At 37.6% G+C, this 72,089-nt stretch overlaps 2 long non-coding RNA genes across 2 annotated transcripts; both read right to left on the bottom strand.

Annotated features, from left to right (window-relative positions):
- Nucleotides 1-13,709: 13,709 nt before the first annotated feature.
- Nucleotides 13,710-33,348, bottom strand: LOC137848170 (uncharacterized). Its single transcript, XR_011091202.1, has 2 exons — nt 33,286-33,348; nt 13,710-14,905 (listed from the first exon to the last, which is right to left on the bottom strand). It is a non-coding gene; the product is annotated as an uncharacterized lncRNA (long non-coding RNA).
- LOC137847762 (uncharacterized) lies at nt 28,073-28,940 on the bottom strand. The gene is made up of 2 exons (XR_011091063.1): nt 28,857-28,940; nt 28,073-28,218 (listed from the first exon to the last, which is right to left on the bottom strand). It is a non-coding gene; the product is annotated as an uncharacterized lncRNA (long non-coding RNA).
- Nucleotides 33,349-72,089: the final 38,741 nt, after the last annotated feature.

The raw sequence follows: 72,089 nt of genomic DNA, 5'->3' as shown, positions 1-72,089 counted from the left end.
CCATCCAAATAAATACTTAGGCATATGATGTTCCACTTTAGCTAGTATGAAGGGCAGTAGATTTGCTTAGGATATGACAAACTTAGATTACTCTGTGGTACCTGATCCTGTTAATGTGATGGCTGTTCAGTTATAAACCACTCTCAAACTGTCCTCCTCAGACACACTCCTTTACACACAAATATTCATCATAGATGGATCCTCAAACTTAATTTCCCACAGCCAATGCCTCTTTCTCTCTAGCCAGATGTTGCTAACATATTTCAACATAACAAGACAATTCCAGTAGAAGACACCCTTTATGCAGAAGATACTTTTGAATCTTCCATATGTTACTTTGATGCCCTAACCCTTACACCATCAATTACTTGTGGAGAGAAGGCACTGTTCATCCTTTTTCCACTCAGGTGAAATAGAGTACCTCTCACTGGAGAAAAATATAACATTAACAACATTGATACAGTTGTTTACTGAAGTGCACACTATTGTCATAGCTATAAGTGCTTGAGAACACCAATAAGCCTGTGGACACGCATTATAAACTTTAATTGATATCCCCTTGTAAGCAGATGAATTTTATGGGTTAGGTGTGTTATTCCAAGATGTTTGAGGGTGAAACTGCATGTATGGTAAAGGAAACCTATGACAGATACAATAAAGAAATATCCCACATCCCCAAGTCCAAGCTGGAAGATCAGTCTCCGATTTATGTCAGTTCAGTGTGTAACACATCTACATTTTGACAATGTGAGTTTTCACTTTACCAGTGCATGTATCAGTAAGCTTTACCAGAGCTTATTGATTTGATTTGCAGCAACAGTGGGGTCTTGCCTGCCCTGTTTTTAACCATCTCCCCCACTGTTTAATATTTTTCTTCCCATCTGATTCAAGTGAATATTGAAGAAAAAAAAAAAAAAAAAAAAGAATAAGTCAAGGAAACAAATACTTGTTACCACTACAGCTGACAACCAGCTGACAACCCTGACCAGTGCACTTCTGGCTCAGAGAGGGTGTAAAGAGAACTAAAGTGTTTGTGTAGTGGGTGTTTTACACAGAACTTGTGTAACTGTGCTAAAATGTGTCACAACCAGCACCTGTTTCCTTCCTTGTGATCAACACCAGATGGACTGTAGGTTTTACTCAGCGAAGTCAATTCATCTCCTTGTTAATCCCTTGTGTATCAAATCAACTCTTGAACTTTTACTCTTTGAGAAAGAAAAAAAAAAAAAGGAGAGAGAAGGAAATGTTTAGTTAGGCCCCATTAAACTTTTGCTGTCAGGCACTGTAAGGTCATGGATAAAGAAGACCTCTTTACTTTTCAAGATGTTGAGTATTTTAGTCTTTCTACACTGCCTGTTTGAGGACTGGTGTGTTACCCTTCTGACCATTTTTCAAATGCCTTTGACAACTCCATGTGTCCTCTTTTACTTTCAGACTAGCTTACAACCTTTATTCTTATCTTTATTTGTAAATAAAGTAATGGCTTCTTTTTCTTTTCCAGTATTTGTCTGGACTGCTGTATCTGGGCTTTACTATTTCTAGCATATACATGTAGCTCACATGGAGATCACAGATGTTGCAATGCATTACTCCTGCTTACCCATGGCTGGAGGCATATATTTTTTATTTATGGTTATTAATTTCTACCTAACAATTTTTGTTCTGAAGTGCTTGAAAGATAAAGAACTCCCTGTCTGTCTTCTTACTCCTTTATCTAGCATGTTTTTCCACAATGCCTCATAAATACAAGTGTTTGTCTCTTTTACCTATTAAATCAACTATGAACAAGTACTGAGACATGGTTGAGAAAAAAGACTTTAAAAAATATATATATTTTAAAGGAAATTGAAGGAAATGTTGAGAAGATCTAGTCACCATATATAAGCATTTTTCATTAGAAGAAGAAAAGGCCTATTGGGACATAATTGTAGCAATAGCTGGACATATTAAGGCTTAGCATCAGCTTCTAAATGTGAGTGCCAGCATTGAACAAAAAAAAAAAAAAAAAAAAAAAGGTGAGTCCACCTTCCTGGAAGCCTGGCACTGGATGACTTTTCACATGTTTTAGTTTGACACAGGATTTAGTTGATGAAGGTTCCAGAAGTGTTTTCTCACAGTAAGATCAATTACAAATGAACCAATCAATAGGTATTATTCTGACACTGGTGTCAAAATACAATAATTTTCTTTAGGTAAATGAAAAACAGATTATTTTTTTCTCCTCTTTTCTCAGCCTTTCTAGAGAATACAACTTTGCCAATATCCACAATGTTGCTCAGAGGCCTGTTTAAGACTTTTCACATGGAGTTCTGTGTACCGGAGTATCTCAGAGGTGCTGGAATTTGCTAATTGTTTATTCAGTTACATTTCATCTAAACAGTTATTTCTGGACTACTGCTGTCAAATAAGAAGAAGGAGAACATACATAGGCATTTTTGGAAGTTCCACCTTTTCTATTCTCAGAGTCTACACTTTAGGTTTACAAATCTTGACATGTAATCCTTAAAATAGCAATCCTCTTTTAAGATATCAGAATACTTAATTATTTGAAAAATAAATTAAAGGAATTTTGAGAAATAAAAAATAGCTAGAAGGAGTGACTTACCAGGAAAGATTTAAGTGCTAAATGACAGTAAAAGAGAAGAGGATGAGCCCTCTTTCCAGACGGAAAGCAAGAAGATGTCCAACTAGGTACAATTTTGAACAAAAACAAAAGGTCCTTTCAGGTCACTAAATCCAATTCCCTGTTTTAATAAGCTGAGAATAATAACTTAAAAGCTTTTGCAAGGCTCATGCCAGAGATCAGTGGAATAGTGCCTATACCAAATGCTAGCATGCAGCTCTGTGGATATAACTCAACCATTCATGTCAAGCTCTGTTACTGCATATTTTGTGCATTTTCATATTTAACAGCATGGTTTAATGCATTGTGCATTGAAACATTTCACAGTAATGTTAATGACGGACTCCAGCACTGCAATGTTTATTTCTAAAAACAACGATGTTGGCATGGTAATTTTCTATTATTTCAGCTGCAAGGCTAATCAGAATTAGTCTGATGATTACATCGAACTTCTTTCGCTTCTTCTCCTCCTCCTCCTCCCCACTCACAGTGATTCACTTCTGATTGTCACACACTAGGAAGAAAACTGCAGTATTCACTTGGGGAGAACTTTTGTTTGCTTGGTGAGATGTTTTATTTAAATGCAATGTGCTTACCATTCAGTAGTAGTAGTGGTCACAATTAAGCAACAGAAAAATTACATCCACAGAACATTTAGAAGTTGATAAATTCCCTATGGAGTTTTTTGGAAAACTCTTACATGTATTAGGTTTGGAAAATCACAGACATGCAGAATATATTGGCCATAATGAAAGAGAAATCTAGCAAAAACTGCCTCTTTAACAAACAATTTCAGGACAAACAAGCTGAAGGTAAAAAATGTATAAAAAAAAGAAAGAACATCTAGTAACCACAAATGCAAATTTGGGGAAAAACAAAACAACACAACAATAACAATAACAAAAAAAAAAAAAAAAATGAAATCTGGGAATAAATATTAAAATGACCAGGAGGAAACCTTTAAAGATGATGAAGCCATGTTTTTTTCAGTGGTGTCCAGTATTATGTAGAAGCCAATTTTGGATACAAGCAAATTTTTTTGTTTGAACATAATGAGAAACTTTTTTAAGGTGAGGGTGACTGAGTGCTGACACAGGCTGTACAGAAAGTCTGTACAGTTTTGATGCTTGGAGACCTACAGAAGCTGCCTGGGCAGCCTGCTCTGTGTTGCCTTGCTTGAGCAGAGAGGGTGGACTGGATGAGCTCTAGAGGTCCCTTCTGACCTCCCCCATTCTGGGATTCTGTGAATGGGTGCATAAAGGTGCTACAGCAGAATGAACAACCTGGAAGTAGTGAAAGACTTCTGCTGTTCATTTTTTGTATTCACTCATTCAGATTTGTGAGCCAAGCTGTCCCTTAGAATTGTGCTTGAAAGTTATTTAGTTATAGATAATTTCTATACTAAGCATTGATGTGAAAAACACTGAGTAGGTGTACAGAATAAGCAGTAGTAGTTTTATTTTACAATACAGAATAATCTGTGCGGTAAGATAATGTTAATATCTGATAATCCATTGTTTATTTTGATCCACAGAAAATTAATGTTGTCCATTCAATGTACATGTTGACAATTTTTATTTTGAATGAGACCTGAGATACTAAGCTACTCACAGGTCATTTTGGAGATGCAGTCCATATTTAGCTAAGTGTTGCATCTATTTATATGTAGTATGACCCTGTAAACATTTAATTTTCAGCTTTTTATTATTAGCTCTATTCCTCTTTCTTCTCTAACTTTCTTCCAAAAGCTATCTCTTCAATACATAAAATAGTTGGATCTATTAATGTTTGATATCTTCTGTGCACAGGAAAATTAGGTCCTTTCTTTTCCTCCATGATATATTTGGAACCACAGAACACTCCTAGAACTTCTACAAGCAGTTGGGCATACAGGCAAAATATTTTTCCTTTAGAAGTCACTTGCACGTTGTCTGTCCTCTTTCCTTCACTTCACCCTTTTTATTCCCAGAGATCTCTGACTGAACTTATCAATCCTCTCAGTTTTCCTCTAGTTTATGTTTAAAATAAATCACTTATTCATTTTCCTTCTGCTATTTCAGCAGTAACAAAAGGAAACATATGAAACAAAATTGCCTTTCTTCTTGATCTCATCATCTAACCCATCTCTCTTAGAGAGTGACTGTGATTTTTTTTCTAAAATTCATTATGACTCTCCTCTACCTTAACAGCCTTCTCTCCACTCAATTTATTTGTGTTTTCTCTACTCTAAGGACCCTTACAGTATGCCCCCTCATCCATTGAATACTAATTTTCAAAAGGATAAAGAGAATAAAACTGCTGAGGTGCCCTTTTTCCCATTGAGGGCTGTGTTGTCCCTTAAGCCCACGGGGACCCATCAAAAGAGGAGTCAAATGTTTAGTAAGTTCTGCACAGAAAGTCTTAGGGAGTCATAGTCCTGAACTGGATTTTGATAATGGAAATATTATAGTATTTTTTGTTGTTGTTTTATTTTTTTTACTCTAATGGTTAAGGTGACCTGTTGTTCCTGAACTGCAGGGAGACCTTCCTGAGGTTGCTTTTGTGGGGAAAGGAGTTTGAAGTATAAGATTTCTTGCAGATACCAATGAGAAAATGAGCCTCTCATCTGAAACTGTCCTATGTCCTCAGACATACATAAAACTTTGAAAATTTGAGGAGTGGAGGCAATGAGATTGCAGTGAATTTCAGTTATGTGCTTCACTTTCAAATTACAGAACTTCAACTTTCCCTTTTGACTGAAGATTTGTAGTTTTCATTTTTATGTCAGTCAGTTTTGGAGCTTAAAGACCACTAATTCTCAAAATACGCATCACTATTGGTCTTATAAGTTGTAGCTCTTAAAGAACAAGCAAGCAACAGAAAAGCACAGATTGGAATCACATTTCAGATGTAAGTATGCCTGTCTAATACCATTAACAGTAATGTTAATGATCCCTAGATCAGTCAGAAGTGAACACCATTACACAATGGCTCAGAAAATATTTCCCAGCAGTGTCAAGTTTCACTTCACTTACAGGTTTCACATACTATGTGTATTAATTTAATTAAATGGATTCCTAGCTCTGCACTATTTTTATCCATATAATATGAAAAGCTAGTCAATATTTTTAGCAAAATGTTTCTGTTGAAGTATGCAATTTCATTCAAGCCAAAAAGCTTTGCTTATATATATTGATTTATAAGCTTTTTACACAATGATTTCTGCAACTGACTCTGGATGCTTCATGAAAGGGAATCTATTTCCAGATTTTTAAATCCAAGAAAATGGTTCTATTTTTAGCAATTGGCTCATGAAATACATGATAGTTTCTGTCCTTACTACAGGCTGTAGAGAGGTAAATTAACAAAATAATAAACAAGGATTATGATGAGAGGGAACAGCTCTTTCCTTGCTTATTTATACTGATATGAAATGATGCCAATCCCTGATCTTAAGATGATCTGTAACTCCAAGAATCATGTGGAAAAAGTGAAGGACAAAAAAAGCATAGAACAGGTACTGATAAATCAGTTAATATAGTTTTCTATATTATAAAAAAGTATATATAAGAAAGACATAAAACTATTAGTGCTCAAAGAAGGGCTACAAAGATGGTTAAGGATCTGGGAGGAAAGTCATATGAGGAGCAGATGAAGCCACTTAGATTTTTCAGTCTGGAATAGAGAAGACTGAGGGGATGTCACATGGTAGCCTACAGCTTCCTCATGAGGGGAGCAGAGGGGCAAGGACTGATCTCTGTTCTCTGGTGACTAGCGATAGGACCCAAGATGATGGCTTGAAGCTGCAACAGGGGAGGGTCAGGCCGGGTGTTAGGAAAACGTTCTTCACCCAGAGGGTGGTCAGGCCTGGGACAGGCTCCCCAGGGCAGTAGTCACAGCACCAAGCTGCCAGAATTCAAGCAGCATTTGGACAGTGCTTTCAGACGTGATTTGTTTTATTTTCTTTTCTTTTGTTTTGTTTGTTTGTTTGTTTTGGGGGGAAGGGCGTAGGAAGGTTTGTCCAGCTTCTGGGTTCCTATGTGGAACCCAGGAGTTGGGCTTGATGATTCTTGTGGGTGCCTTCCAGCTCAAATATTCTAAGATTCTAAAATATTCCAGTGCAAATCTGTATAAAGTTATAGGATACAACAGCAATGTGGATTTGTTGCTGAAAAAAAAAAAAATCTAAATAAACAATTTCAGGCTACCAGTGAATACAAATGCCAAAATACAATATAAGACTTTAGAGTTTTCCCTCCAGAAAGCCATACTACATCATACCAAAAATACTATACCATTGGTATAGTATGAGTTGCATTGTTTATAGTTAGATCTGTCTTTGATTTGTAGCATGAAGTTCCAGCACTGCCCTGCTTAAGGAACAATAAAATGTGTGGCCAGAGAGGAGAATCAGTAAAGGAAAACAGGGGTTGGCTACATGACCTGAATTTGACTAACATTCATTCAAAACTCCTGAGGTTACTGAAAGTGGAAATTTCATTAAAACATCTGAAAAGAAGAGGAACCTGTTTGATTTCTACTGCCTACCTGGATTTTTACATAAAAAATATTAAAGATTCTGATTAGATTAATAACAAAGAAAATGTGTTTCTTCACACAGTTTCCCTGCTTCCTGAACTTGAGTTATGTTCATTTTGTCTTCCCCTCCTCAAGAGAGTTGTTTTTCATATTAATCTGCATTCTGGTGTGTCCTTTCTGCTCACACCACAGATCTGCTCTGAACAATGACCATCCACTCAACCTACCCAAACAACACAAAGCTATAAATCACTAAAGTAAAACAGAGAAATCCTGTACCTTAAAAGACAAAAATGAGTCCTGGCAACGTAGCCTGGATAACAGAACATGTGTGTGTCTATGACGGTGCTTACAGCTCTGCTGTCATCCAAAACAACTGGTCAACATCCTGATCAGGTTGGGCTATGCTGAAAGAAAAATAAGTATATTTTACTTACATTGCAGTACATTAGTACATGGAAGGAGCTTTGGAAGCACATTGAAGCAGCAGTAATTAATCTGATCCTATACATTTGTAACATATTGTAGGACATTGTTCTAAAACAGATGATTTAGTGGACAAAAAGCAGTAAGTTCCTCAAGCAATAAGTTCCTCAAGAAAATCCTGAGTAGATCAGACCACACATCAAGACCACTCCAAGCTATAAAATCTGAGCTATATTTTAAAGGAATCTCTTAGATAGTGTTAATAAGACATACTGAATAAAACTTTGCAAAATGGTTTTTTGAGCATAAGGGTTTTGAAAGCTGTCAAACACTTGGAAATGTAGGAATAAATATACTCCTCCATTATTTTCTGGCATTTCTCAGACTTTTATGTAATAAAAAGTATGTGCCATGGTATATGCTCAATCTGTGCCAAGTATTGTATCAGGCAATGACAGAGCATGTCCTTACACAATAATTGGACCAGTCATATGCAATTATTTCAAATGAGTTGACAGAATGTAAATTCATTAGGAAAAAAAAAAAAAAATCTCATCCACACCATTAATGCCTTGAATTGCTGCAATGTGAGAAATTCAGCAAACAGCTTTCATACCTGGTAATGTTCTCTCTCTCTCTCTCTCTCTCTCTCACATTGCAATGCAATTAGCATTAGGTGAAATATTTCAGAATGCCTGTGGATATTCATCCCAACTAAAAAAATGTATTCAGACATATTTGCTTTTTATAAATATACTGAATTTATATATTCTGCATATATTAATCATATATTCTGAATATTCTGCAATATATGGCAGAAATTTTTGCAAAATTAAGCTTTAAGTGGAGACCATTTACAGGAAACTAATGATTCTAGATTCACTTATTTATTTATTTATTTATTTATTTATTTATTTATTTATTTATTTATTTTAAGCCTGGTCCATTCAGTGAATAGCAAAAAAGTAGTTATTTCCAAGCATATTCAGTTTTTCAGTATCAGTTACTTGCTGTAAATTGCTCATGACTATTTACAGAACTTATTCAATATAAAATCTTGGATTAATGACAAAAATCTCTAAGCCAGCTGTTAATTTGGTGATGAGGAGTATGTGCTTTAAATATCATAAGTTCCCAAAGAACCTTTTCTGGTTATGGATTATTGAATCAAGTTGCATTTAATTGGATTAAAAGTAACATCTCTTTTATTAACTGACAAATCTGTCTCTCATTTTATCTTGATTTGTCATTGCAGGGATCAAAGGCAAGTTGTTGTGTATGAATAGAGGACATGTCCTCAAACAGAATACAGAAGGAGGACAAAATAGACACTTAGTATTTTTACCTCCATATCAACAGCAGAATAACAAACAATACTTTAACTCCGTTTTTTAATGTTGAGGCAAGGATGCTTCTTCAAGTTGATCCTAAATTTCCCTCTACTGTGGTGAGTGGAAGTTTGGTTTCTTTTGTTTCTTTAGTGAGTTAAACAGGACAAGATTTTAAGCTGGAGTACCTCCCTGTGGAAGTTTCCTCATCTTTTTTTCACTGACACTTTTCCTCTCTTCATTCTTCTTCTCTCTGATAATTTTTACTTTTGTCCCTTCATTATCTTTTCATGCTTTCATCTCCATTGTAAAAGCATTCCTTGAGCCTTGAGGTAAACTATATCACTGCAATACTGAATTTTCTCTGGGGAGAGCTACTTTTGGACATTGGAAAATCCTTCCCCAAAACTTACAGCATGAACTAGTAGCACCTTCCCCTGTCCTGTCCATCCAGACACTGTCTGTGAAAATTGTATAGCTTAATTGTATTCATTAAGGCTAGCAGTCTGTCTAAAATACCTGTACATGTCCTGGGCTATACCTGCTTCTTTCAACTCAGCTCACAAACATAGCTTACTGGTTTCACCCTCATTCACCCTGTCACAACATTGTACAAAACACAGGTTTAAACATATCTATAGTAAAAGTTATATGTGTTACAAGGAGTGAGAGTGTTGGAGGGTAACTAAATCTAAACTTATCTCCAACCTCTATTTTGCAGGGCTCTTCCTGAGCTGTTAGCTTGCAGAGCTCCTTCTCACCCTGTGATATATACCAGCCAGGGCCATTGTTGTTGGTGTTTCTATGGTGGGACAGGCAATTTTTTAAGTCCTTTTCAAAATTATGGAAATGGAGATCAAAAAGAAAGGCCTATCTGTAATTCTTAGCAAGCACACAACCTCTCCAAAGTGTGGTGGTATCTTAGGCACATATAGGTAACATTATTTGTGCACCACTAACTCAGTCTGATAAGGGTACTGCTAGCTTCTCCTTTCTTGTAAAAATTAGCTTCTACCTACGCTCTTCTGCAATGAACTTATTTTTATGCCACATAAATATAGTTAAGGTGAAATGGGGTTTCAGTTACTTATCAAAAACAGTGTAATTTGCCCTGGTAGTCCATGGACTGCCACAGTTATTGATGGTGTTCATTTAATCAAATTTCCAATAACGTATTTAATTTTATAAAATCTAAAAATTAGTCTAGAAAGACAGCTTTCCTCTGCATAATAAAGGACAGAATGGTGACAAATTTTTAAGTCACTATGTGATGATGATGGAAAAGGTCGCTCATGATTGTACTGTGAAATCTCAGACATTGGTGTGAAGTTGTTGCCCAATTCCAACAAAGATCACACCTCACTGACACTGCCAAACAAATCTAATAAATTCTGTTACTGGTAATCCTCCATTTTATCAATCAATAAGACACCTATCATTTTCTTTTCTTTTCAAATATTAAAATCAGTTTCAACAACCCTTGTAAATGGTTGTTGTGTCATTCTGCATTCATAAGAAGTAATATTCAAAGCCTGACTTCCAAAGAGCCATGTCTCTGTGCATTCATAAATAAATAAACAAATAAATCACCTTGAAGAACCATTAATTGAAAATTCTGATTCCCAAGAGAACCATGATTTTTAGTGTTTCTACTTCATTATCAGCTTCAAAAAGTTTGAAGTTTAATTACATTTGTTATGTTTTATTTAGTATAGGTGAAATACTATCAGATTACAAAATTTACACTTCAAGGTGAACTTCTAATTCAGAGTTTTTGTTGGAACTCATCTTTATCTTTGAGAACACGTTCAAATGCTGGAGGCTCAGTTCAAGCTACATTACCTTTTCTGTGATTGTTTCTGGCCCTTCAGAGAGTATCTCTTCTACTTGTGCTCATTTACAGGTAAACTACCCTACTGCCCTTCTTTCTCATTCACTTGTTACCCATCATGCTTTGAGAAATGAGCTGCTTTAGGTCCCGTGGCATGTACATTAACTGGTTTTGATTAAAAAAAAAAAAGTATGAGTTACGTGGAACTGTGAAGACAAGGTCTGCAGTTCCTAGCTTTTCCATATGCTTAAGAAAAACAAAATCAACATCCTAAAGGAGGAGTAGAAGAAAACTTGTTATTATTGATAATAAAAACCAAAATCCTTAATCCATGCATTCATTTATGAAAGTTCATGGTCTGTAGTTATAGAATCAAAAAATGGTATGAGTTGAGAGGACTTAAATATCATCTAGTTCCAATCCTTCTGCAGACACCTCCCACCAGACCAGGTTGCTCAAAATCCCATCCAGCCTGTCCTTGAGCACTTGGGGCATCCACAGCTTCTACGGGCAACCTGTGCCAGTGCTTCAACACCCTCTAAATAAAGAACTTATTTTTACTGAAAGGGTTGTTAGACATTGGAATGGGCTGCCCAGGGAAGTGGTGAGTCACCATCCCTGGAGGTCTTTAAAAGATGTTTAGATGTAGAGTTTAGTAATATGGTTTAGTGGAGGACTGGTTAGTGTTAGGTCAGAGGTTGGACTTGGTGATCTTCTAGGTCTCTTCCAACCTAGAAAATTCTGTGATTCTTCCTAAAGTATAATCTAAATTTACCCTTTTTTAATTAAAAGCCATTGCTTCTTGTCCTACCACTACACTCCCTGACAAAGAGTCCCTCCACAGCTTTTCTCTAGGCCACCTTTAGGTACTGGAAAACCTCTATAAGGTCTCCCCGGAGCCTTCCCTTCTCCAGACTGGACAAGCCCAGGTCTCTCAGCAAGTCGTTGTAGGAGAGGTGCTCTATCCCTTTGATCATCTTTGTGGCCCTCCTCTGGACTCATTCTAATACTTCATTGTCTTTCTTGTGCTGAAGGACTCAGAGCTGACCACTAGACTCCATGTGGGGTCTCACAGGAGCCCTCTCACAGAGGGTAAGAATCCTCTCTCACTACCTGCTGGCCACGCTGCTTTTGATGCAGCCCAGGATACAGCTGGCTTTCTGGGCTGTAAGTGCATGTTGCTGGCTCATATCAAGCTTCTCACCAACTAATACCCTCAGGTCCTTCTCATCAGGGCTGCTTTGATTTTTCATCCAGCCTGCTTCCTACTAGCTCCTGCTACTCACTTATTTCTACTCTGCTCAGAATTTGTTTCTGACAAAAACTACAGCTCTTTGCCTGGTTACATGTGTACAGACAAAACAAAGGAAAGATCATTAGGTAAAAAGGAGCAAAATTCCAGTTGTTTAAAACAAACTTCACAACATGAATGAATTTCAGCCATCATAAAATCAAAACTGTGATTTAGGACAAAACTGGCTCTCTAGTCCTTAACATCTGATCCAAAACACAATACTTAGGTTTAGTCTGGGAAATAACTCATAAATAAATAAATAAATAAATATGTACACACACATACATACATACATAGCGCAATTAAAGCCTTTTCATGGTTTTTCCTTCTTAATAACAGTCAAATCCTATCTCTAAAACCTCTTTTTTTTTTTTTTTTTTTAAGCAATTAAATCCTGAAGATGTATTTACTGTTGTGTGTGTGCTTGTAGGCACTGAGTTAAACACAAAAGCCAGTAACTTGAAATGAAGCAATTTTCATGAATAATGTTATTAAGTTTTCAGTGAGAACTGTGAGAAATAAATGCAGAAAAGATGAAATCTTGGTAAAATAACCCTCACAGAAACCAGTTAACTCTGCTGCTCTAGAGAAGACTTTCATATGAGTTATATTTTGTCATACTCAATGAATCTTTCATGCTGTTATTTTTAGATCTCCATAGGGGAAGATTAATTGATGCTGCAGAAGCTGTGTGATAGATATATGACACTATCATGTCTAGTTTCATTTGCACCCAAAATGCTTGACAGAAAAAGGTGACATTACATGAAATAACTTGCTTTGATCTACTCTTGTTGAAACAAATGCAACTAGAACAAATTTACAACACTTACAGCAAATAGAAGTTAGGTGTCTTAACCAGGTGTTTGTGTTTTCCACCCCAATGTGGTAGATTAACGTGATTCAAAAATTGCCAATTGCATTTCAGTTCTGACAAGTGTTCATCCTGCAGAAAAATAAATAAATAAATAGATATATTAGGAGAAATTTCTTCTCAGAAAGAATGATTAGGCATTGGAACAGGTTGCCCAGGGGGTTGGTGGAGTCACCAGTCCTGGGGGTGATTAAGGAAAGGCTGGATGTGGTGCTTAGGGACATGGTTTAGTGGGTAATATTGGTGGTAGGGGGATGGTTGGACCAGATGACCTTGGAGGTCTTTTCCAACCTTAATGTTTCTGTGACTCTATAATTCTACATATATATATATATAGTGATAGCAAGGGCAGAATTCTGACCTTATATATTTATCCAGCTACTTTTGTGTCTATTTGGAAAATCAGTTGTATATGTATAGGAGAAGTTGTTAAAATATGGATGTTTTACAGACCAGAAGCCTAAGAGTGAATATCTAGGAATACTGGGGTCTACATTCAGGTTTCCAAGTCAGCCATGATACTGATATAATGCATTCAGTTTCCAAAATCTTTATACAGTTGGTGATACTATGTATGGATTCCCTTGCTGAGAAACATTGGATACCAATTAAATTTAGAAAATATTTTTATTATTATTTATTGATATTATTTTTAATATATTTACATGTATTTCATGGCTCAGACTGGTTAAGAGGGTAAAGGGAGTGGGAAATCATGGATAAAAACACTTCAGACCAAGAGGGTTGGGAGTGTTGTGATGATGATAGGAAAATAAATCCAGATGAATATGACACACTTAAAATGAAAGAACCCATTTTTATAAAGAAAAAGGCTGAAATGTGTTATTGTATGAAAAACAAAACAAAAACTTATCCAAAAGCATCACTGAGTTGACCCATATTTACACATTGTTTCAAATTTTCCAGAACAATTGGTCTTTTAATTTGCTATGTAAAAGTATGACTGGCAGTTTTTGTACTGATCATGTTCCACAGCAATACATTAATTCTATTTATAATCTGCCAGTGTGGGATTTTATTTAGTGCCATTGACCAAACCATTTTATATACTAAAACCCACACTTTGTTTACAATACTTTTATAATCTAAAAGTGATTTAGGATTTGGAGGATTGTCCCTTTTGGTTGGGACTTCTTAGTTTAACTAGGCCTTTTCCTATTGATTTTTATTTTATTTTATTTTTCCCAGTAACTACCATAAAATGATCAAATTAACCCAGAAAGATACAGGGACTTCAGAGTATGGATACAGCTGTGCACCTTACAGGATTCATACCCTGTGGTTCACAACAGACATTAGATTAAACTGTTCATAGGACAAACTTATGGTGAATTATCAAAACATACTGTACATAGTGAATAGATTCAACAGAGTAATTAATGGTGGCAAAAGGCGAATGCCAAGGATCTTAATGTGATTTCTATGAATATTACGCACAACTGGCTTTAGTGTATTGCATGGTAGCAAGTCATTAAGAGCTGTGGGATGATAAAGGGAAACAACTGTGAAGAGAAGCTATCCTCATTGAAAAGTAACACCGGTTTCTTGATAACAGTCTGGTGGCTGTAAACAAAATGTCCCCTTGTTGGCTCCATCCAAGGTAAATGCAATGCTCCGAGGGAGGAGACCTGACCTGGACAACTGACAGGCAATGTAATCAACTGCAGAGTTGGTGGCACAGAGTGAACCTAAGAAAAGGGTGTCAGGATCCTCCTCCAGGCAAGATTTGTCTATATTGGCCTTCTTTTGTTCTTTAGCTTCTCTCACCCTGCTTTTTTTCTGTTGTTTTAGTAGCATCTTATAGTAAAGAGGAACAGCAAGTCTCAACAGATGACGTCTGATCACAAGGTCCGCCAGAGAATCTCTTGAGAGAGTACAGTCAAATTGGCACTCCACAAAGAACAAGAAACTGTAATGGCATGCCTGAGAAACACAAGAACAGAAGGGTCATGGAGCTCATCTTCTCCATGGACATGTCACTGTCACATCCCTGTAAGTCCAGAAGAGTCTTAGTGTACTCACTACAGACTGAGGAGGAAAGTACAGCATTTACAATAAGTTCAGACAACCCGCATCTGAAATTCCAAATTTAAGTCTGAAAAATAAAAATGAAGTTGTAATTTCATAATATACTGGCATCATGAAAGCTGTATTTTCCCAGATCAGCTTTTTTCTGTCCCAGTGAAAGTTTCTGCTTCTGCAGTATGGCATTCTGCCTGATACAGGGATGTGTAATAAATGAAGTTGCTGAAGTTATCCATGTTAAAAATGTATTCCTCTTTCTCCCCTACCCTTTTCTGTATATATTTTTGAGGGAATATTATTTTATGATTTTTAATCTTATTTGGTTGACAGTATGGATCCAAATAAATGCTGCCAGCCCAAAAAATGTGAAACTATCAAACCTATGCTATCAAACCATTACACTGCAAGAGTCAAGAATGTGCTGAAGAACGTGTAAGCAAACAGTGATGATACCAGCTGCATCAAATAGAAATTAAAACAAGTCACCATTTTCTGGGGTGACAAACTTTGCTTTTGATTTCTGATCCAGTTCATTTCTGAACAGAAATCAGGAATGAAATATTTAAAAGTGAAGAAGTGAGTGTCTTAAACTGTCTATTACTGTTTTGGGGGGGGGGGTTGTTTGTTTGTTTGTTCATTTTTTTGTTTGTTAGTTTTTGCAAAAAAAAAAAATAATAATAAAAAATATTAATCATTTGGTGACTTCTTCAAATTTTCTTAAACAACTTAAAACTACAAGTGTTGCTGATTTATTTAGATGAATCTACTCTCCAAAAGAACTGGGCCCATATCTAGTACAACATGCATTCTCATTTAAAAGATTTTAATTCTGTCCATTTCAGTAGGAAGTTTAGAGCCTAAATACTTTAGTTAGAGTCCTTCTTCAAGCCTGCCATCACAAAGGCAGAGATTGAGCCATCGGCCCATGGGCAACCACTTTGGCCTCTCCTTGTGGAACAGCTCTGCATTGAGACAATAATCAGTGATGTTGCAGACCCAGCCAAGGGATGCTTTTCATCCTGACATGGAGCTGTTCCTAGTGGAGATGAAGACCCATTCTTGGGCAGCTTACTTGCTCTGCTAGCCTCCCTTTACAGTCAGGGGTGAAAAAAAGTCCTTCAGGAAGGAAATTCAAAGATTTATATTAGGCTTCTACCCTGAAACTTCTTTTGAAGGAGCCTTTTTCTCCAAGGATTACTCATAAACATCAGGACACTTTTACTTCAGTCAAATCATGCGACTGCTTTAGAGTATCCTGTGCCAAAATATTCAAATCATCATGTCAAGGCACACATGAAGGTGGAACAAGTTTAATTTAAATGAATGAAGATGACTATGGAACTTCAATATTCCAAGTAAGTGCCAATCTTACAATTCTGATTGTTCCACAAAATATCCTTTTCCTCTGTATTTCAATCAGAAAGTATATCCTATAATGCAGAAAGCTCTTTACAAATGTTTTATTGGAATAGACATTTCACATTGAAAAACGCTATTCCTTTATTTTTGCAAAGAAACATATATATTTTATTCCCAATTTGCACTACAATTTGTTTTATGTCTACTGTGGTTTACCATCTCAGCTGAGCCTCATGACCTCTTAAGAGACTTAAGAGTGAAATTCAGCATTCTGTCTCTATTTCTTCATATGTTTTGCTCTTTTTTTTTTTTTTCCTACTACTTTCACCCATCCTAGAGCCATTTTTTGTTTGATTTTTTTTTTTCTTCAACATTTGCTTTAAAACTCAGGGCCAGATTGTGAGGAGTAGATCAGAGAAACATTCCTCTATTGTCATTAATAATAGCTAATGTGACTGCTCATTAGTGGTAGCTGTTCACAGTCTGGTCTGTGTGATTTAGCTTTCTTTCCTTTATAAGAAAAGCTACTGATTTTCTCCCTACAGCCCACATCACTCCTCAACTAGTTATTTCTCCCCTACTTTAATCTATTAATATATGTGTATGTATATACACATACACACACACATCTAAGTGCTTATTCTCTCCCATTCAGTGCTAAATAAAATCTTAGGCATTCACACATGACAGTGAGATTCATCTGAGCAATTACAGTCACTTACACCTAAAATTGTCACATTAGATTTCTTTTATGCTCAGTGTGGAGAAAGAAGCAGTTGTAGGACACAATTCATCCCATCTAAGTAAACTTCTAAAATGGGTCAGATGAATCCCACTTTTAGCATCACCAGTTATCCAGAGAAGCTCTTACGAAGCAACTGCCTCCATCATAAATATTTTACCTTGATATTTTTTACTTTAAACCATTTTCATTAAGATGTAAAGAATAGGTGCCCTAGCTACAACTACATATTATTCAATCTATTTTAGGGATATTCTTTTTATGTTCTGTCACACATTTACACAGAGTCACAATAGAATATAAGGATCTGTACAGTAACAGCAGTATTCATGAAACTTGTCAGGATGTAATTTTCCTTCTGTCCTATTCAGTGATGAAGAACACAGTAGTAAAATAGGTGTACATGCCATACATATGGCAATGGTAAATCAGTAATATGTGTCTATAGTGTTGACTTTTGCACAGAGCTACCAACTTGGACCAAAATGAGCTGCTATGGGAAAGGAAGGGAAGGGAAGGGAAGGGAAGGGAAGGGAAGGGAAGGGAAGGGAAGGGAAGGGAAGGGAAGGGAAGGGAAGGGAAGGGAAGGGAAGGGAAGGGAAGGGAAGGGAAGGGAAGGGAAGGGAAGGGAAGGGAAGGGAAGGGAAGGGAAGGGAAGGGAAGGGAAGGGAAGGGAAGGGAAGGGAAGGGAAGGGAAGGGAAGGGAAGGGAAGGGAAGGGAAGGGAAGGGAAGGGAAGGGAAGGGAAGGGAAGGGAAGGGAAGGGAAGGGAAGGGAAGGGAAGGGAAGGGAAGGGAAGGGAAGGGAAGGGAAGGGAAGGGAAGGGAAGGGAAGGGAAGGGAAGGGAAGGGAAGGGAAGGGAAAGATTTATTTTTTTTCAAGAGAATCATGAAGGAGCAACAGGAAGAAAACAGTATTGGGAACATTTTCAGAAGTTTTCTGAAAAGACTTTCAAAGAAAAACTAAACCTTAACAAGGCTTTATCTATAACTAGAACATAAATTATTATTCTGTGGACTTACAGACACCAGCTTCATGTTTTATTGCATTTTCAGTCTTTTTTCTTCAACTGTTTAATTAAAAACTCATTTTACAGATGGTAGAAAGAGCATAACTATGGAGAGTCACACATGTTCCTTGGTGCTTGATTCCTTACACTTGATCTATCATGAATTGCCAGACTGTCAGCAGCTCAGTGAAGACCCCTCACATGGAAAGAGCCACAAGAGATTGTCTCTTTCATGAGCTCAGATTTTAGCAGTTGCAGAAGGCAGGTCTATGTGTCATTTCATATTCTTACCCTGTGGAGGGAGACATGAGGGAATGTGAATGAATGTCTAACCTATATATGATCCAGGTACCCAAAGGAATCCTTTCATTTTATTTTAATGAGGTCAGGAATACATTAAGAACTCTCTACTACTTTTGCCTTGTCATTACTACGTTTCAAGACTTTCTATCTGCACTTTGAGTAAACAAACAGGCTGCCTATTCTGGGAAACCTACTTTGAAAATATGATGGTGATTTGTTCATTTAGGATTCAGGAAGGCTGGTTAAGGACTGCCCTGTGCTGTGCCCTGTGCTGAAGGCATGCAATGAGCTTCTCCATCTCCACAATGGGTTGCTGTTAGAAATATAATTCTTCATAAATTGGTATGCACCTCCTGAATTACTTGAATTACTTCTGAATTAATTGAATTACTTCTCTAACTAACTAGATTTAGGTTCTGAAGTTTTGTCAGTGAATAAGTACTAAATTCCTGGGGACTGCACAGTTTCCTGTTTAACTGATTTATAGTTTTAAGATAGGCATCAAAACGTGCCCTTCTAGAATTTGAATGTTGGTGATAAACAGGGAGTGAAAAGGAACAAAAATCATACATCTGCACTTATGTTCAAAAGCAGAAGAGCAGAGGTAACTGCGGTGCAGACTTTCACAGTTAACTAAGTAATACTTCACAGTACCTCACAATAACCCTCACTATTGTCAAGTGCAAGTATCATTCATGTTTTCTTTTCTTGCCAAGATTGCCAAAGAAGTTACCAGGCATTCCCAAGGGATGAGAGTAGGAAAGCAAAGTCATTTCACACAGGTCAGAAATGCTGCCCAACATCTACGTGCCTCAATAAAAGCCAAGGATTTTGCTTCCACAATTTATGTAAGAAAGTAGTTTTATTCTCTCTCTTATGTACATTATGACACAGTCTGAAGTTGCATTCATCACTCTGCATTCATAGCACGCTGTCGTGCCAATCCTCCTCTTCTCTCCAGCAACAAGTATAAAAATGATACCACTTAGGAGTGAATCAGTCAAATTACTTACTGAGAAGAAATACTGCCAAAAAACCATCTCTCTTTTCCAGCAGGTTTACCTGTGTTGGGAATGACCTATCAGTGAGTGACTCTGTCTTGTGTTCAGGTCCAATACAGTCAGGAAGCCCAGTGAGACAAATGACACTTTGCATGAAAGGCAAACAGCTGCAGAGAGAAACCATGACTAATAGCATAGGGCGTGTTGTTGTAACCTTTAAAACTGTTCCAATCCACTCTTCTCCTTGAATATTTACTCACACCTTTTTTTCTAATAAATATACGCTCCCACACTTATTATGCCATGCAGGATCTCACAGCTCCTTTTATTTTTTTCTTTTCTTTTAACATATGGTTCTTTTGCTACCTACTCAGTCTCTAGAACTACATTTAGAAATGATGCATAAATACAACTTGTTATACTCATCTACAAACTCTGCTCAATGCTCTTCTTTATTAGCACCTTTTCGCTTGTCAGTATGGTTGAAAGCATGAGAGATTTAACACTTCTGTGTAAGATTTTTTTTTTGTTTTTTATTTTTATTTTCTCACCAAAAGTCAAGATGCCATGATGCTAGTGTGTAATAAATTCAGATGCAAATATCAATACTCTGTTTGGGTCCCACCTCTATGTAAATAATTCATTCCCATTTTAGAAACTAACACAAGCAAAAAATTAAAATGAAATTTTTTTCTGCAAAACAGAACTTTAATGCTTCATATGATTATTAAAGAAATTCAGAGAACTTCAAAGATAATAATACAGTAAAACACCAGAGTCTGAATTTATATTCTGTGGTTGTATGAACACTTACTAATGATTATAATAGTTTACAGTTCAATATAAATATTTTTAAAAATAAATAATTTACTTTATGAAATGCAGATGACTAACTCATTAACTTTTGACAAAATCCTGTCTAGGATCTGTTTTAAAAATGTCTCCCTCCAAAAACCTAGAATAGCTCATCACTAAAGATAACCACCATTCAATCCAGAGATATCACTCCTTTCACAGATAGCTATTGGTAACTTCCCATGCAAATCAATTCTCCTTCATGGAAAAGTTTTGTGTCCCCAAATATTAGATTTTGAATATGACTGATGGTTTGGGCTCTATGATCAATAAAAGTTGGTTACAGGATTTTTGCCTCTGTTTAATCCTAGGAGCCTACTGGAGAAGCCCATTTCTGGTTTATGGCTAAGATCCATGCATTTCAAAATTGCTGCCACTTCTGAGCACTTCAACAAAAAGTTGTTTTAAAACCAGTGTGGCAAACACAAGACCTTCCCCAGACTCTGATGATACTTCTGTACAAGAACAAGCCAAAGGGTCTCTCAGAGTCCCTTACTACATTTTTATGCAGTTCTATTCTACATTGGGATAAGAAATCACAGTCCTTCTTCTCCCTCTGGCTGCAGAGCTAAGGATTCCCTAACACAAAACTACACTGACATGAGAGTTCACTCCAGTACATCATTTCAGATTGCACAGTAAAACCACACTTATATGAAAGTGTTCTGGACATGTTTTTCTTCCAAACAGGTTAGTTTACATTTAATCATTTTCTGTATTACCAGACACATCACCATTTAAATACAAATGTCACTACACTTGCTAGCTCTTCTTCATCCATACGTCATTACGTTACTGTGCAAAAATAAAAAAATAAAAAAAAATACATATCCAGACTTTCTGTACTACATGTTAATCCACTGAGGTTTTTTCCTCAAAGTAAGTTGCCCTCAACACTTAAGTTCAGTGTGAGTTTCTGAGCCTTTAGTATCTGTCTTCAGAGTTAGAAAGGCAAAAAACTAAAAGGCAGAGTACAACCTGAGGGCGATCTAACGGAAAAACAGAATATTTAGGATTGAGGCAGAATAATTGAGCACTGGCAGAAATAAATGTGCCAAAGTGCAATTAATGCATCCTTTCCATTTTGTAAAACTGTGTTTAAAAATGGCTATGTTCTAGAGAAAGATTAACAACCTTATACAGACTAACAGGAAATGTGTGTTGGAGCTACAAACTTGTTTCAAGTCTACTTTGCCAGGTATTAATAATATGTTCTCAAATATCTCACCACCATCTTTACCACCACTATACTAACTTGGACTTGAAAAAAAAAAAAAAAAAAAAAAGAGTTAAGGGTAACATTACAGAAATCACAGCTTGCTAATACAAAGTTACACTGAAGGAGTCCTTACACATGTAAAAAGTACCTTATAAAGAAATTAAAAAATATATAAATAAATCAAATTTAAATGGCTACCTAAATTTATCTACTTCCTCTTGGAAATGGAAGGCCTAGCATGGATAAAGTCCGAATCTGAGACAAGCATATTCTGCCTTCAATAATTTTGTACTTCAGCTGAAAAATAAGCATGCAGGCTCACCCTAGGTGTTAGTAAAATATATGTTTTCCCTAGCATGATGCCTCCTTGTTTTTAAACTTTTTTTTTTAATTTCAAAAACCTTCCCTTTCTTCCCCTTCCTTGTGAACACCGGCCCAGAAGTTCCTATCATTTTACTGAAGTGATGTTTCAGAATTCTGCAGTTTTGGTTAATAATTGATAAGCCATACTAACAAAATCTTACCAGTGGACAGGCACGTTTCCGAAATAGCAGTAGCTTCCATTTCACTATTAGTAAAAATATTCAGCAAATTAGAGGGGCATATCTTTTCATAGCGGTTTTAAGCTTCTCTTATACTCTCACCTCCTAGGTTTCTCAGATGAATTACTCTATTAGTAAGTAGGATATGTATTTCCTCAAGTCAATATTTCTGAAACTAATATTGCCTGATGTGTATAGCTGGTCTAACAGTTGTAATTACTAACCATTTGCTGACAATAGCTTATTCTTTAAAGTCATTAATGTACCCTTGTCTAGTTGTTGTGGTTTTTGTTATGTATCTCTCAAGAGCTAAGCTAACCTAGGGCTATAACACAGAGAGACAGGCACCTTTTTTCAAGCAAGTCAGTACTGAGGATCTGAGTAAAAACCTAATGAATATCTAAAACAGAAACAGCTGTACTTCACATCTATATTCATGAGCTCTGTGTTCTTGAAAATATCTTTGCAATCACAACTTTAAGATTCCTAAGAATTGCACCAATGATATTTTGAGAGCTGGTAACCATTATTGTCAGTTTCAGTTGCCGTACTGTGTCAAAAAATAAAGGATACTTTTTAAAATACACCATGAAAAAATATATACAGTTTAAAATATAAAACACTTTCTGCTTCATTAGTGAAATGTCACACTGAACACTGAATGGGCATCTATCTGCCTCTACTAATGAGCTGGAGAAAGTTAGTGTTTTCCACAGCATATTTTCAGCATCTGTAGAATGCTGAAGGGTCATGCAGAGTTCACATGATCTACATAAAGTGTAGGAAATTAATATACTTCTGGAAAAGCATAAGTAGCTTTTTAAGTGTGATGGAGCTGCCAACATTCAGATGCCCTTTTCCTACCTCTTGTGCCATTACATTTTTAAAGAGAACAAAAGTGAAAGATGTGTTTTCTAGGCCCTCTTATGGCCTCACTGAATGCCATTGTTTTAAACATGTATAAACAGATAAAGATGACATTATCCAACACTAATATCAGACTGAGGGAGAGCTCCTGTAGCAATGTTCAGCTCCAGTGTATTGGGAAAAATTAGAGCCTATTTCTCATAAGTAACCTGGCCTAAGCAGTGCCTGCAACAAATACAGATGGAACAGCAGCACTGTGAAAAAGAGCAGCAGTAATATATTGGCTTATTTCTCCAATGAACTTGTTTAAAAGCCATAACAGACCTGCTGCCTTGTTCACATCAATGAATTGCCTGCAGGTTGCCTTTATTTTTATGTGGTACCAGAGACTGAAGTTGACAGCTCCAATTCAGAGAACCCAGAGTCTGCCCTTGTTGAAAGAATAAACCAAGGAAAACACTGGTGTGGGTTTTTTTTTGTTTGTTTGTTTGTTTTGTGTTTGTTTGTTTGTTTGTTTTAGATACAAACTGACAGTTTTATGTGGAATTTTAGGAAATAGTTAGTTTTCTAACTTCTGTGTCTTATATTCCCCAAATTAGTAAAAGCTGGGGAGCAAATTAAAAATAAATAAAATATATATATATTTTAAAAAATAGCAGTCTCAATCCATCTGCAAGTGTTTTTGTTTGTATTTTTGTTTATTTGTTTCTTCAGGGATCCTACAGTGCACACACACATCCACCTTTATAACAAATGCTTACCCATCCTTGCAATGAATGCACATCCTACACCACCTCACGCCTTACATGTGTTAATCTGGTTTAAGTGGGAAAGTAGTCTGGAGCAATGTTCTGAAGGACTTCACTTTGAAACCCAGTTGAGATCCTGTCATCCTCATTTCCCTGCCCCTGCTCACACAAAGTGTCTTGGTCTGCTGCATTGCAAAAACCTATTCCAAAGAAAGAGCATTCCATAGTGCTCTCCTGGTTTCCAAAACAGAGTCAGTTTAAAGTTGTTATACACAAAAATCATTTGGGATAGTAATTATGATATGAGTACCTCCTCACAATGAAAATGTTAGTTCCCTAGTGTGCTCCACTATTAAGGCTACCAACGCTTCCATACTAATCCCACACAGACACTGCTTGATATCCAGTCTGGTAAAATAATGCCAGACTGAAAAAAAAACCAGCAAAAAGAAGACAAGTCTGCTGCTCCCAACCAAACAGTTCTCTGCTCACACCAGCCACTGAAACTGACCAAAAGATACAAAAGTAAGAAAGACAAGTAAGTCTGTTGTAAGGCGGAGGTGAATCAGACTTGCAGAAGGGTTGGCAACTGGGGAAATCATCCTCTCCAAGTCCATTTCAAATACCCATGAACCCTTGAAACATACTGTCAACAGGAGCAGAGGAAGGAATTGCTCATAGAGCTGTAGGCAGCCTTTTAAATTATGACTGAGACTTGCTATTTCTGAGAGTCACCACAGGAAAGAAAAGTCTTCACTCAAATTACATCCAAGAGTAAAAAGCTGTAAGGCTAATGCAGGAACCCAAAATACAAGAGCTTTCTACATATGTGCAGCAGACACCAGGTCACAGGAGGCCATGACCTGTTAGAGAACACGAATAAGATGAATAGGTTAGCTCCTGTCTTTTTATTTTGTTTCTGGCACCCAATCTTCCACAACCAGAATCACAGAATGGACCATGTCGGAAGGGACCTCTGAAGGGACCTCTGAAGATCATCTAGTCCAATCGCCCTGATGTGCAGGATCACCTAGAGCACGTTGTGCAGGATTGCATCCAGGTAGGTTTTGAGTATCTCCAGAGAAAGAGACTCCACAACCTCTCTTGGCAACTTGTCCCAGTGCTGTGTCACCCTCACAGTGCAGAAGTGCCCCCTCATGTTGAGACAGAACCTCCTGTGCTTCAGTTCGTAACCAGTTCCTCTTGTCCTGTTGCTGGACACAACTGAAAAGAGATCGGCTCCAACCTCTTGACACCCTCCCTTCAGATATTTATACACATTAATGAGGTCTCCCCTCAGCCTTCTCTTTTCCAGGATAAACATGTACAGCTCTCTCCCTATACAACTGGTGCTCCAGTCCTCTCATCATCTTCGTAGCCTTCCTCTGGATTTTCTCCAGTAGCTCCATGTCCTTCTTGTACTGGGGAGCCCAGAACTGGACACAATACTCCATGTGTGGCGTCACCAGGGCTGAGTAGAGGGGGAGGATCACCTCCCTTGACCTACTGGCAACATTCTTCTGAATGCAGCCCAGGAACCTGTTAGCCTTCCTGGCCACAAAGGCACAGTGCTGACCCATAGTCATCCTGCTGTCCACCAGGTCTCCCAGGTCCCTCTCTGCAGAGCTGTTCTCCAGCAGGTCAGCCCCCAGCCTGTACTGGTGCTTGGGATTATTCCTCCCTAGGTGCAGGACCCTGCACTTGCCCTTGTTGAACTTCATGAGGTTCCTCTCAGCCCAGCCCTCCAGCCTGTTGAGGTCCCTCTGAATGGCAGCACAGCCCTCTGGGGTATCAACCACTCATCCCAGCTTTGTGTTGTCAGCAAACTTGCTGAGGGTGCACTCTGTTCCATCATCCAGATCTTTGATGAATATGTTGAACAAGACTGGATGCAGTACTGACCCCTGGGGGACACCGCTAGCTAAAAGCATCCAACTAGACTGTACCACTAAGCACAACCCTCTGAGTTCTGCCATCCAGCCAATTGCCAATCCACCTCACTCTCCACTCACCTAGGCCACACTAACTGCACTCCAAAGTGAAACTAAAGCATATTTCTGACAAGTATTGTCAGAAGCATATAAAGCATATATCTGACAATATACTGCCTCCTGATGGACAATATGGATGGGTCAGTGGTAGGGCTGTTCTCTGCACACCACTTCCAGCGTGGCTCCTGGAGCCACTGAACATCACTCCTACCATCCCACTGCCCAGCACATGCAGCATGTAACTTCTAACACCTCATTGTAAAAGCACTGCTTTGGGCTGTGGCAGAGGTCTCTCTTATGTAATTATTTCAGGCATGGTGAAGTGGAAAAAACACACACCACATATTAATAACAACAGAAATTGAACCTCTAGAAGATTTGCATTCAGACTTGGAGCAGGTAGAATTTAATATGCAAAATCTCTTTGTATCAGACTCATCATGCAGAACACCAAAATGCTTTTGCTACAATGTTGTTGATACCAGCACGTCTTTGGAAATGTCATTCTGAACCTTTGCATGCAGGGATAACCCTGGTAGGCACAAATCCAGCATAAGTCTTTTACATCTGTGGAGCAGACACAATTATCTTCCTAGCCTGTCACTTGCCTCCCACATCTGCAATTAGCTGTCATTGTCTCTGCCTACCTTAGAGTGCTGCTGTCAACTTCTCTTTGAGTGTTTTCTCTAACACAAATCCATTGTTCCCAGTAAAATTTATTTTCTGATTATAAAGGCAAGCTAATTCTTTTTTTGTTATTGTATTGTACATTCTCATAACTATGTAAACTGTTTGTAACTGATAACACATTTGTTAGATAGAAATGAATTCTCTTCTATTTGATCTTGATTTACTTCTTTCATGGGTTTTGTGCAGAAGAGCTAAGTAACAATGATATCAAAAAAGTCACATAAGGCACATAGAACTATTTATTATCTCTCTCTGGTTTTATGTGCCACAAGATTCTAGCAAAATAATCTCATATTCCTCTTTTTGTTTTTGAATGAATGGCTTCATTTGTAACAACTCCCTACTTGCATTCCACCCTGAAACTGTTTTATTATCCAAGTGTGAGTTAGGCATAGTGATGGATAAATTATTCTGAATCAGAATAAAATCATTTTCTTCCCACTCAGATGTGTGGATGAAAAAATGGACATAGAGATTTCCACAGAACAGCAAGAACATTTGTTGAACAGTTTTGAAGTGCTGAATTGTTGCAATTATTTAAAATGACATAGAAGAGCTCTGCCCCTCCTCCACCAGGCTTAGTGGGGATGCCGTGCTCATGGCATGTAAATAAGCGCTTGTTTAAATACTTGCCGTGCAATATGCTCACCATGGGCTGTCAGCAACTCTGTGTCATGCAGCGTGACAGAAAACACAGGAGACATTGAAGGCCAAGTAATGAACATACCACCACCGTGGTGAGGCAGAAGCTGGTCACAACAAGATCGGCAGACAGCAGCCATACTCCAGTGATGCAGAGGGCAGATGGGCTGCAGCAGCCCTAAAGCAGAAAGTGGATGGCATTCTGCCATGCATGGAGCATGAGAAGGATTAACTTGTTACCCAGACATGCCGGCCAATGCCAGCTTCAGAACCAACTCTCATGTATCCTGCTTATTGTGCCAAAATGTCATGGAAACAGTTCTACCACTAGTGTTGCTCAAAAGACCATTCCTCCCAAAACAGGCTGATGTAACCTACTGCCTCCTCTCTGTGCTCAAGGATCGGCACTGCTGAGAGCAGCCAGAGTGCATCCTGGGTCATTAAACATAATTAAAGACACTTGAATTTTCGGCTGTGATGTACCCAAGGGAATAGCTCTCACATCAGCACAATAACATAGCAAATTTATTAACTGTGGTGACACTGTTAATCTGTATGATTCTTTCTTAAAAACAATAATCAACACAGGGCTTTGTACCAGGACAAATGTTTAAAAATCCTTAACAACTTCAGCAAAATAGAAATTCTGCAAAATGCTTTTTTTCAAAGGATTGGAGTATCACTCCATTTTTAGGCCTATTACATAATCTGTCTTTCCTGGTTTTTAGCTTACTGAACTGTTCAAGTTAATTCAACATCATCATGCATCATTTGTCCATACCAGAACATCCAATTTTACTATAGTTTTCCTCATTCAGGGCATTACAGTTCGGATCAGTTTGTTTTATGGATGAGAGAGCTTTAAACTATATATAGCAATAGAAAACAACAGAAACCATTTTTAAATGTGAATAGCAGCAAATACCTTCAGTCCACTCAGAATATTCCTTCAGAAGTCAAACCAATGCAAAATTGAATAGTGTTTTGTTTTTCCCTGAAAACAAAATATTTAAGGGGAATGTTAATAGAGAAACCTTCAATTTTATAAGCAAGGCAACTTGCCTTCTGCTAAGGATTAAGATGAAAATTCCCAATCAGCTCTATTTTCAGCATGAGGTATGCCCATTCATGCCTGGATGGAAAAAGTTTCTGTGTCAGCACCCACCCTGCAACAATAGTGGCACAGGGAGGAACATGAATGCCCTTAAAGCAAGCTTCCACGACTTGGGAGGAAATGCGTCTCCAACACGTTCCTCAGAGCTTGGCAGCCCATCCAGCTGTCTCCATCCATATCACCTCTCACGTCATTTCTGAGAATAGTACAAAGATCCACATTCAGTACATCATCAGATGTTACTCTTAAGCAAATTTTCAGGTAGCTCCAATAATATCAAAGGTATTAACGATGAAAAAGTCTGCCTTTTCTCTCCACTTTTTTGATCCAAACCCTTTTTGGTTTTGATGCAATCAAAGGCTTTCAGATTTATTTACACTCCCATACCCCCACCCTCACCCCACTCCCTACAAAGTAATGGTCTCAAGCCTGTGGTCAGTGATCTTGCTACATGGGACTTTTGCTCTCTGTTTCTCTTCTTTTGGAGCATTTGCAATTTATATATGTAACAGAATATGAAAGTATAAAGGAATACGCTAACTGCAAGACATACTTCTCTGAGCTGAAATTCTGTTTTGGAGAATAAATTTATTTATTTATGGTTTTGTTTTTTGTTTGTTTGTTTGTTTGTTTGTTTTTCCTCCTAAAAGTTTTAGCAAAAGTGGCTTATTTTTCTGGTTAGGTTTTTGACAAACACACTTGGCCTACACCTGGGAAAAGTTTTTATACGCACAATCAGTATTTCCAGACAACTGGTATTTTTGGTAATTGTTACTGGTTTTAATTACTAAGTCTATTTAGAAGATAGAGATAATGAAGGGCAGAAAAAATTACCCAACTTCCTTGTTCCTGAGTCAATGGAAAAGCCAGAAATAGAACCAGGGAAGCTTCAGCAGCACCCAACCCATAGCTGGCATCTCAAAAAAAAAAAAATAAAAAAAAAAAAAAAGCAGGGTTAGAATGATTGGCAATATGAGCCAACATTCATGGGCAGTTTCACACAGTGGCATCCTCAACCAAACAGGAAATATCTGAGTTATCTAAGATCCTGCCACATGGTGACGACTGGCAAGCACTGACTTGTTAGCAGCACAGACTGTACACCAGTATTGCACCTCCAACATGATTTTTTTTAAATCACAAAGTGCTTTATTGCTACTCAAAGTCTAAAGTTAATTGACATTGTTAAGAAAATGTTCGCTTGCTGCAGAAACATTACTTTTATAGTATAAATTAGTTTAGCACACAATGTTCTCAATTAATGGTGATTAAGGTTCAGATATCATTAATCACAGCACTTCTTAAAAAAAAAAAAAAAAAAAGCACAAATAAAGATGCTTCAGGGTGGCTGAATTGCTAGATATTTTGTCATTATCAAGTTACAGACTGTGACTTGTTCTATACAGAATGTCTTTGAGACTATAAACCTGCAAATGTGGGGGGTGCTTTTTTTTTTGTGTGTGTGTGGTTTTGTTTTGTGGCTTTTTTCTTTTTTTCAGTGATCAGATTTTTATCTGGTATAAAACTGGTTTAGCAACATCAGATTTAGCCATCCCAGATGGTGCAGCAGAGGTTAAGCCCACATACATCTAATCATTTTGTGGACAATAGGAACTTTTTGAGTTGCCTGGAGAGCTTTACAGAATTGTAAAGTTCTAAACAGATGTTGAAGTGTGATCTTAAAAAGTGTTTCAAGCTGTGTTCCTGGGTCATCTAAGTCCTTAATATCTCAGACAGAGAAGAACTTGCAAGGTTTATATGCCTGTTTTAAGTGTGTTTATTTGTTATTCTAATCTGTACGTACATGCATTCTCTGGAATCTAAAAGTCTGATTCACTGAAAGTGGTTAAGTAAACATACCTTCACCTCAGCTCTGCCAACACATTTCTTACGTATATTTCATCTGTCTGCTTTATGACTAAAATTTTCTTTTTTTTTTCCAGAAAAAACAAAACTTTACCAGGAGAGTGGATTATCATCTTCTATTTCATATATCACATTACATTAAGGAGAGTTGTTTGACTAGTCAAGCACTCACTGAGAAACACTGATCTTTGCTACTAAGGCAGAAAAAGCATCCATTTGAATTTCAGATCCTTGATTTTCATCAGTCACAGACAGGGGAAAAAATCCTTCTATTTACAATATACATGTAAGTAAAATTCCCCTGAACTTAATAAAATAAGCCCCAGAGTATTCTTTAAAAATTATGTAGAATTGCATAATTGCATTTAAAAGAGTAAATAAAGACTCTGAAGCTCACAACTCATCTTTGACAGGTGTGTTGGCATTTTGGTAAGCAGATGAATGAAGGGACTCTGAAGAGGAGCTTATAGCACAGTTCAGAGATTCTCCTTTGTGGTTCTTTACAGGTGAGTGCAGGCACAAAGACAGGGGAAAAAAAATGAGTTTATTTAAATTATATTCAAATTACCCCTTTGCCACCTAATATATTTCTGTAAGACTCGAGGAGGAGGAATAAAGAGGCAGAACAGATATTTCTGTTTTTATTCCTGTGTATTGTGTTTGGCTGAAGGATATGGGCAGAGGCCAGGCTGGTAACTGAGAACATCCCTCAAACTGAGTGGAGACAATTACACCAAAGCTTCTTCAGACTTCTCCATCCTGGTGCCAAAGCACACTGAAGACCAGTCCTGAGACCTTCTCCAGGGCACTTCCCAGCATTACTGAGCAATGAGGAGTATCTTGCAAAAACCAGGGGAGCATTGGGCAGAGGAGCACCTCTGAGGGCCCCTCACTGGCACGGCCAATGCAACTCTGCTGGTCCCCAATTGCAAAGCCAACTGAGACAGGGCCTTATTGAAAAGCTCAGAAGGATCTATCTACTGCAGTAACCTACACTATTTAAGCCAAAGAGAATTTACTTGTATGAGGGGAAAGAGACTTAGGGTTCAAACACTCTAGATATCTGCAGGGAAATAGAAGCTCTGCAAAACTAATGAATAGTCTAAAATAAATCTGTCTCCTGTGGGAATGTTTCTTTTGTCATAAAATATATGAATATTAATTGGACCAGGGGTTCAAACTCTACTTTTTTTTTTTTTTTTTAATTTTCTTCGTGAATATCCTAGCCAGTGGGCTCAACAATGCTTCCCTCTCCCCAGTGGATCTTTAATTATTCTGCAGAAAATAACCTTTCTTTTTCTTATTATTAAAATAAATTCTTTAAGAGGAAGAAAAGGAAAGGGGTTCATTTTTCCTCAAAGGGAAAATGTGAAATTAATGGAATATAAAGCATACCAGCTACTGATTTTAAACATGAACATTTATACCAATTTTAAGCTGAAATGTGTCTATTGGTTTAAAAATAATACATCTGATTTCAGAATTTAGGAATGTGAATAGAATTTGAACTTAAAGAACCATGACCAGAACTGGACTTAGCTTTGAAATCAAATCAGAGGCTTTTACCTTAGGTCTGGTGGGAGTCCATACCCACCCAAATTTTACAGCTTCTTTAAGTGTTTTCTTTGCGTTTCCCTAGCATTGGCAGGAAGTGGCAGCACAACAGAGATTTAAGATAACAATATTCCACAGAACAAAAACAGTGCAGGTTAATCATTATCAAAATAATACTAACAGAATAAGACTATTCACTAATTACACCGTAGGGCAAAAAATAGCCACGCTCTCATAAAGGACCTCATAATCTTCTCCTCTGTTTCCTTTCTCACACTCTACTGCTTTGCTACAAGCCCACCACAGTAAGGTTGTGGCTAGTCAGTGAGAAAAGCAAAATGGAACATGTTCTCAATGATCCTTTTAAAAAAATGATTATTAATTATGTTACGGATACACTGTGCCTTTGTGTGATCAAGAAGACGCCCACAGAGGTATGTCTTGCTATCTCTACACACACAGAGATGGGCATGTACAGGTATTTTACAAAGGAGTAGCAATTTTTCTGTTTTATGAAACATCACAACTGAATATTGTAGTTAGCATTGCCTTGGTAATGAGTAATTAATATGGATAATAAATAATCATATTGATAATGAAGAATGTCCTTGTTTTTCATCAGATTTTTCATTTAAAGCTCCAGTGCCTTGTGTACACACATGTTCACCCAACTGCCTTCTGCAAAACCTTCTGTCAAGGTCTTCATTGGCTAAAAAGCTTTAAAACTCTTGGGCCATGTTCCATGATTCTATAGAACAGGCTCAGTCTGTGTAACTTCAAATTTCAACTTGATCTGATTTGGCTTTTTAACTTAACAGTCATCCTTCTTTCTTAGCCTGATGAGCTTCTATTATCAACAATGAGAGTTTTTAAAAACAACGCAGTTTAGTGAAAGACTATCTTTGAATGAAAGGGAGAATTCAAGATTATATTGAGGCTGATGATTAAACTAGGTCGTACTATTACTCAGATCTCCTACCTTTACAGACCTGCCAGTTATATATCCTCACTCACTATTAATACTCAATGCAAAGAACACTGTGACAGAACAACACAAGAACCTGATGAGACAATAGCCAAATTTTCCTTAAGCATGCACTAGAAAATGCACATATGTATCACACACTGCTAAAATAGACATTACATTTTGGTCACTAGACTAATCTGTAGCATTTTTATGTATGCACGAACTGAAATTTTATATAAAAGCAAGATGCTGCAAACTTAATAAAGTTATTGATCACAATCCCCACTTGTGTTTGGGTTTCATAAGTTTGACTTTGTCTGCCTTGAACTTCCCTGAGTTCAGACAGTAAGATTTAGTACAGAATCTGTTACCCCTTCAGTGGAAGTTAAATGAATTCTAAGTGACAGTGTTTATAGTCCGTAGTACATCATGGGAAGCTTGCAGGAAAACTCTTTACTGAGAAAGATGTTTAACAGACAGACAGACAGATACAAAAATTTACTAAAGGGAAATGAAGACCTATCACTAGCATTCTTATCAACTCTTTTAAAATAATACTAAAAAACAAACAAACAAAAAACATATGAGCAGGAAGAATGGAAGAAAAAAATCAAATTATATAACAAAATGAGGGGGAAAAAGTCATGCGTATGTTTGCTAAAGACATAAAATTCAGGAAAGAGTTAGTAAAATATTTCTGAATATACCAGGAAAATTACTTTCAATTTTGCTCTGTTCCAAAGAGATAACAGCTATTACATTGACAGATAAATAAACACACACACACACACACATACTAAAAGATGCAAAACATTTCTTGTGATTCAGAATGATTCTGTCTGCAATATTTGAGAAACTTTTCCACTTTAATCTTACCACTGCATATGTCCAATATGATGGAAACTGATCTTGTTCCCATCTACAACCTGCTTATTAGTGAAGGGAAAGAGCTGCACCTATACCTCTCAGTGACTTTCAAATGAGACCCTTGGCAGCAGGAATGTCAAACACCTGAGCATAGATACAATGCAAAGTGCCTACAGTGATTAGGATCTCTGGCAGAAAGCAAGAATGATCTTTAAGACCAAGCTGGGAAGACACCTCTCAAGAGATATAATGGACCCTGTGAGGGACAAAGGCTGGATTAGATGGACCTTAGACTTACTTTTTTCACTGTTATTTTCCAAAGAAATATGAAATATTGGGAAAAAAGAGTGGAGTATTTCAGCAGGAGTGAACTGAAGTGAATCCAGTCTGCTTTTAGAACAGCAATGAAAAAGAAGCCATAGCATGATACTAGAAAACATATTAATTTGGCTTGTTTCATAAGATCTCAGTAAAAAGATGCCAGTGCAACTTAAGGCTTGATAGACAAATGTTTTTCATATGATTTTCTTATAGTTGAATTTGCCATATTTTCTCAAGTTCTTGGCATCATTAAAACATAGGAAAAGTGGTTTTGTAAAAAAAAATCAAAGTTTTCCTCTGACGAACTGATGAACTCACATCAGTTGATGAACTCACATTCACTTCCTCCTTACTCATGTGAGTAAGTGAGAAGTGAATAATGGTGTTTGTATAATAACATATGTATAAGTTATATGTTTATAAGTGTAAGGTTTATGAATATTTGAATTTCATGTAAACATGTACAAGCAAATGGAATCTACAGAAGGTCTTGGCCTTAAGAATCAATCCCCTTCATAACAATCAAGATCCTTAAGGATTTCACGTATCTGTGCAAAATGAAGTTAAAATATGGCAAACCAAGGAACCATGAGAAATAGCCTTCCAAAAAATGTAATAGTGATAGATAATAATTTTTCAACCCCAAGAGATAATAATTTCACTATTTAAAACTCTTAATGCTACACTGCATCTCTACATCTAAGGAATAGATTCTTTTCTCTCATCAGTGGATGATCTCATACCAAACCAATCAGTTTGTCAGTAGGGTTTGTATGTTGTAAGAAAATTAATGTATTTCTTTTACTTTTTCCGTATTTGCCCCTGTTCAAAGACTCAGACAGTGCCCATAAAAATAAATAAATAAAATAAAATAAAATTAAATTAAATTAAATTAAATTAAATTAAAAAATAATAATAATTTAAAAGAACAAGAATACAACTATAATTTTAAGATATGAAAAACTACTATAAACAATTAAGAGACCTCACTGAGACTGGTTTGCTAAAAGACGGTGCAAGATGTCTTTTGTAGAGATCAAAGATATCTACAAAGACCTTGATGCTATCCGTTGGTTTTGCTGATCCTTGAAATTCACCCGGACTAAGAAAACATACAGCAGCAATGTTAGCAGCAGAGCATAATGTGTTGATAAAGGGTCCACAGATTTGTCTGGCTGTTCTAACTGAACCAGGAATTTAGGGAAAGGCCAAAGTAATAAAGGACCAAAGCAGGTGTGGCACCAGTCCAGAGGATCCCAGTAACAGTTCGGGATCAGCAGGACGGGGGTCAGGCAGTCACATGTGTTCATCCCCCTGTCCTCTGCTCTGGTGAGGCTGCACCTCAAGTACTGTGTTTGGTTTTGGGCCCATCACTACAAGGATGTCAAGACTCTGCAGCATGTCCAGAGAAGGGCTACAAAGCTGGTGAAGGGCCTGGAACACAAGTCCTATGTGGAGCAGCTGGGGGAACCGGGTTTGTTTAGTCTGGAGAAGAGAAGGCCCAGGGGAGACCATACTGCTCTCTACAATGGCCTGAAAAGAATGTGTGGGGAGCTGGGGATCGGCCTCTTCTCACAGGTAACTAGTGATAGGACTAGAGGGAATGGCCTCAAGTTGCACCAGGGAAGTTTTAGGTTAGAAATTAGGAGACATTTCTTCTCCAAATGAGCAGTCAGGCACTGGAATGGGTTGACCAGGGAGGTGGTAGAGTCACCGTCCCTGGGGGTGTTTAAGAAAAAGTTGGATGTGATGCTTAGGGATGTGGATGACATTGGTAGTAAGGTCATGGACCAGATGATCTTGGAGGTCTTCTCCAATCCTAATGATTCTATGATTCTATGATATGACATAGCTGAGACCAAGCCTGGAGATCCTGATCTGAGAGGTTGTAGAGTTGCCTGGCCAGGGCCCTGACAATCTGCTGCAATTATACCATCTAGAGGTCTAAATAAAACAAATATTATTCATCCCCTTTGATATTATTTTCTTGAAAACAGGAGAAGGTCTTCTGGAAGTATTACAAAGGCTGTTGTGCATTATATTTGTTAAGATCAGATAAACAGACTCAGATGATTGTTTGGAAGCCAATAACCTTTCTGAAGGTCTGAAAAAGTTGGATTCAGTACTTTAAATCTGATTTTTTCTTCCGAGTGCTTTAGTACTTCCTGCTCCCAGAGCAACTCAGAAGAGAACATGTATAAAATCTCAGGAGAAAAAGAAAGTAGGTTCTTTTGCATTTCCCATTCATCTCCAGGCCTGTTCGGAGAAGATCTAAGTTTGATGTTTGCTCATTACTTTATCAAACTGAAGTTTGGTTTCTGTTTCATACTCACATGCTATATGAATAGCTCAGAGAACTTACAGAAATTGAAAATAAGGGCTGTGTGTATTTATTAAAATTTGTTCCTTTAAATAAGCTCCTAGTAGAATTTTCTGGGTTCATCAAAAGTCTCCAAAGAGCTGTTAGAATGATTAAGACAACACAGTAATATATATAGGTATACAAAATGCTGAAGGCAGAAGAACATACCTGGTTTCCTTCTAAACAGTCAGTCCTATGTCAGCAGCACAGTCTCAAGGTGCAGAGCCACATGTGTAGACTGCATTCAGTCTAAAAGCAGCTCAGCCAGTTTCTTCACCACACATTCAATTACACTTAAGTTGAAGCTGAGAAATTTTTACAATTTCAAACATTCATAGATGGCTTATTAAAATTGATGGACTGTTAGTAAAAATCTGTAATAAAACACACTGATCATGTATGGCAGGATTATAACACCAGAGAAACTGTATTATGAAACAATAAGCAGCTTATAAAAATTAGATTGTTTGAGGACCTTTTCCAGATGAGGAAAAATAATGATATAGACTGGATTTCATTCTTTGTTTTCAAACTTATGCTATGCCGTAAAGTGTAACAAAAAAGTCACGACCTATGGGCCACATCATTTGTGGCCCATTTATCATTTTTGTAGTCTCCTTGCTGTAAGACCTCTTGTGGATACCTTATAAGACAGATAAACTTGTTCAACTCTCAAAGCTCCTTGTCTTCCTTAAAGATAACATAGGTTCTTCTGTCACCAAGTCATATCTAATGGCCAAGGACTGGAGGAGAAGAAGTGATACGGTTTCAGCAATTGCTCAGGTAACATCCCACTTCAGCTCCCCTCTTTCAGGGCCAGGCTGGCCTAATGAGCCCCTCACCTGTAGATCTGTGTACATCCACATACACCAGGCGCCTCTAGGAAAAGACAAAATGGTCACATGTACTGGGTGTCACCAGTATGGCCAGGCCTTTCCACCATCCTGTCTGCTGCCACCAACCATCATTATTGCTACACGAGGATATGCAAGTTTCTGTAAGATCTGTGATGAAGCTCTGTTGTCCTCTCCTCCTCTATTACTGTTAAACCAGGGAACAAAGGGGTATGCTGCTTCACAGCAGCATTACCAGGCATTTTGTATATTCTTAGTACTCTGTTTTTCTGTAGTTCTTTATATCCTCATGGATTTTCCTTCAGGCTTCTTCCTTCTGCTGCCTGTGACAGACCTTTTGTTCTGTGTTTGTGCAAATTTAAACCCTCTTTATATTGTTTATACTTTTCCATATCAACATAAGAATAGATCTCCCTAATCCCCTTTGTGACTATAAAGAAACAGCTGAATGTAGGCTAACTGAAATCAGATTCTCAAAGCTGCCATTGGTTAAATATTGACCCAAATATATTTGCATTAAAGCAACTGTCCACATTTACTGAAATCAATGGAGTATGTCACATTCCCAGTATTGGCCCAAAACTTTCTGTGTTGCAAGTTACACAGAGCTTGCAAAATATATCTTTGTCCATCCTCAAAATATGACCAAGGATTGACAAGATCAAAATTTTCATTTTTAAAACTCATTTCTACAGGAAGCCAGGCATGTGTGATTCCCTCTGTGGTTTTGTATTCAGCAGAGTCCTTCTGCATATGGAGGTTGCAGGGGTAGAGGAGAAAGAGGGGGGTGCATCATCTCACATTCTGCTCCAGATGCCATAATATCTTGCTGTGGTTTTCTACCAGAGCAGTGCTTGCCACATTTAGTAAGAGACAGAATGAAGGGACTATATAACTTTATACACACTTTTGAAAAGAACTCATAAGAGGAAAGACTTAGTGTACATGTATGCCCACTCAGGAACTGGGAAAAATAAATAATTAAATAAATAAATGCTGAAAAATGCTGGTGTAGTATGATGTGGTCTGTAAAATATTTTTGTACAAATTCTTAAGCTAATGGAAGAAAATATTGAGCAATTTGAAATTTACAGATGGATTCTCTTCCAAGATTCAAGTTTCTCTTTGAGTGAAGGAAACTTATCTTTTACTCCAAATGTATCAAATGTATAGAAGCATTGATACTTTTTTTTTTTTTTTTTTTTTTTTTTTTCAGGGATGGGGATGGTGGTGGGGAAGGGAATTGGAAAAAATAAGGAATCTAATTTTTAGTTTAAAGGATATGCATGGTGGAAAGGATATTCTTCAGGCAGAAAAAAACTTGCCATCAAAATTCTTTGTTATAATAAGAAATAAAGACATAAATGGAAATTTTCAAATGCTAAAGTGTTTCAATTCAGACTCTAATTATTTCCTTTCAAACCTATTCACATATTAGCCAAATAACAGCCTTACAAGAATCAAGAGCATGCAAGGTTCATTTGATCTCATTGGTAACTCCCACTTGGATTAAGCATGCATTTTTTTGGTCCCATATTTCCTGGCAAGGCAGTATACTTTCCTGCCTTATGGTTGTTCTATATTTATTCCACATTTTCCTCATGGAGGGCTCCAAACTTCCAGAACACTCACACCGTTGCACAGTGTTCAGCATAAAACAGCATATGCTTTTATCTCGCAATTACCTTTCCAAATATTTAGTCAAAGGTCCAAAAACTTAATTTTAGTCTTTTCCCATTTTTCCTGAGATAAATAGCAACCTGCAGACAGAGCAAGAAGTGGAGGTGACAACAGGCTGTGACCAGCTCCTAAGCTAGAAAGGTCCAGGCAAATTCTTGTCTGCACATACGGAGACAAGACAAAATTGCTTGTGAGAGAAAAAAGCTGCAGATCTCTGTCACTGCCTGATATTTTCTTCTGTCTTTCAAAAACAATTAAAAGTCAAAAATGCTTTTAGAAATAAAGCTGTTTTTCATGTGGACACTGGCATTATGTGCTACACTGTACTGAATTTTAAAAAAGACAGAAACCCTCAGTCATTGTTAGCACTTGGCAGCTCTGACCATGAACTTGTTAAGTTTTACTTGGTAGAGATCTGAACTTTTATAATGTTCTGTGCTGGATCTGTGCCTTATGACTGCTGCCCCAACTGGAATGAAGTGGCAATGCCATACATGGAACGATTTTACTGAAATATGTATAAACAAAATTATCAAGACCATCTCCCAGCTCTAGCTAGGGAGCAGAGATGATTATGTATAAATCAATGCTTTATTCAAATGAAACATCAGAGTGTCACACAGTACAATGTATAAAAGTCATCAGGAGAAAAATGCATCAGACATCACCAACAGGCAGTTTCAAGACATAACAAATTGAGACAGCATATTACAAGGTTCCTCCCAACCCACAGCTCACCACGGTAAGTGGCAGGCCATAAGAATTGCCACAGGTAGAATAAAAGGAATAAAAGGGAACATATGTGATATACAGATCAGTAATTTCATGCCTTCCCTTAAACCTCAGGGAGATTACTTTAGGGCTGATCTTTGTGAGAGTCAAGTAGGGACTTCAGTGTCCAGGGCCTGCCACACAGGACCACAGCTCCATCTCTGTTTACAGAAGATAGCATCCTGCTATTAGCTTTGCTTCAGTTGCCGTGAGTGAAGCTGACTGTCTGGCTTTGGCTTCAGAAGTAGCAGGTTAAGAGGATGGAGTCCTCAAATGGCAAATGCCATGTGTATCCTTTGGCAATCAAGGTGAGAATAAAATTTTATCCTGTCCAGGCTTAGCAGTGCCTTGTTCACAAAGGATCACTCAACATGTGGAGTGCTGTCCCATGCCAATCAATCTGCCTCTGGGACTGACCACCTCCTGCATGAAAACATTTTGGCAGGCTCCTTCAAGAGGACTGCAGGTATATGAACACCATCAATATTTTTTGTACCCTAGAAGCTCTGGGAACAACATAGCCTGAAAGACAGTTCTTATTTCCAGCACAGCTTGATACTCAAGTGGCCAACAACAGCACTTACATTCCTCCTTCATTACCTTAACTGCTGATTTTCCAGGATCAAAACAAATTGTCAAACAATATTGAACAGTCTGGCAACACAACTAGCAACTCATTTCTGTGAGTTCTGTTAAGTTTCCTTATTTATATTTTGTAGCCCTCAGACACCAGTCAAGCATCCTGCCTGGTTCAGGATAGGCCGGTAGCTCTTGTGAAAGCTGTATGGCAATTATTGTTGCCTTTGTACCTACACAATGATCCAATCTGTAGAACATGCTGTTTTTCTCACACCACTCACTCTACTGTGCACTTACTTATAAGAACATACTCTACACCATCCATATATACCACAAGTTCTTCCTTTCCGTCTTTTGCACATATTGGACAAGACAAAGATATTCCAGTCTCTATGGATATGGTCACTTGTGTCACACAATCATGAGAAGACATTATTTTCACACTACAACGCACACAGAGGAAAGCAGTCTAAGACGTGGTTATGGTTGGGTCTGATTCTGGGGCAGAATATTCCTCTTTGCCCAGTGGTAGGAAAGGTGGGAGGAGTCCCCAGTCCCAAATCCAGTGTGGATGCAGACTGGCAGGCGTAGACTCAGGTCCTGAAGGCATAGGATTTGAGGAAAAGACACTTTCACGGTTGAAATCACATGGTGTTACTCTGACAAGTGCTCTCTACCTGAACTCTCTGGAGTCTTATAAATCACTGGAAATGCCTAAGTATTTTACAGCAGAAAGGGTATTATGACCCAAGTAGTCACCTACTACTAAAATTTGGTTTCCTGAATCCAGTGAAGTAAATAAACAAACTCCCATTCGATTTAGTCTTTTTTTTTTTTTTTTTTTAATCCTTTAATATTTAATCAGAAATTATACCAAGAAAGCCCTTGATCCAGAGACAGATCCAGTGTTAGCTGAGAATAAAGACAAAGAGTGAGACATATTATGGTTGCTTTATGGTTTCTAAAAGTAATACTTCTTTTGTGCTCCACAGTCATTTTTAGAAAAGAAAGGATTAAAATCAAAATTGTCTTATTTTTTAATGTGCTTGGTTTTCCAAAATCCTTCCTACATTCAGCTCCTGCAGGCAGTTAACCATGAAACAGCACAAGACACTGTGCTTTAAGTGATGTCAAGGAGGTTCTCCAAGGGAAGTATTTTGGTGTACTGCTCTGAAAGACTCTGGGGACATAGAGGAAGCACTGGAGTAAGACAAATGCACAAAATACATGGCAGGCTGTCCTGAAATAGCTTGACAGTAGTTCAGACTCAAATACAAGCCTCAATTAGGAAACAGCATTGATTACAGCTGTTAGTCCTGTATTAATCTATTTACAGAGGAAATGATATCACTGAACCTAAATGTGTCATTGTGGCCAAAATTGGTACTTTCAGAAGAGTCTGTTGAAATATCTCATGAGAAAGGACTCTTTATTATTATTACTGTTTCTTTAATCAAAAATGCATGTTTGGGTTGTCAGAAACTACTGAGGTAATGATATGGGGGGAAAAATGCAAAAAAGTCACAAAATGAAGAATTCAAATTTAGCAGGGGAAAAAATGATGAATGAAATACTTAATCCACAATATTTCTTCAGGAGTTTTTTATTAGGGAAATGGAGAAACATCTTCATATTTTTGGATAAATTTAAAACAATTCTTCCAACTTTCCACTTCAAAATATTAAATATAAATGTTAAATATAATATAATGTGTTAATATAATACAACATAACATAACATAACATAACATAACATAACATAACATAACATAACATAACATAACATAACATAACATAACATAATATAATATAATATAACATAACATAACATAATATAATATAAATATTTAATAAATTAGTCACTAGGTAATGATGCCCATTTCATTCTACCTAATCATTTATTCATGTGAAAATACTTATTCAAATGGGTGGCTTTTAAGGAACAGTGTTTTATAGACTTTTCTAAATTCCATGCATATCCAAAGAAAAGATCAGGCAGAGTGCTTCTTTCAGAAACTTCTGCATATAAAAATGGCATTTATAATAATAAAACTACAAAGAGTTTTTCATTTTTAGCATGGCAGGGAAAACATAACAGTACAGTAAAGCGGTAGTACCAGAATCCAAATTTGTTCTCAATGATAGGTTTTCCAAAAGTGTTTGAAACCTTTCATTTCATAGCACTTCAGCTATCTGTTGAAAATAGAGATGGAATCCATTTGTGGTAGAAAAAAATAAATAGCGATGACAGCTCCATCATTAAAGCTTTTCTTCCTTGTGCTGCTGAAATAGCTGATGGATGTGAGAAAGCTGGAGTCATTTTTCTTCTGAAAATTTCAGTTAGACTTGTATCTGTTCACATTTTTTAAAATTATTCAACTTCTAAAGTCAAACAAATGAGCAAGTGTATCTTTGATAGGTATAATCATTGTCCACCAAGAGCAGATCTGCCAGGAAGTCTGGACTCATTTTACAGGATGAAAGCCGGTAAAATGCACCCTCTGCTGGCTCTTCCACCATTCCATAGAGCTTTGCAAATGCTTTTGAAATTGCTTGGACCCTTCAGTGCTTTAACCAGTTCTAAGAAAAAACACAATCTCTTTTACATGCAGCTCACTTAAATAATTTTTCCAGGTCAAACTCTCTCACCAAAACAAAGGCCACTTCTCTGGCTTTCTGCCCACCTGCCTGAGCTGGCAGGACTTCCTGCACTGTTGTGTGAACTGGTGGCAGCACTGGCACTGCATGCAGGTTTTGTGCCAAGTTCAAGGGAGTTGATATTCTACAGTAAACATCCCTTTTCCTATTATTATCACAGACTGTATCACTGAGTGCAATCTCAGCTGCAGAATTCAAAATAACTTGAAGTAAATGCTTTATGTCACTGTTATGAGCATATAAAAAAGCAAAACTGCAAGCAAAGCCAAATGTGCAGATTACACTGACCAAACCAAATACAACCATGCTATTAGCACATATATTTTGCAAAATCTCACACTGTCATGGAGTTTCTGAGACACTCACACAAAATATCATGAAAATAAGGGGAAGAGAGAATTTCAGGTGTCTGTCTTCTTGGTCTACTTTGTGTTGGAGTTTGTTTCATAAGAGATATGTCTTGTCTACCCACATAAAATACATGTGACTTATTTTGGTAAGTCCCCCGGGTGTTATTTTAGGAAGAGTTGATACCTTTGAGGGCTTTTATCAGACATGTTCTCAGTATCATATCACTTCTGTTTCATTGTTGGTAGGACTTTTAGTACAGTGGAACTTCTGCCACGGTTCACGGATTTTAATATTCATCTCTCAAGGACTAGATGTAGACTGCCAGATTAATTTCATTTGCAATTTAAAGTTTAAAGACTGCTTTGTTGTTGTTCTGCTGATGTCTCAGTCTCTTCCAAAGCCTGTGATGGTTCCCAAGACGGAGGAATGTTGTGCTCTTTGTAATCAACAGTCTCACAGAAGTGATAAACTCTCTCTGGCACACACTGATTACCTCCAACTCCCACAAAAATCAGTATAAGGAGTATAAGGTAAATGTTGCGTGATCTGGTCCTTGCAGATGCTCTTGAAAGACAGCTTGAAGCTCAGAACAGTCAAGAAATGTAGTACTCAAGGACTTGGTAAGTGATAGCTGGATTAGGACAATTTGTCTCAATCCTCATCATTAAAAGCACCTGCTTATTACTTGAAATGCACATGACTTTCTGAATTCTATATGCTTAAACTTGGTTAAAGTAGCATCATAAGAAATTTTAATTACTGCCAAAGCAGCCAAAAATCCTTGTCAAGACAGTCACCAAAATATTTCCTTGTCCTCAGGCAAATATCCGTCATTTAAGGAAGATTGCTTTTGAAATCTCTTCTGAGCCAGACTAAAGTTAACAACAGATATTTAAAGAAACATACATATTCCCTTAGAAAAGACACTGTAGAGGTCAATAACTCACTTTACCTTTTAGGCAAAATATGGTGAAAAATGAAATGCAAACAAAATGGACTGGTTTCTCACATCTGCTGAGCATTCACAACCTGAGATCTTAAGCACTTCTGAGAATAAGTATAGTATTCTAGTATTCCGTGGAACTACAAATGTATTTACATATACTTTTTTTTTTTTTTTCCCAGTTGCTTTTTTACTTAGATACAACCCTAATGCATCTGGCTGAAGTACATAATCATTGTCCAGATGTGTAAAGCTGATTGAAAGAACCTTACTCTATCCTCAGTGCTGTGCTCTGAAATACCTAATAATATATATATATATATATATATATATATATATATATTATATATATCATATATATATATATTTGCTGCTTATTGCAGCAAGCAATTTTCCAATTCACCAGTTTCTAAACGTGATCTATATCTGGTAACATATTGAAAAAATCATTGTTGATTTATTAGCCATGAAATATTTTTAAAGGACATGACAGGCCTAAACAGCTGTCTAAATTGCAGACTATATTGTAAGATTAGGAGGCTCAAAAAGTCCCTCTCGAGAGTTCCCAATGTATCATGTCTTTTCTGCACTGACACACATATTTAAATGTAAGCATGGAATCAGTCCCAGCAAGCACAGTTGAATAGCAACCATGCATAACTGTAAACACAAAGACTGCCTTCATCCTTGCACCCTATACAGCGTAACGCATATAGCTAACACTAGACCTCAAGAGTGTTGGGAAAAGGAGAGAGAGGAAGAGAGGGAGGAAGAGAGGGAGGAAGAGAGGAAAGAGAGAAAAAGAGAGAAAGAGAGAGAGAAAGAAAAGAGAGAGAAAGAGAGAGAGAAAGAAAGAGAGAATGAGAGAAAGAGAGAAAGAAAGAAAGAGAGAATGAGAGAAAGAGAGAGTTTATTTTCCAAAATATTACTGTACCTTATTTGAAAGAATTGACGTGTGAAACTGAAATCTGGGTACAAAATCAACTTTATTGCAAAACTAAAATTTAAGCAATCAATAAGTGGAGAGTATAATATCCAGAATTATATTTAATAAAGTCAGTTGTTTTAGTTATACTTGCCTTATTTAACTAAATTTTTGCCTCCTAGGAAAACAGACAAATAGTGGTTTCAAGTTAGGAGCAGCCACAGTTGCATGAATAGGAATATGAGATTCAAACCATTATAATAATGAAGCACAAACAACTTTTTAACATATTTCAGGTACTTTTAGCTTAATAGCTACTTTCACTCCAGTGAATAAAGGATTGAAAAAGATAACTGGTGTTTTGTTTCATTATCACACAACAGAACACACAACAGAATATGTTTTAAAGGTAGTGCTGGTGTTGTTGAGAATGTCTCAAACGTAATTTCAATCACAGGAAGTGTTGGTGTTGATAATATAACGGATGAGCTTCTCGCCAAAATAAAGCCACAAAGCAATTCTAACTGTTCAGACAATGTACACCCCCAAAAAAAAAAAAAAAAAAAAAAAAAATTAAACTCAAGGGATAAATCATTTGCAAAAACCAAAAACAGAACTTTTACTGAGTTCTGAAAGGTCTTGAAGGCTTAGCTCTTTTTTATTTATTTATTTATTTATTCAGAGTAAACACTGTGTTGGCCTTCAAGTTAAACAAGTCCAACAAAACAATCCAAGAAGTCCAGGTTTCTCCTGCCCTGACCTTGGCTGCTGGAAGCCACCCTCCCCTCCTATTGCTGTGACTCTTGCAAACCAGAAATCTTATTTCCAGATTCTTCAATGCACAGGAACTGAACATGTTTGCACTTAAGCTCATCCGTGCAAGACAGATGGATGTATATAGGCTGGTCTTTTCAGAAAGAGGAAACCTTCTTTCAAGTTCTCCATGGGCACATTATGAAAACTGTAGACATACTTTAGATTATATCATTCTTGCCGTCTCTGTGCCATTGCTTCAAGGCATAAAAATTCCTTCCTCTTCAGGTTCTCACAACACACCTGCTTGGATAAACCTCAAGTTCTCTGAGAAAAAAAATGTTCACAGAAACATTTTTCCTTTGACCTGGGACTCCACCTTTTCCCTAAGGCTAACTGGCAAGGCCATATCCTCTTCAGCTGTTCAAGTAACGCCCAGTAATCATAACTACCAAACAACTTTGGGCTAATGGAGGTCTCTAGTGGAAAATCAGCAGAAACACAAGTTCATCTCTGATCAAGATAAGATCTGCTGGAAGTGGGGGAGTGAGGGGGAGGGGTGGGGGGACGACAGCAGAAATCTTTTGCTAAGCAATTAACTCCAGAAATAAAAAAGGTATGCTGAGGAACTGTCTTTCTGGGCAGGGCAGAGCCTTTGTGGAAGTCAGAGCTGAGGTGCGATTGGGAAGAAGGAACGCCCATTGTCATCTTACTTTTGGCAAGAAATGGTCAAATAAATATTTCTTTGGAACAAATCCAAGATTTTCTGGGCTTGTTCAAAATACAGTAACTTCTGATCAGTGGCTCTACATTGCTTGTCTCAGTGGATATAAAATAATTTCTCTAGGTGGGAAGCGTAAAATTATTTTTAAAAAGTCAGCAACATTATGCACGAGAAATATTGTGCAACTGTATAAATTATCATATTTTTTTCAACCCCAGTAATTTTCTCAATAGTTGAATTGTTTAGAAGCAGGACAAGAACAAAAGCATAACCAGGAGACAGAGTCACCAGGAGACTGTGGCTGAGAGTAACAGTCCCATTTGGGAGTTGTGGTGGAAGCATCTGCAAGCTGATGTCCTACCTGCAGATCCATAACTGACAGAAAGAGTCAGTTTTGTGTTGCTGCATGCCAAATAGGTCATTATGGAGATAGCGACATAAAAGGAAGCAAACCTTGAACAACACATTGCACTGAACTTGATTTTCTTTTTTGGAAAAATAATAATAATAATAATTTAACAGAATTTACTGATTTATAAGAGTTCTACTCTTATTTACAACTATCATATCAAGATGACAACAGTTATATCAATCATATAAGATTGATATGACAGATAACTGTTCTCTGAAGATAATTCAATGACCACATCTTCATCTCTGTATGGACAAAAAAATAAACCATACAAAGCAGAATGGGGTTCAGGGTGTCTGGAAAGTATAGCGAACTCCTCAACCAAAATCAGCACAACCAGATCTGGGGACACAGAATAATTTTCCACTTTCCATTGGAACCACAGCATGTTTCACTCCCATCCCTCCCCCTCTCCCCACATCTGATCCTTGGCCAGATTTTGCATATGTTCAAACTGAAAAACAAAACACTTCATTATTACTGACTCAGAGCCAGTGTTATTGTTTTAGAATGGAAGAATTTAATGTTGATTTAGTTATGGATAGAGAAAGAGAAAAGAAAAAAAAAAAAAAAGGAAAAAAGAGGACTCAGCATAGCTAAAATTCATGTATATACACTAGTATGATTAAAAGAAAGAGTGCAGGTAACAATTATTTCCCTAGTATACCTGCAGCCAGTTATGCAGCAAAGAACAGAGTTTGGGGAGTGGTATATTTCTTCTCTTGACCTCTGCAGACCCTAATGTATAGTGTGGTTCTTATGCAAGTGGAAGTTAATCCAGTACTGGGTATTTTACTCATTTTATCTGACTGGATTTTATGGAATTGCATAATGCAACAAGGGTGGACAAGAGAGACTTCACTCTACCATCAACACTTATTGTTGTTGTTTTTGTTATTATTATTATAATTCAGAATTTCTTTCAGTCACATAGGTTTTTGCAAATAGCAGAAGTTGACTTTATGTGAGAATATTAGTTTCCATGCTTCCTATGATCCCAAATTGCATCTGCATACAAATTATTAGGTAGAATCAAGCAAATAATTCAGTTAACAATTTCCCCCTTCTCAAATATCTTCCAAGAGGACATTCTTTCCCCGTTGTTATAAATCTGAAAATAATTTTGTCCTGTATATGTATTATATTAGCTTGCTAGAAGTAACAAACATTCAAGAGTCACTTACTGTTACTACCTGGTGACCAGACTGTTAAATCATGGTTCTGGGTTTTGCTTACCAGTTAGAGGGGTAAGCAAGAAAATTCCAAGGGCAGTAACTGTTTATTTATGTAGTAAATAATTAATATTACTTCATGAATAGAATAACTGAGTTATTTCTGTTAAAAGTGACCTCTAGAGGTTATCTGGTCAATCTGTGTCAAAACAGGCCTTAAAGACCCACTTCTAGGTAACACCTGTCTGTTCATGCCCTGCTCCAGCCCACCCCACCCAGCCATCATTGCCTGCTGTGAGCACTGCCAATGCTTGCTGGCTGCTAGGAGCCCACTGCCAGCTGGCCCCAGTGCCTCAGCCATCTGCATCCTCCAAGGGGGCAGGATGCTTGACAACACCAGCCCCAACAGGAACTCCTCACAACCAACCACAGGTTAGACTTCAGCCCTCCTGGACTTGGAAGGCTACAGCTTACTGCTTCATGGACACTTACATGATACAATCAGAGGTCTTGACATTGCTTGTTAATGAACATAAAAGAGATGCAAGCACAGCTCAAACAAGTTCATTAAGATTCTGAATAGATTTTGTAGCAGTGGTTTTTCAATGTTCATATTGCTTCAAATAAAAGGTCACTGTAAAACCATTAAGACTACATGAAATTATTTCATACATGTATTTTTAGCTACCTATTTATTTGAAATACAACCTGTAATTTTAAATATTACTCCAAGATTTCCTTCAAGAAAGGGACTTTGCTAAAATTTTCTCTAATCTTAAGAAACCCAAGAAATTACTGGGTAGTATAGGTAGATGTTCTCTGGGCCCTGGATATCCTCTATGCAGAGATAAAGTGTAATTTTATCTGTCCTCATATCACCCTACTAGTTTTGTTCAAGTTATGATGAAGTGTTACTGTACAAACAAAATGAATCCTTCACAAAATGCAGTACTTACAGCTATTTTTTAAGAACTTCTAAATTGTTCATTTTGATTATGAATAGATTGGTACAATACCTCATTTGTCAGTCTGCTGAACTGAAACCCCTCTTTTTATTTATCAGCAGAAAACTGATAATGCTTTTCAAAAGGGAAAACAGAAATAACAAAAACTATTTTTTCTGTTTTCAACCACCTGGTTGAAGAAAGAGAACAATTTTTTCAGATAATAAAGGAACCACAATCGGGACTTGCGCGTAGATTCCCACCTGTAAGAAAACCAGACAATGAAACGTTCTCATCATTTTTCTCATATGAACTGTTATATTCACCTGGACTGGAATAGCTAGTGACCCCTTGCAAAACAGAAGAAAACATATCTATAGCATGCTCTGGTTTCTCAAAGACAAAAACATCAGAAAATCTGAAAATTCAGTTGTCATCTGATGTTTAAAGAAATAAAAGCACTGAATGTATCTGCCCTCACAATAGGACACAGGCAAAGTAACCCTCCAACTTCACCTCTATCACAGACCCCTGCTGACTTTCCTTTCTCAGTACCACACACTTTACAGAGCACTAGCCTCAAAGAAAAGCCAGGAAGGTCTTTAGGGCCATCACTCACGCTACCAGATCCAGGCATGCTGGTGCGTGAGATGGTGACCTCCAGAGTCATACTAGCACTCCATCAAGGGCTGTTACCTAGAGTCTTCTTCTGCTGGAGGGGTTTGTACAGAATCAGACAGGATGGCTGAGGTTGTAATACACCTCCTAAGGTCATCTGGTCCAGTCCTTGTTCTGGGAAGGCCACCTAGTAAGGGGTTGGCCACAACCATGACCAGATAGATTTAGACTGTCTCCAAGGAGGGAAAATGCACAACTTCTCTGAGCAATCTGTTCCAGTGCTCAGACAGGGTGGGAGGGAAAAGAAGACTGGCAGTAATTGAAAGTTAAACTTCCCCACCTGATTTTGATGGTCACTATGAGAGCAGCAAGTGAGCAACACAGTTCATGGTCACTGGTGCCATGTAGTGACACAGGATAGAAGAGCAGTGATTGCTGACCCACAGGCTCCTTGAAGACCATTTGTGGTCCCAAAGACCCACCTCCTCAGATGCTCTTCAGGTACCCCCAGTGCATGAAGTACACTTTACTTTGGCATTGACAGCCTGGGGAACTGGAGAACATAGAAGCAGACAGCTTTAATTTTGTCCTTTTACAACAGCAAAATGTATGCATCCTTTTCACCCTTGCCTGCTATTTGTTTCAGTTGTTAAGCAGACGTTGCCCCATCTGCTAAATCCCTGACTCTGAAGACACAAGTGCTGATTTGCATACTTGTGGAGAAGGAGAAGGAAAGGTTGCACAGAAATGTATCCTGTTGCAAGGGCTTTAGGAGCAACCAACCAGACAGAGCCAGGTGTGTGGCAGACTATCTCCAGAAGAGTCAAATATCTGCCCCAGACTGATTTCAGCTATGCTGATTAACATCAGGTGAAAACATAGGTGCAGGAGTTAGGAAACAAAAGAATGCATTTTGCAGCTTATGTTGCAATTTTGAACTTCTTGCAGCAGGAGGAGAAACATCTGGTAATAACAAATGCCCTGAAGACAAAGACATCATACATTAATATTATGGGAACTATTCAAGACTGTGTTCACTATATGCGAAAAAAAGGCCAACTAGCAAATCGTTTCCTTTCACTAATCTGATGTAATGAGGTTGAAAAAAAAAAGGGGGGGGGTAGGGGGGGGAGGAGGGAGAGGGAAATAAAAAAGAAAAAAGAGTTAAGCAGAATTTGATAAGCCAAGTGCATGAGTTCTATTTTACTCTCCAGAAGCTGAGCTCTAGTGAGCAATAGCAGTGGTGGAGACTTGAACACAGGGGTCTGGAGGTGGATGACAAGAAGGACAAAGGAGCAGCATCACAAGGGCCCACCCTCTCCTACAGGGCCCCACACAGGATGGTTTCCATGGCGTAAACTGGTTTGTGCAATCTGCAAAGAAACCCAGCTCCAGGCCAAACGCACTTGGGAAACAGGTCGGCATGTTTCCACTGAAGTCAGATGACTTTCACTCCCTGACAGCAGTGTCAGAACGTTGTGACCTGTGTCATCCAGGTTACCGTGCTGCACTTCACAGCACAGTGGGTCATAAGCATTGTATGCCTGTGTTGGATGCTGTGGGCCTCCAACCTTTGTGCAGTTAATAGGAGAAGGAATGTACTTGTGTGTTTAAACAGTTCATCTTAAGAAACTTGAGATTTGCTTTGATGAAAGTCTTACAGAAATCATGAATATGAAAACCAATGCATTAAAGATATTCTCCTTTCCTCCTTCCCTTCTGTTCTTTAAAATCTTATCTGGAGATAAGGGAAAAAAGTCTTCTCTTTACGACATCTCTGTATGTTTTAATGAGTGAGGGCTCTTTGTGTATACTCATGCCTTTGCCAGGTTCCCAGGGTGGTGAACACAATGGTGTCATCATGGCTTTGAAACCGGAGGCAAAGATGTCAGGCAGAGCTTGTTGGGACACCTTCTGAGGTTTTATTGGGAAGCCTTCAGGGTGAAGAAAATTGGAAGTGACCTTTATACAGAATTACTATACATGCAAAAAGGATTAGACAGAGAAGAAAGGTTCAGGGAAAGGCTTCTGTTAGGGTTTACTCATATTCGAAGCCAAGTAAAGCAACTTCATTTCCCTAAGAAAGTTCTGCCATATGGAGCAGAACAAAAATGTGATTTAGTAAGCAAGATATATTGGGTGTTACAGCAGAAAACATTAGTTGCAATAAGCAAAATTACATAGGGTTTTGACTTGTTGCAAACATGACTGGTTCCTGTGATACTTTATTATCACAAATTAATATCTCACTATAAGAAGGTAAAGGAAGGGTGGGCCTAAAGAGCAGGAAAGACTCAATGAGTGTTAATGAGCTGCAGGGCTCTCTCACCAGGAAAGCGGAAAGCTGCGGAAGCTTCTTTCCTTGAACTTTTAAATAGTTTCTTCTGGTATCCCAGAGGAAATCTCTTTACCCACCTATTACAATGTTTGTCAGCTTTTCTTAACTCCTTGAACAGCCTGTCTTTCAGAGGAAAGAATTCCTGGGCCTAGAGAAAGACTTGTATATGCTGCTGCTGGTGGATATTGGTGCTAACTTTGAATTTTCTATACGTATTTTCCATTTTATTAATTTAATTACTTACATGAAAAGGGAAAAAGAAATGTATATCTTAATACCACACTCACAGATTTTGCTCTTTCTCAACCATATGCAAGCAAACAAGTAAAATGAAGGCAACAGATAAGTGTAATAAATTAAAATTCAAAGCTTGAGTGTGTTGTTGTATTTATACTTTTGAAAGCCACTTTATGGACCACCTTTTAATGTTCTTCTTTGCATCACAGGTAAAGAAACATTGGAACAGAGGATGGCTTTGGGAGGGGTTGTTCTGTCACTTTTGTAATAAGGCAGGAACAACTGCAGAATTCATTAGGTGGATCCCTTTGAAGGAAAACATGAGGCAGACCTACAATGCCGTTCAAGGCCAGTACAAATCACAGCATATTGCCAGAAAAAAAATCAGCTCTAATCTTTTGCAGAGCTTTCCAAACAGCTGTTCTCACTAGCCTGTGCCTCTTTGCAGATGGAGTGCTGCATTCTGCCTTGTGGAGCTGACCCCAACACCTGCCACACATGTCCCCAGAGAGGAGGGCTCCTCTTTGTCTGCTCTCCCTCATACCAACCTTCCTCCTGGATGGTTGATGATGCGGATGAGACAGTATAACAGTGTCCTCTGGGTTTATCAGACTACCCTGGGTTGTTTGGTGGGGATGGGAAGAGAAAGGATGCTCCCTGAGGCAGGAGACATTTGGGAGTGGCAAGGGATGAAGGCTCTGGGGCCAGGAGATGTGGGTACCACGAGGAAAGGAAAGGAGAGGAACCATGCTCTACACAGCAGTGGTCACCCCAAAATGGGGGGTGAACACTACTTCCAGATTATAAATTATTCTCATGTCAATGAGTGAAAAATAAAAGCCCCAAATCCTTGACTGGGTGCTACTCCTTATGTCTCATTGTTCAAAGAGCCCCCTGAAGAATCCATGACTTTAACCTCAATCAGAGACATGCATTTTTCTTCTCTCAGCTTCAAACTGAGTTCTGCTTTGCCAATAAACTTTTCAATATAATCACATTCCTATATGGAACCCAGGCCCAATGGCATGAAAAGAAAACCCTGGTCTGCCAGTCTGAAGAAAATATCATGCAGGAGTTGGAGATTAACAAATCCCAACATGCACACTTCAAATAGAGGCTGAAGGGCATGTTCGCAGTAAATACATTTTTAATGTACTCTTCCCAGCTTTTCTTTGTAAGATGTTTGTTTGTTTCCAAATACAAGTGTGTTCAGTAGTTGAATCATAACCCTAACTGTTGGCAGATTCAGTTGGCACAGTGCAGCTTTTCTCTCACATTTTGTCTAACCGTGGCACAAAGCAAGCTCCTCAGTGCTGCAAAAATCATTTAAGAATTGAACAGGAAGACTCAGCACTGCCTAACCTACAACACACCCACAAACATGTTTAAGTTTTTCATTTCATGAAAGAACACAGCAAGTATCTTTGTCTTTTTTTTTTTCTTACTTTTTTTTTGTCTTTTTATATTTTCTCTAGATCATACAACAAAATTCCATCTGTGTTAAATTAATGGAATTCATTTTCATTCAGTATAGATAAATAGGATCATTTTGACTGGAGTTTAGAAGCCTATGTGTTGAAGTTGTCCAAGGCTGTGAATCTAAACCCAGATTAATTTAACTGAAAGCATTTAGGGTTACTGCATACTCACATGCTTTTCTGTTTGCTGTGGTCAGTTTCTTCTTTTCTTCCATCTGATGTGTACTAAATGTTCTAGTCACATAAATAATGTTCTCCTAACCAATACAATGGTGACTTTATTTATTTATTTATTTATTTAATGTGGGGAAAGTGTAATTTCACAAAATCTTAAGAAATTTGACTGAATTACTGATTCCTCATGAGATTGTAGATTTATTTCTTAGCCCAAACACTGAAATAAACTTCCACATGTTCTTGAGAGTATAGTTTCCCATAATTTCCTCCACAGAAATCAAAGGAAAATTGCCTTGTAAAATTTCTTCCATGGTCAAGAAATGGCCCCAAAATCTTATTATCATTGGAAACTTTTCATAATCCACCTTTCTAGATCTGGCCTTAAATTTGGGCAGGATAGCTAAAGAGGTCCAATGACTGGCAGACACCTTACAGGTATTTGGAAATGAAAGGTGATACATCTGGGAACTTTGTGACAGTCAAAGGCAAACACCCACTCAGTGGATTAAAGGCAGATGAGATGGAGGCAGAAAGATACCTGCAACAGGTATTGCTAAGCAATTCTCTGATGACAGGTTTAACATGCAAATTACAGACAAGTGATCCATTACAGGGTAGAGTTTTAGAAATAAGTAGAAGAATGTGTTTTAAATCAAAACCAATCATTTTTTGATATCACAGAGTAACCTTAAGTGAGGTTTTGTGAATTAGGAAAGTATGCATCTAAATGGTGTCTGTGTTATACACATTTAAGATGAATGCCACAAAAGATCTACAATGAAATATTTGTTATATTTTATTGTGGTGCTATGGGAAAGGGAAAGGGAAGAGAACAAGAAGGTTGATACCAGCCTGTCATGAAAACAAGACCTTGTACTTTGTCTCCCTGCCACTGAGGATCCCGAAATGGAGGGGGACTCGGAAGGAGAGAGGCTGGATACTTTCATGCCTAACAGAATGAAAGGGAGCTAAAAGGAAAGGAAAAGTGACCTTACCCGTAGCACAGGGCATTTTTGCATAAGTTGCATTATTAGACTGAGGAAGTATTTTTAATAAAAAATAAAAATAAAAAATTAATTTTAAAAAAAAAGTCTTCTTACAAGAAAGAATTTTCATATACCCAGAATATCTACTAAGCCAGGAATAAACACGTCATCTCCACCAAGGTTACTAAAAGTTGTCTGCATCTTTCCACAGACCAAGTTTGACCTTGTGCACTCTCTGGCAGGTAACTACAAGTAAATAATCTCCTTGGCTGTTCTTGTGGTCCTTTTTTTTACAAGGATGTGTAGTCACGGAACTGTATCCCACCATTTTTATTCCTCTTTCAGGCATCACTGCTGAAAAAAAAAAAAGGAGAGGGCTTGGTATGATCACAGAACTGGTCAAAGACAACAGACACATCATGCTTATCTCTCTGCAAATTGCCCCTGTTTCATTGTGTCTGTGCTGCACAGCCTCCACGCTGACTCATGCTATGACCTCATGGGAAACTCCTCTTAAAAGTGATGAGCAGTATTTCTGCAATGTACATACAAGATGTCATTTACTGGCATCTGACTTCAATACTGTTGTCCTAATAAAACTGCTAGAATTAAAGTTTCTGAGATCTTCTGAGATAGTGACCAGTAGAGAGAAGGCATGAAAGAAATTTGGAGACTAATGATGACGAGAACTTTAGGAAAACAAATTTTAAAAAGTGGGAAGTAAAGAAATACTAAAACGTGTTTTGTTTTGTTTTGTTTTGTTTTATATTGTGTGAGCATAAGAGAAGGAAGCAGAGCTGAGGAATAATTCTCCTTTGCCTTTCTGCCAACTTTCCCTTATTCTTTTGAATTAGGAGACAAAAGAAAATTAACCAATGGGCAATGACCCTCATTCTTTTCTCTATGATCTATTGACTGAGTGCCTGAGGTTTCTGTGATGAGCAGAAGTGCTTGCAGGTATAACAGATCTGATATATCCAAGATAGAATCCTCACCTTCCTTTCTAAAGCAATTTCTCTTTTGAAAATTGAGTTGTTAGAAGTGGTTTACAAACACAAAAAGTCAAAATGTTTACTTCATCCTCTAAAAATGTATCCAGTAAATTAAATATGGTACTTTCTTCCACATTCAACATAAGAAATATTTCCAATATCTCAAAGTTCCCATTAAAAAAAAAAAAAAAAAAAAAGTAAAAGAAATCTGAGTTATATTCTTTGTTATATTCTTTTCTGTGCTCAGCTTCAGCTGGATTCATACACACAAGTGAGCCCTGTCCTTACAAGTAAGCCCCAAATGTGGTGTTACAAGCATTGCAGGAGATGAATGTATAACACTGTTGAAATGGAGAAAAATACTCACTGCAGGGTACCTGAAAGTAACACAGGTGCAGAAAATAACATGTATATCTTTATGTTTGCATATTTGCTCTCAGTTTCTGAAAACCACAATCTTTTCAGATTTATCTTCTTTAAGAACAGATCAACAAACTGCGCCCAGAAATCACTTGTGAACTTACTGTAGCTAAACTTTCTCTGCATGACTCTCATTTAATTTCCTGTTCTTTCATCTTTTCAAGGAAGAGCAACCCTTCCCTTTCAGGACAAAAACTACTGAGACCATTCTAGGTTTTCTCTCTGCACAGGTTAGGAGGACCTTCCCTCAAGACTGTGCATTTTCAGCATTCTCCATGATGCTGACACAGCTGGTGGAAACCATGCAGTCACAGCCTTGCAGCAGCACCATAAACACCAGGTTTCAGTACTCAGTTTTCCTTGCCACACACATGTGCTGCTTGCAGCATGAGATCAGTTAGCTCTTCCTGATGGAGCACTTTACGGTAAGCAGGTGCTTACACTGGTCTCATCATGCAGGCTCACCAGCATTTTTTCAGCTGGGAAACAACTGTGAGAACAATGGAGGATACGTCGCTGACAATAGGTGCAATATCATTTACATTTCTGACAAGCTCTCAGCATTGCTTTATTTCAGCTGAGTTCCTGCCTCCATTATGTGACTGCAATGTGCCGAGTGATGAAATGCTGGCTGCCTGACAATAGCTGAAGCGGGATACACCCAGTATTGGTTGAACACAAGGTGACTTTCCCAGCTTGTAAAGGCCTGGGAAAAGACATGAATAATGTTGACATAAACCACCATATCCAAAATGTATTGAGTTCTTCCTCACACATATGCAACAAACTTAAATAATGGCGAGGATGCTACTGCACTTGCACACAACAAGGCCACATAACATCGGAGCCTGTGTTCTTGCACATTGTTGGGGAAGCTTTCTTGGGGTCTTAGGATTTTATTTATTTGTTTATTTATTCTGCAAAAGAGGCAGAAAAAAAAATATTTATCAGAAAATATTTTAGATAGAACAACATGCTTTACTCCTGCCCAGATTCCTGCTGCCCTCTGTGGGGAACTCACACATTTGGAAGAAAACATTCAGAAAAGAAGCGATGCTAGGCAATGACTGCAGAAGTTCTCAGCAGAGGACCTGTCCACCACACTACCCAACATGTGTGGATGCCTCACTCCCATCTCCACCAGGAAGAGACGGTGCTCATCTAGCCATCCAGGTCACAGCTGTGCACACTCCTGACAAAAATTGGTAGAAGATTTTGAATAACCAATCAGCAGAAAACCTCAAAGCCAATGTTACAGTCCAATAGCTCAGCTCAACTGCTCACTCACTTACACCTGTAAATTTCCATTGTCTTTCCGAGGGCTACATGGCTATTTTGGAGGGTTGAACATATTCCTTACCACCTACACAAAGGTGTATTACAGCATCAAACTACATTTACTAGCCCATCCTCTTCCCTTCAGGTTGTGTGTCAACACTGATGTCTCTATACAGCAAAAACAGATTAGGGCTAGTTTTAATATAGGCACCAAGCACTTCTTTACCTGGACTCCCAGGGTGGTCTTTCAGACTCAGCTGAGTTCTGCACTGCCGCATACAAATTGAAATCTGTGCTTACAGCAGCTCATGTGAGTCTGCCTGTTCCATGCAACAGCAGTAGCCAAGAAATCCTGGCAGTATTGCTCTTCAGCTTGTTAGATAGATTTTCAACATGTTGTTTCTGTAAAAAAGAACTGCAGAAATTGCCAGGTTGAGATCTCAAAGCCCTTAAAAACAAACAAACAAACAAACAAACAAATAAACAAACAAAAAATTAAGCAAAATCATGCCCGTTGTGAGAAACAGTGCACCAAATATTGCATGTGCTCAGAGAGCTCTTTCTGACACTTCAGGAGACGCTAAGTTCCTCATTAAGAAAAAGTTGCTATAATATTATTAACTCCAAAACAAGGCCAAGGAGTACAAGAAAGCAAAAACAGTTCATTTCTAAAGTGATACTTTCAGCTGTCCAATCTATAAGGCTTTTTTTTTTTTTCTGTATGCAGACTACAATGGTGTCATCACATCCCTAACTACATTTAACCAAGATACAGAGGTATAAAAGCCTTTTGCACCTTTTACTGCTGCCCCCATCAGATTGCAGGTGCAAAAATTAACACTCCCTGCAAAATTCCTACACAAAGTTCACTATTGCTTCCCAAAGCAATGCTGCTGCGTAGGCAGGACATTGAGAACTGGTGGCTGCTTGTAAACTTCTGGAATACACTTGGTTCAAATATGACTTCAGGAATACAAGTTTCCTCCATGTACTTTTGCCAAGGTCAGCGGTAACCAGTGAAACCATGGAGTTAACTGCAAGTGAAGATGGATAATTGGGACCCAAATCTTCAGCAGCCCATACTCTTCTTTCCAGATGAAAAGGAGCTTTGGCTAGTATTTTGTTAAGATAATTCAATCCTTAGGAAGTGTAAAAAACTAAAGCATGACAGAGAGCTTGTCTCCTGCAGTTAGTACAGTTTGGGGGTGTGTGTGCTGGAGAGATGGAAGTCAAAGTTACTGTGGTGGCTACTCCTTTCTCTGCGGCTCAGGCACTCCCAGACAGTTACTGCAGGAGACACCTCAGCTTGCTTCTGCAGCAGGGGGGTGTAGGAGAAATGGAGTTGTGATAAAACCTTTGCCTTGTGATATTGTGGTGTTATTGCTCAGTATTAAAAATATTTTCCTGAAGTTGATCTTGGCATTGATGCCTAAAATTCTCAAGGACTGTGAAATCTTTAGATTTGAGGAATTTGTTCTGCATGTCATCCTGGATTAAATATGTTATACTTTTTTTGTACTTAATATTATTGGCTAAGACAGTGGATTCATGTTCATGAGTGAGGAAAATTAGGCCCCAAAGCACAAAAAGTTTGTTGTTGTTGTTGTTGTTGTTGTTTTGTTTGTTTTTGTTGTGTTTTGTTTTTTTCAAATAGCTGAGCAGTAGCCTAAGACAATGATTTATTACTAATCATTTGATATTTTAACCTATCTCTTTGACAGCCTAAGACATGTAAACATTATAATCAGAAGCAAAAAAAAATTTGTTTCTCAAAAAAATTCAGATCAAAAAGGTAGACCACAGAATCACAGAAAGGCCGAGGTTGGAAGGGACCTCTCGTCCAACCCCCCTGCCTAGCAGGATCACCTAGAGCACATCGTGCAGGATGGCATCCAGGTAGGTTTTGAATATCTCCAGAGAAGGAGACTCCACAGACTCTCTCAACAACCTGTTCCAGTGCTCTGTCACCCTCACAGTAAAGAAGTGCCCTCTTATATTCAGCTGCAACTACCTGTGCTTCAGTAATATTTAATAATACATTAATATTATGTATGGGAGAAGTATCCTACCATCTGGTTTTGCTTCTGCTTCTTTCTCAGAGACAGCTCTGGTTAGTCTCTTATTATCAGAGAGAAGGCGGAGCAAAGCCTCCAAGTGGAAGTTTATTGCTCTGCCTCTAATTTTGGAGGTTGAGATCTCTTACTCAGATAGAAAGCTTGCTCTTCCAGAACAGGTTTTTTTGCTAAGAGTTTTCTGATATGACCCAAAGCAGGAAATGATAATGTATAGGAGATTACCAAGGAAAGGTTGACTTTTTTTTTTTTTTTCTTATTTCTTACTGCTGTAAGAAATTGCATGTTATATTTGCCTCCAAGAATAAAATTTGTTAATCATACCACTGAGTCACTCTGCTTTGCACATCCTACATGATAAAAATAAAATACTTTCATTTTTATTTATTTATTTCTATGTAGACAAGGAGTATGCTGCACAGAAGCACTTATATACTCTAAGGAGCTTCACTTGCAAAGCAACATTCTTTTGATTACCTGCATTCCCCCCACCTAGTATGGCTCATTAGAGCCGGGTTGTTTATAGTTTCTGATTAATAGAACTTGATTCGGGACAACTACATATTCGTTGAATATAAAGATAAATCGTAGCAGAGGAATTCATTTGCACAAATGTCATTGATGTGCTACTCCTTTTTCATTAATAAGAAAATTAAAGTGGCAACCCACGCAAATTCCAAGAGCAGGTTATCTGAACATGGTAAACTCTGATAAGTAGGATTAAATGCATGCTACAGTGAAAATGTATGGTGCAGAAAATGCTTTAACACTTCTGAAAAGAGGCTGGCTCAAGCTAACAGGCTTTGTTCATCACATAGACCTTTTATTTTCATAAACACTATCTTAGGTAATGCAAAACAATTGCTGAGCATAGAATAGCAGTGTAGAATGGGAAAGCATGCAAGTAGAGACTTTAGATCTCACAGCGCAATAAACAGAAGCAATACAACTGAGAGTGAAAGCACAAGGCCCATGGAGGCCCCAGGCAAAGACTGTAGTTGGATTTTTTTAGCTTTCATATTGATACACAGTGACACTTAACCTGAGCTACTTACACTTACAGGCCACAACGCAGTTTTCTGCAAAGTAGCAGCTCCTGGTGCTACAGATGCTAGTGCAGCTGGTGAAAGGGCAACAGTTCTGCAGATGGAAGAGGTAACACCACCAGCTGGTCTGGAGGGGGAGTAGAGTCCACAAGAAACTGCAGCTTCCAGAGGAACTTCAGCAGAGTCACCTTGCACTCTGCAGCTGTCAAAGAATATGGATAAAAACACAGACGAAAGAGCATGGCTGGACACAGACACCTCTCTTCGTTCCTTTGTTTTGGTTTGGTTTGGTTTTTGTTTTTTGGTTTTGTTTTGAGGGGACAGGCCATCTGGTGTCTGGGAGATTTAACACAGGAAGCAATGTAATAATGGTGAAGCTTTGCTACACATTTATTTTGCTGATGTTGCAAATACTATTTCATCTACCTTCAATCATTTTTCTTTCATTTTTAAAAGTTTCTGTGCACAACTATAGCCAGAAATTTGTCTTGTTTCCTGATCTACTAATGTTCACCTGTCAAAGTTCAGGCCTCTGGTTTTTTGATTGCCCATCTATGGTCCCTGGAGGTCAAGAGACTGGACAGTCTAAACATGGAAGACCTTATAAACACCGGTGGGGCTGATCTCTGGTTGCAACACCAGTTGTTCTCATTGAGAAGAATTATCAAAGCAAGGTTGTTCACAGCAACTCATTCTACCCATACTGTCTGGTAAAGGGAAGAATTGGATCCTTAGAGATTAAAAAAAAATGAAGAATATATCTTCTGAGGAAGCACCTCTGGGCAGATGGAAAGTATGACAGAGTAAGCGAAGCAAAAGTATGGTGGGGGATAAGAAATGCCCTGGAATAACTAGGAGGTGTGCTGTAATACTAACATGGTCTGGGGAAATAAACAGATGAGAAACAGTAGAGATAAGGAAATTGCTGGAGGAATTAATAGATGTGCCTTGGGAGATGAAAAAAAATTGTCAGAGCCTCCAAGAGAAAAGCTTGGGAAGGTAGTAGTGCTGACTCCGTGAGGGAGGATGAGAAACAGACTGGAGAGGCCAAGATAAGCAGTAGGAAGATGAATAGCAGGAATAACTGAAAGACAATGCCAGGCTTGAGTAACAAGCCAAGGAAGCCAGCAGAAGTGCCAAGATCCTGAGAAATAATCTTGAGGAGACAATTAACATCAAAGCCAAGTCATGAAAGCCAGGAGCTGTGGTTTGGAAATCAAGACGTAAGCCTCTTTCTTCAGGTCACACTGAAAATTTAGGTATTTTCTGGTCTTTGAGGGGCTTTGCCTAGGTGTCTCTTAAACAGATGACAGTCTGTTTCTATAATATATATCTTGTACATACTAGATTTATAAACAGTAGTGTTTTTCAAGGTAGTTGGTGGAAACTGTAAAAATGCTTAGAAGTCTTATAAAATCACAGTGCTGAACCCAATCCAGGCTCTGAATATATATATTCATCCAGACCACCACAAATATATATAATTACAAAGTTCACCTTGGAGTCCACTTGGAGATCTACAGACTCTACCAAGGATTCATGATAGTCTGAGAGCACATTAGTTTCTACCTCTTGCAGGACTGTTGGCAGCTGGTTCTATCCTGGCATGGTTTCCTTCCACTTTTTAGGTGGTATACCACAGCATGTACCTGGAGAGAAGCTGAGGTACTACGACCCTAATATGTGACTGTCTTTAGCTGCTGCTCAGCACTCAGTGATCCAGCACTTGTGGAAATCTGAAATCATGGGAAGAGAATGAATCCAAAAAAGGCTGAATTTACCTCTGCTCAAGCAGGTAGAAGAAAATCTAAGTCTTCCTTTACATATGGACTTAATCCTGGGAATCACCATCTCACCTCCCTTAGCAAGAATTCATTAAAGGAGAAAATTCTATCCTGAACACAGCCATTCACTACTTTACCAAGCAACAACAAATCACCAGCCATTTTTCAGAATGATATTTGGGGAGTCTTGGCAACTTGGTGACATCAATAGTTCCTTCTGCCCATGGATTTCTGCTTTCCAGAGAGAGTGCATAAATATATATGGACATATGTAGTATTCTTCCTCTGCATACATTGAGTCTAATTCTGCACAGCCTCTGATCCTTGCAAAGGTATTTAGCCTGGTGCACAGTTTGAAGGCCCTCACATCAGAAAGGAGCTCTGAGAAAACTCAGAACTCTCTTTATCTTGCTGTAAATTATATCACAGGGTACACAGCAATGGTGAATCCAAAGATGTTGGCCCCTTAATGAGAGACCTTTCACTTACTGATGAACCTACAGGTATGGCTACCCCAAGACATGCCTGGTGCTTTTCTTGGTCCCTTGTGCTATTCTCGTAATATCACAGCATTTGATCATAGCATATATTGAACACATATTGATAGATGCTTTGATCTAAATATCACATGTAAATAACTAGATACTATTGAATGGGTATACAAGGAAATACATGGGAGGTTCCTTCCATTTAGAAATAGAGTATGAAAACACTAGCTAGGTTTGTCATTTTCCCAGGAGATAGTTCTTATATTGCCTTTCCAGAGGATGATGACTAAGCAAAATGATTTTCTAACTTAGCATTGTGACATGGTATTATCACAACTTTTGATTTCATGACATCTAGATCTGCAAGGACTGGATTTACTGGGCAAATGCACACAAATGCTGCTTTGAGGAAAGTTGCATTTGCTTCCCAACTCCAAAATGACCTTGTCAGTGATTTCAAATGGGAATATTTCAAATTTACTAACCATGAAAATCCTTGCTATTGGATTAACACCCATACTCTTTTCTTAAACTATCTGTTGTAATGTCACAATAGTTGTTCCTATCTCTGCAATTTTTAGTTAGAAAAGTTTCACCATCTCTTCTCAGCCATTTGTCATTTTTTGTATTTGCTTACTCACAGCAACAGCAATATGATGAGGAACACTTAATATGTGAATTAATGAAGTGGCAATGTAAGTAATTTTACACCCTCATATTCTGAACATATTAAATACAAAATGGATATCACCTGGTTAGTCAACTCCTCTATGAACAGGAAGAATTGAGATCATATTTAACATACTAATTTCTGTCATTCTTATTAAAATGCAAATATTTGTTCAGAAACCCTTATGATTAACTGCCACAAAGATTGCATTAGATAAAAAATGAGTCATAGCACTGGAATACTGACAGGATAAAGCCTCTTTGATTGTTTTATCTACTACCAGGACAAGATTTTAGAATTATCAGAATTTGTACATAAGACAGCAGTCCATCCACCCCACTATAATGACTCTAACAGGAACCAGCAAAGGGTGCCTAGGAACATGTCAGATAGGGTAAGGAGAGTTTGACCTTTCTCTGGATACATTCTCTCAGCTTCTCTCAAGTAGTGATGTAGGGATTTGTCTATCTGGAATTTGCATGTGGATTCTATAATTTTTCCCTCGTGGCAATGATGGGCTATTACTTGTGAAGCTGTTCAGGATCTTTTTTTTTTTTAATTCATTTAAACTTTTAACAGATCCATGCCAACAGGTAACTTAATTTGATTATATACTTTTTGGAGAGATGGCTTATTTTAATTTGTTTCTAGCTTCTTAAATGAGCCATCCAACCTCTTGCATTGTGAGAAATTATGCTCTACTCACTCTCTCTGTGCTATTTATGATTTCCAATTTTTTTTTTTTTTCATATCCCCCACAGTCATGTATTATCTGACATTATCTGAGACGAAGATTCCTATTTTGTCTTCACACAGAAGTGATTCCACTGATTTGGACCATCCCAATAACTGTGTGTAATCTGCAGACTTTCCCAATTCACAGCTTATCCCAATACCAGATCATTTAAGAACAAGTTAGTCAGCAGATGCCTATACCAGAGAATTTTGTTGTGGACCTTTATTTGTGCTGGAAATCTCCTTTACTGTGAGGCTTTTGTTTTGTTTTGTTTTGTCTTTACTATTTTCTTCTTATCTGTTAATCAGTTACGTAGCCACAGATAAAATAAGCTTTTTTTCTTTTTTCTTTTTTTTTTTTTTTTCCTGAAACAACTTAGTTTCTCTAATATTCTTCAACATAGAACCTTGACAGAGCTTTTTTTTTTAACATATTTGGATTTTTACTTCAGGTTTTCATATGGATAAATTTTTTCTCCCCCAAGGAATTCTAGTTGATTGCTGAGATATGACATTCAATCCTATTGTTTTATTGCAGCTTTAATAAATTTTCAAGGTACAGAAGCCAGGCTTTATGGTTTTATGGAAATATCAAAGATATTTCTCCTCTTTTTTTTTTTAGGTTTAGCATTATACTATCCATATTTTCTTCTTATTGAACTATGTTTAAGTAATATAAATATAAATATTATAGTCCTTTTACAATTCTTGTGTAAACACCATTCTTTCATGGCAATTTTTTTGCTGTTCATTTTATCAATGTCATCTAAAAGTTGTTTTTTGTGCTGTTTATTTGTTAGTTTGTGCATTAATTCTGAATTGACAGTTCTCCAGATTTTCTCTTCCTCTAATGAGCTGGGTAAAAGCCTTTCTCCATGGTCAGTACCAGTAGAAATAGATAATCTGACTTTTCTGTAGTAACAATGTTCTCTTGAATGTTCCTTTTGACCTTAGTTATCTATAGCCATATAAATTCTGACTTTGCTCTCCTTCTAATTTTTATTTTTGAAGTAGCCTTAATGCCTCCTTATTTACATCTTTAAATGGGTTGCATGCAATGCTCAGCAACTCCTTTTCATTCATGGGAATTGTGCCTTGATAATGTGTTGTCTTATTCTTTATATTCCTTCCAGCAAATTTCTGAAATGCTTCCTCTAATTCATATTTCTTGGTCTTTAGATACCTGCATTTGTTCTGAATATTTATAGAAACTTTGTATATTTGTGCACATGTATAAAACTGCATGTTCTACGTATTTACATTATGGCGTGCAAAGTCTTTTTACTGTGGCAAAAATCAATATGACTTAAAAGATGAGATAGTTATGTATCAAGGCTAAGTTATTAGAATCAGGTATGTTAAGCTTGTTAACCACACCACACATCAAAGAAGTAATGATTAAATATTATAGGATAATTTCTTCTCAGACAAATTATCACAAGATATCTCACAGCGGCATCACTGAGTTATGAGCAAAAGTGTCCATAAGTAAAACATCAAACTCTCATTATCACTGACTTTGCCATTGAAACATGTCATACAAAAATATGCAGATATCTTAAATAGAGATTAAATGATATTCATATTACAGTAACCCAAAGCAATGCAATCATCTTAATATTGCTGGGTTTATATATCTTCTCAAGATTAGAAAGGACACTTTCAATGTGCTTTTCATCTTTACTTTTTTTAATTCCTTGCCAAATCATTTTCTTTCATCACTCATGCACAGTGCATCATCATTATAGTTGCACAAGAGTGAAAGGTTAATCTTCTTCTCCAAAAGCTATTGAACTTTCATAAAATGCTTGGCTATTGTCATGTTTTTATTGGCGAATGCTGTGATTTTTTTTTTTTTCTAGAAATTCATGAATCCTATAATACATATTTGGAACCAGAGAAACTAACAGTCGTGAAATTAAAGCCTACACAAAATCATATCAAGAAGGCAGCAAAAGTGATTGGGTGTATGGTTGTGGGGTGGTTAGTTGCATGTTCTTTGCCCAGCATGTCTGGTTTATCATCTGGGACAACTGGCCTGAATCCAGAGATGCCTCCTTCCATCATGAGGTAGTTAATAAAGACCTAACAACTTCTTGGTGTCTTTAGTTTCAAACCAGCTTACATCTTTCCTGTAGCTGCATGGAAGGACTAAGCTGACTGTGAGACCGTCAGGCCTGCTTATTTAGTGTCAGGCATGGGTTTGGGGGCTGCCCGTGATGGTAACAGCAATTCCTTTAAAGACAGCCTCTGCATTTCAGCAGTCATTTCAGCAGTCCTTAGCCTGAAGGTTGCCAACGTGCTGTAGGTACAACAGGTCTATGGCCATACGTGCTTTCTTCCATACAGATATATAGGTGATGCCTATGCAGTGTATTTATGCCTGAGCTTAATCCTACTGCCACTTCTGAAGCAAAGGGTACCTGCAGACAGACTGAAGCATTTAGGATGAAGTGCACCTATCAGAAATGGTACTGAGTTCAGAATAAAGTCTGTCTAGATAATACACACTATTATTCATGCTGAACAAGTTTACCCAGCTATGTACAGATGGGTTGCTGTCAGCACTTCTCAATGCATTCCTGGTGTAGAAGTATTCTTACCTTTTGAACTTGCAAAGTACCTGAGCACAGCTTACCCATTAAAATAAAACATATGGCATATCAATAAATTCATTTTTTTAATTAGCTCTCCTTCTATCTCTACTTCTAATACTGACATATCTTGAATGGGCTTTTTGTTATTACTATTGACTTTAGTCTTTTGAAATGTTGCTGAGTGGTGTACCACAGGGGTGGAGGTGGAATTAGACTCAGCAGCACTCATGACATCATCTGTTTGGTATGTTACTTCCTTTCACTCTGATGTTGGAAAGATCACACCCAGCCTTCGCATTCCTCTTCAACAAGTTTTGTCAAGGAAAGGGGAGAGAGGAAGCTGCACCACATACCACTGGATATCAGAAAGGAAGGTCTTAATTAGGATGTCAGGATGTAATTTCAACAAAAATCAGCCCTTCCTTTTCTCAGTTCCAAGTCTGGCTGCTATAATCATTTCAACCGCATTGTCCTCAGGAGTGAGGATTCAAAATATAATATACTCTGGGTTTATTTAATTCATTTGGCTTACATCTGAAAGGGATGCTGAGTTCTTAAACTTAGCAGCAATAATAAATCCCTAAAAATGAAAGGGTATTGGAAGCTATTGGAAGTGAAATAATGGAGTTTGTTTTGGCTTACATTTCAGAGAGGTTAAAACAGACAACATACCAGAATATGTGAAGTATGCAAACGTTCAGTGTCATAGAACATCAGCAGTAGTAGCAGAACACTAACTGAAGTGAAGAACTTACTGTTATTTGAATGAAGAACATACTGCTATTTTCTTATTCATAATTTTGAGAAATATAAATTGTTCTGTTATTCAGCACTGTAGAGAACAAAAGGCAAAAGGCCATGAAATGCACAGTCAAAGTCATGGATTTCCAATCTTTCTGCTTAAATAATTCTTAGATCTTTAAAAATAATTCTTTATCAGATTTTGAAGCGACTCATACATAAAACAATGCTTGCATTTCTGTGACTCAAGAAAATTTTCTTTAAACAGATTCATTCAACTTAGAAAGGAATGCACAAAAAAAATCCATTTTAGTATGCCTATAAGCCTACTTGAGAATTTAATAATTCAACATTAGTAAGGCTTTTATAGTACTTTACCCATAAGGGAAAAAAAAAAATATAAAAATTAAAAAAAATGCTTAGTCTAAGTCAAACAATTTTTTTTCTCAAAACTTCATTTTATTTTTTCTCTTATTTGATGAATTAGGAACTATCAGAGTTTTACTGAAAAATTATAGTAAACATCTCTCATTCTTAAACAAAATAAGGTAGCTCTAATTTCTATGCAATGCTTGAACATTTCTAACCTGCAATCTGGTCCTTGCAGTTGGATTAGATGATCTTTGAATGTTTCTTCCAACTGAGATATTTCATAGTACTGCATAGTATTGCATTCTATTCTGTTCTACTGCCCACCTATTTTTTTTATTGCTTGATGTTCATTACACAAGCAGAAAATGAATGGTGACCAGTCATCTCTGTGAGTTTAGAATGGATTCTGTGTAATGATTAAAACAGAACGCACCTCTTTGTCTTGCTTGCTGCTATTTTACAGTGCCCATCTCCAGTGACAAGTCTGTGTCTGAATTTGGGAACATGAATATACCCTCAGAAGCTAGACAAAATGTCACGCTAAGAAATGCCAGGTTAGGACACCATGTCATAACCTGTTCCAGGAGAACTGATGGATATGTCCCTATCATGGACTTTCAAAAATGAATTAATGGAAAGATATATGTATAACAAAGGTAATCACTGAGTTACCTAACCATTATTCTCCATCAGATCACCTTCAGTCAGCCTGAAGAATATTTCATTTTCCCACACATTTGGTCTTGAACACAGGGAAAGCCACCAGGACTATGGTTATTGCTTTTTTTAAATATGGTTCAGTTCTCAGGGCCTGATGCTTATTTACTTACACAAAAATAAATAAATAAATAAATAAATAAAAACAAAAATACATAAACAGGAGTAAATATCACTTACGCCAACATTACAGACATTTCACCTTCAGCAGGGAGGATGGCATAGATTGGCCTTATGTGAATAAGTACTAGGTATCACAGAAGCAGCGAAACTTTTGAAAACTTGGCTCCATTCAAACCAAAATCTTATGGAATAAAAATAATAATAAAAAAAAGACAATGTTTTCTCTGGTATCTTTAATGCTTAGAGAAACTCACTGTTCCGTCAACTCAAAGAAAACAAGTTATCCCACATTTTGATTACTTATCTTTCTACAGATGCTTTGAATAATAAATGAATAAATGTAGTCATTATCACGAACAGTTCTAATCTACTTATTTAAATTAGATCCTGTAAGATTTAAACCATTACAAAATGTGGTCTTTGCAGTGATATTTTTGGAGTATGGATATTTTTGTAAAAAAATTCTGTCTCTCTTCAAAAATACCATGCAGCAAAAAGGAGTATTGTGTGTGGATGTGTGGAAAGACAATTGTGTGTTTCTGTGTTTGTTTTGGAAAAAAAAAAATAGGCAAGTGTAAGCAAGAGCAGAGACAATAAGAGAAATTATGCTTTTGTGTGAGAAAGAAAACTGGCAGACTACCTAGTCACTGCAAATACAAAAATATTATGGAAGTTACTGCACAGTTTTCTCTGTTGCTGACAAAATAGGTATGTCTGACTACAGAAAATATGTATTTTTTAATACTGTAATTACATGATCACATGAATTACATAAGGGATGACAAACACATTTCAATAACTACAAATGCATAATTTCATAACTCTGGCTTCTATTTACACCTGCCAGATGTGGGTAGACACAACTACAGTCTTGCATAAAATGCAGATATTCAAATTGTTCTCCAGGTTCTCAGTAAGGGAAAAAAAAAAAGAGTGATAGAGCTCATTTTTATTGATGCTAGAAAATCAAGTTCAAATACTGAAGGAGATCATACAAATTTAATTTTGTTTATGGCTTCAGCCAATTCCTGATTTTAATATTACTGTGGGCCAGAACAATCTCCCAATTCAGAAGTTTAGGACTGTGTCTCGGTGCTCTTTTTTCATAATTACACCCTTTTTGTTTTCCACCTACTGTGCCTGCAAGTTAATCTACTCCAAAAACTAGGTTCTGTATCAAGGCCAAAGATCATTTACCAAACCTCTCTGAAAAGGTGAGTACTAATATTGAATCTGAGAATCTACCGAAATTTAAAACATTTCAGGTGATTGTTTATATTCCACAGCCATCTACTCACAGAATGAAACATTTCAGCACCACAGTAACGCTTCTTTATACAAAGAAACTAAATAAATATGGTTCTACATTTTGATTTAAGTATCATGTAAAGCTGGCTTTCTTCCCTAAATTCAAGACTGCAGCTATGCAGTTTCCCTGATTCTCAAGCTTTGGCTGAAATATCCTCCACAGTTGTTGTAAACATAACTTGATTACACCAAGTTTACCACAAAGTTTTGCAGCTGAATGAGGTCTTCTACTTCAACACTAAAACTGGAAACAAATTATTTTCCACCAATGGATGGAAAGGATGTAGAGTCAAAAACTAATCTCAAAACTGTGTTGAGCCTTTCTTCTGCAGCAGAGCACACCCAACCTATTATGAAATAATGATGACATTGAATACAACCCACTAACTACCTTCTTTATACAACACAGGAAAGAACTGAAACATGAAACAGAATTGAAATCCCACCTAGATGAGCATCACATCCTTCTGTCTCCCAAAAGTTTTTTATTTGCTAAAGAGAAGAGGTTTCTTGAATGGAATTAGTAGACTTGTTAAATCCCATGTGTACGAGGGTGTGCAGGTTGCTTCAAGGTACTCAAGAAAATCAAGAACTGAAACCTGACTGTACCTACTCTAGCTTCATCAGTGCCAAAATTACCCTTGGCTTGCTCCTTTACAGTCTCACAAGTTAGTAATTTCTGTGTCAAAAAAAAAAAAAAAAAAAAAAAATGTAGCTACTGTACAGCCATACATGTCTGAAATTTTGATCTCTCACAACAGTTACTCCAAACTATAGAGAAATACCATATTCAGAAAGTGCTGGCAACAGCTGTTCCAGCTCTTCACAATAGTGTGGGTTGGTGACTACTTGACTGGTAGTCATGAGACACAGACTCCAAGTGCGAATCTGAAGTGGTCACTGGGGTGAAGAAATGAAGGTAAACTGTCTATCAGTTCATTTTCTGTACTCTTCATTGCAGTGCTCACTAGTACCAGTAAGAGGCAGCTCCAGCAGTTGGGCAGGAAGCAATATAGCTCCAGAAGTTTAATGTTCTCTCTCTGCCCTCCTTCCCTTCCTCCCCGCTATGCATGCATGCAAGCATGCATGTGCATGCACACACACACACGTACACATTACTCCCTGATGGGAGACAGACAGTACTTTTTTGCTGATATGAGTTGCAGCTCACTCAGTTTTTACCCCCCAAAAAATAGGTGGTGTATTGCAGATCCCAGGTCCCAAGATACTGTGCACTTCACTGAAAGCACAATGATTGTTGAGTTTCATCCATGTGTTCTCTAGCAGAGAGGACAGGCTATATAACAGAGCGTGTGAAAATTCCTCTTGGAAAGACAGCCCAATTCTTTTCCGTCACCAAAACTACCAAAGTGATGCTATTCAGCATGTCACACCAAATCTTAACCTACAATTCATGAGAAGGTTTGGAAGCTGATGAAACTTTAAGCACAACCTATAGCAAGACCCACTGGTGATTACATGGGAACTTTATGGATGTTAAAAGTGGAAAATATCCTGAAGATGTTTCTATTCATCTTTGTTAAGGCACAACTGACAGAAATGGATCATTGGCACTTTTTCCATTTGCCTAGGTCTTGCTAATTTTTTAGGCTCTGTTAAAAACACTTGGAACCAGCTGGAGCTGGAGACAATATGCAGATCTAGATCTATCTTAACCAGTTGAACAATTCCTGCAGAATATAATACCCATGGACAACAATAAACAATAAAAAGAGAAGAAAGGAAGATGTTACCTGAAGCTTGTTCCATCACTTAAAAACACTCAGAATGGGAAATAATACAGGACCATTTCTATCTACCTGTTTACTATCCCTCATGTGCCTTGCTTTTCCTAGAACCTGAAGAATGCTGTGTGAACATTAGGATTTCTCACAAACAGGACATAAGGGTTCCACAGCAAACAAAAACTGAAAGGGCTTTAGTGATGAAGAATGTCATCTACTTGCCTGCATATCCCTTCCCAGAAACATTCTCCATAAATACCAAAAATGGACAGCAAACCTTGGCCTATGGTAGGAGTGAGCTGTTCATGTCTTGAGGACAGCCTGAGGGATGCTCCTGCAGATAATCCAAATGTCTGGATTCTGTCTGTAAGCAGATGCTTGGAGTTCTCTAGGGCTTGCAGAATGTTTGCTGTTGCCAGTTTAACAAATACAGCTATTTCCCT

This window comes from Anas acuta, chromosome Z (genome assembly GCF_963932015.1).
Source record: "Anas acuta chromosome Z, bAnaAcu1.1, whole genome shotgun sequence".
NCBI lineage: Eukaryota > Metazoa > Chordata > Aves > Anseriformes > Anatidae > Anas > Anas acuta.
This window is presented reverse-complemented; position numbering and strand designations above follow the sequence as displayed.